A 72089-nucleotide genomic window follows, 5' to 3' on the forward strand; every position below is an offset into this window, starting at 1 on the left:
CAAAATCTAACAAAACAATGAAAGGATAATATAAGAAGATTCATGAAAAATCTGTTGTCAGACTATAAACAATTAAAGTTCAATTAATTCTCAATGTCATATTAAAAATTTATGAAAATGTAAAGGGAGCTTACATCAATAGATATAAACAATTCAACAAAGTTTCATGAGAATTGCTGACAGCATTTTTGAGTTATTGTCCGAAAACTGGAAAATCCCCCTTTTTTTAATGAATAAAACCCCATAACTCAGAAATGTAAAATGTAAAATTTATAAAATTCTAAACGGAGCTTACATCAATAGATATAAACAATTCACCAAAGTTTCATAAGAACTGCTGAAAGCATTTTTGATTTTTTGTCAGAAAACTGGAAAATCCCCCTTTTTTTATGAATAAAACCCTGTACCTTGGAAACGTAAAATCTAAATATATAAAAATCGAAACGGAGCTCATGTCAATAGATATAAACAATTCACCACAATTTCTTGCAAGTTGGTGAAAGCATTCTTGAGTTATTGTCCGAAAACTGGAAAATCCCTCTTTTTTTAATGAATAAAACCCCATAACTCTGAAACATAAAATCTAAAATTTATAGAAAACAAAAGGGAGCTCACGTCAATAGATATAAATAATCCACCAAAGTTTTATGCAAATTGGTTAAAGCGTTTTTGAGTTAATGTACGAAAACTGGAAAATCCCCCTTTTTGTAATGAGTAAAACCCCATAACTCTGAAACGTAAAATCTAAAATTTATAGAAAACAAAAGGGAGCTCACGTGAATAAATATAAACAATTCACCAAAGTTTTATGCAAATTGGTTAAAGCGTTTTTGAGTTAATGTCCGACATGTTGACGACGGACGGACAGACGGACGGACGGACGGACAGACGGACAACGGTATACCATAATACGTCCCGTAAACGGGCGTATGAAAACACCATGAGATGGCAACTGATTACTTTTGGGCAACATGACCTAATCAACAAAATCTAACAAAACAATAACAGGATAACATAAAAAGATTCATGGCAACAGATTACTTTTGGGCAACATGATATAGTTAAAAAAATCTTACAAAACAATGACAGGATTACATAATAAGATGAATGACAAACACCATAAGATGGTAACAGATGACTTTGGGCAACATGACATAATTAACAAAACAATGAAGGGAAAACATAAGACCATAAGACAATTGATGGCAAACACCATGAGATGGTAACTGATTGCTTTTGGGCAACATGAACTAATTAGCAAAATCTAACATAACAATAAATGGATACTGTAACACAAGAAGATTGATGGCAAACACCATGAGATGGTAACTGATAACTTAAAGGCAACATGGTCTAATAAACGAAATCGAACAAAACAATGAAATGATAACAAAAGAAGATTAATAACAAATACCATGAGATAGTAAGATTACTTTTGGATAACAAGGCCTAATTAACAAAATCTAACACAACAACGAAAGGATAACATAAGAAGATTAATGACAAACACCATGGGATGGTAAGAATACTTTTAGGCAACATGACGTAATCAACAAAATCTTAACAAAATAATGAAAAGAAAACATAAGAAGATTGATGGCAAACACCATGAGTTGGTAACAGATTACTATTTGGCAACATGACCTAGTTAACTAGACATCATTGAAATGGAAGCCATCTCTGTGGGCCCTGCTGTAAATAACAAGTTACTATTTGACTATTTAAGATGTTAGTGGTTGAATCTCTTGTGCTATTAAACAGTACGCCAGATGCACTTTACCCTTAATTTTAGAAATATAATTATAAAAGAAAAAAAAATTCTTGAAATAGACACAGGTTATTTCGCATTACTTGTCAAGCCAGAATTATGCCATTTTAATTGTTGGAACTGTGTACTGTATCTGTATTCACTAGATTAAATAGTTCTTGTGTTTACCTATAAAACAGTCCTTTTTTAAAGTACAGTAAATATTTTTATCATGTGGAAATCTATACGTCAGTATTCCTAGGCTCGACAAAAATACACCAGATTGAATTATTTGATTGGTTTAAATTTGTTGTGTTGCCAATCTCCCTATTTTTGTTTATTTTATCTTTCAGAGTGATAACCACATGTCCTGGTGGAGTAATATCTCCACATATAATTACTCACAAGAGAACAGAACTAAGCCATTTGTATGGATTGATGGAAAAAGACATAAAGATAAATTCTGCAGCAAATGTTAAGGACTACAATGACAATGATCAGCATCAGTTTTCATGTGGTAAAAAATAGTATGGATAAGCTGATATGAAGCACTTTTTTAAGTTATTACATAGTCTCGTTATGCGCTGAGAGTGATTTTATTCTATGTTTTTAGTTAAGAGTGTTATAGTTGGCCTAGGAAGTTGTACATACATTATGACACACCCTCTAGTGTTGGTTAATATACATGTCAAGTATAAACTTTGAAATCGTAACGGTTCACAAGATATAGAGCGGACACGATCTTTACCATAGGACATGGGGTTGTCAACTGAAACCAAAGTTTTTGACCTTGAATTTTGACCTAGTAAGTTGTACTAACATTATGACACACCCTCTGGTGTTGGTTAATATACATGTCAAGTATAAAGTATGAAATTATAAAGGGTCTCTAGATATAGAGCGGACACAATTTGTTACGGACAGACTGATCACCCTAACCCGCCACTTAACAAAATCTAACAAAACAATGAAAGAATAACATAAGAAGATTCATGGTAACAGATTACTTTTGGGCAACATGACCTAATTAACAAAATATAACAAAACAATGAAAGGATAACATAAGAAGATTAATGGCAAACATCATGCGATGGTAACCGATTACTTTGGGCAACATGACATAATTAACAAAATCTAACAAACAATGAAAGGATAACAAAAATATTGATGGCAAACACAATGAGATGGTAACTGATTGCTTTTGGGCAACATGACCTAATTAGCAAAATCTAACAAAATAATGAAAGGATAACATAAGAAGATTCATGGCAACAGATTACTTTTGGGCAACATGATATAGTTAAAAAAATCTTACAAAACAATGACAGGATTACATAATAAGATTAATGACAAACACCATAAGATGGTAACAGATTACTTTGGGCAACATGACATAATTAACAAAACAATGAAGGGAAAACATAAGACCATAAGACAATTGATGGCAAACACCATGAGATGGTAACTGATTGCTTTTGGGCAACATGACCTAATTAGCAAAATTTAACAAACTAAAAGGATAACATAAGAAGATTGATGGCAAACACCATACGATGGTAACTGATTTTTTTTAGGCAACATTATCTAATTAACAAAACTTAACAAAACAATGAAAGGATAACATAATAAAATACTCCGCAGGGCGCAGCTTGATACGACCGCAGAGGTCGAACCCTGAACAGTTGGGGCAAGTATGGACACAACATTCAAGCTTGATACAGCTCTGAATTTGGATTGTGATTAAATATTTGACACAGCATAGGTTTCTGACAGAATGAATGTGGTCTAAGAACTTAAAAATTTTAAATTGGACATTCACCTATTATGGTCCAATATCCAAAATCTAAATACATGGTTAGATTCAGCATATCAAAGAACCCCAAGAATTCAATTTTTGATGAAATCAAACAAAGTTTAATTTTGGACCCTTTTGACCTCAATGTGGACAAAGTTGATAATGGGGCCCAAAAATCAAAAATCTAAATACATGGTTAGATTCAGCATATCAAAGAACCCCATATATTCAATTTTTGTTGAAATCAAACAAAGTTTAATTTTGGACCCCGATTTGGACCAACTTGAAAACTGGGCCCATAATCAAAAATCTAAATACATGTTTAGATTCAGCATATCAAAGAACCCTAAGAATTTTTGTTAAAATCAAACTAAGTTTAATTTTGGACTCTTTGGACCTTAATGTAGACCAATTTGAAAACGGAACCAAAAATTAAGAATCTAAATACACAGTTAGATTCGGCATATCAAAGAACCCCAATAGTTCAATTTTTGATGAAATCAAACAAAATTTAATTTTGGACCCTTTGGACCTTAATGTGGACCAATTTAAAAACGGGGCCCAAAATCCAAAAACTAAATACACGGTTAGAATCAGCATATTTAAGAACCCCAAGAATTCAAGAATAAAACCCCATTGAAATTGGTCAAGAAATAAGCAACTTATACGAAGTATCTTCTTTTGCACAATACTGTGCAATTGAATATTTCTTGCTATTGCGCAATACTGTACAATTGACAATTTCTTGCTATTGCGCAATATTGTGCTATTGGATATTTCTTGCTATTGCACAATACTGTGCAATTGAAGATTTCTTGCTATTGCGCAATACTGTGCAATTGAAGATTTCTTGCTATTGTGCAATACTGTGCAATTGAGAATTTCTTGCTATTGCACAATACTTATTATATAATAATTTACACATTTTGGTGTGTATCTCCTACCATATCATTATTATTTGCTTTTAAATATAAAACAGAGAAATAACCAACTTAAAATGGAAAATTTTAAAAGAAAAAAAAAAGGAAAAAAGAAAAAAAGGAAAAAAAAAAAAAAATCCCCCCCCCAAAATTTTTTGAACACCCTTATGATTCATCACCCCCAAACTCAATCCCAGCCTTCCCTTTGTGGTATGGTACCTTGCAGTACAATTTCAGAGAGATCCATACACTTGAACACAAGTTATTGTCTGGAAACTAGAAAAATGCTTATTTTTGGCCCCTTTTTGGCCCCTTATTCCTAAACATTTTGGGCAATTACCCCCAAACTCAATCCCAGCTTTCCCTTTGTGATATGGAGCCTTGTAGTACAATTTCAGAAAGATCCATACACTTACACACAAGTTATTGTCATGAAACTAGAAAAATGCTTGTTTTTTGCCCCTTTTTTGGCCCCTAATTCCTAATATTTTGAGGCAATTACCCCCAAAATCAATCCCAGCATTCCCTGTGTGATATGGAACCTTGTGGAACAATGTCAGAGAGATCCATACACTAACACACAAGTTATGTCTGGAAGTTACAAAAATGCTTATTTTTGGCCCCTTTTTGGTCCCTAATTCCTTAACTGTTGGTACCATAACCCCCAAAATCAATCCCAACCTTCCTTTTGTGGTATTGAACCTTATGGTAAAATTTCATAGAGATCCATTCACTTAAACTAAAGTTAGAGTGCGAAAACCAATGTGTCTTCGGACGACGCCGGACGACGCCAACGTCATACCAATATAAATTTTTTGCGGTCGTATAAAAAGATTGACGGCAAACACCATGAGATTGTAACTGGATACTTCTGGGTAACATGACCTAATTGACAAAATCTTACAAATCAAAGATATGATAACATAAGAAGATTGAAGATAAACACCATGAGATGGCAATATATTATTTTGAGGCAACATGACCCTAATTAACAAAATCTAACAAGAAAAACAAAATATTTTATTAGCGGCCACTTAAAATTCTCAATAATTATGATAATGTTGTTAGAACTGTTGCTCCAAAATATTTTTTAAATCTCTGAAAAAATCACTTATGAAGTGAATTTTAGAAATGCAATTTTACTTGGTATAAATCTACAATGCAAATATGAATGCTTCTTCTACCCTTAGTACTCTCTATTACTTATAATTCTTTTTGTCAATAAATCAAGTATAAAAAGTGCTCAGCTTCTCATTTATATTTATACTGTTTTATAGTGCCATATAATTCAAAATCATATTGAAATCAAACCCTGTTTTCCTCATACAAGTAACTCATTTTTAAATACTGTGGATTCATTTATTTTCGAGGGTACCAATTTTCGTGGATTGAGGAAAACTTGCATTTTAGTGGATATTTGATTTCGTGGTTTTCCAAAATTCTCCATTTAATCATACAGCAAATTTGCAATTCGTTGAACATTTAAATTCGTGGTTTCCATGTACCCACGAATTCCACGAAAATTGGTATCCAACGAAAAATAATGAATCCACAGTATTATGATATGTCTATAACATACAATGTAAATTCATCTACTAAAAACACAATTTTGTAATAATCACCAAAAAGAACAAAATTTTGTAAAAAATCACATAACTATCTATTCTACCATGTGTCACAAGAGTTGCTGATTTATCTGCTAACAAGGTAATATTCCATATTTTTTCAAAATTTCACTCATGTCTACTATAAGGTCAAAATAAACTTTAAAACAAAAGAGATCTGGTTAATTTTTAAAATCAACATGTCTAAAATCATTATGTCTTTAAAGTCTAGTGTAAACGTATCCCCAAAAAAAATTATTCAGTATAGTCACATGTTAATAAATGAATAGTCATTCAGGTCTGTGTGATGAATCCTGACAAATTTTAAACTCCACGATGAAAGAAATTGCTCACCAAAACCAGATATTAAATTAAATCCGAAAAAGAAGATGATATTAACATCAGTCACAGGAAGTTTTTTTCAAAAGTTATTGAAAAATTAGAGTAATCTCCCTTTTTTTTAATTTGGCCTGATGCATGTGTGGAAGTTCTAAATAAACAGTGAAGAACATAACCCACATTTTTGTAAATTTTGTTATCTGCCATTACATTTAATAGACACCAGGTCCTTAAGAATCTACACCAAGTTCGTTCAGGACAGTTTCCTGTATGATGATTTAAATGAATTTCAAGACGTAAACATTTTCCCCCTAACACAACAAACTGAAAAATGAATGTAACAATGGAGCATAATTTAATTGATTCTACAAACTGTGGATTCATTATTTTTCGTGGGATACCTATTTTTGTGGATTTCGTGGGTATAGGTGAACCACTAATATGAAATTTCAACAAATCACAAATTTTCTATAGGCTTCAACGTATGCAGACTTCGGAAAAACCATGAAATCAAATACCCACGAAAATGCAAGTTTTCCCAAATACACAATATTGGTACCCACAAAAATAAATGAATCCATAGTAACTTATAATATCAACAACATCTTCTGATAAGTGTGTATTTATGATTTTATGTTTGAAAAACAACAACAATCAACAATAACAATGCTAAGTTAACAACCTTTTGACAAAATGTTTGATATAAATATATATATATGTACATTAAAGATTTATAATCATTATATTTAATTTGAATTTACGGAAAACATTTTTTTTAAATTTAGAAGGAGGTAATTAATTAGCCTTTCTTATTAACTAAGCATCAGGTAATGAAAACTCTTTCCTTCAAAATGTTCTGATTGTGTCAAAAGTACTGTGTTTTCTGATATTCAGGGATGGATCCAGGATTTTTTAAAGGAGGGGTGTAATTCCAGATTACTGTATATAAACTGTCAAGCATAGCTAGGTGAAAAAAATTTGGGCCAATTTTATGATAAATTATAAATTTTCCAACCAAAAGGAGGAGGGGGAGGGGGGTTTAGGCTCTCTATGCCCCTGAATTTGCCACTAATATTGGACACAGGATCCCTAACATTATAAGCTTAGTAGGATGCAGTAAGACATAAGTTTATTCAACAATAATTTGGATCAAAAATTAATTCAGAAAAAAAGTAAGAACTAAAGGTTATGTATTTAATCCTAAAAATTATATATCAAAATTTGATCTCAACATAAAATTAAACATGTTAAAAAATTTTAATTTGCGTAAACTAAAATTATGAAAAATGACTGATCTGCTGATGAGACTAATGATAATTTGGAACATTATACTATGACTAAACCTTAACAAGATGGACTTTGACCTTTTTAAATGTTTGGTTGTATCAGTTATATTTCAAGTACTATTACATTATCATTTGTGGGATACCAAACTTCGTGGATTCTGTGGGTAAAGGTGAACCAGAAATTAAAAAAATTTTGTGATAAAAAAATTACATATTTTCTATCATGTCTATAGGTTGTATGCAGATTTTGGCAAACCACAAAAATACAATTTATCCTCAATCCACACAAATTACTATCCACAAAAAATAAATGAATCCACAGTATGAACATGTGGAATATATTTAACTAAAGAACATTTCTTGTTACAATGAAATTCATATAATTACAGATATCTAAAACAATATCTTATAAAACTAAGACCTTAGATTCTTATATATCTCATAAAAATGGTATTTTTACCCTGATTTCAATAACTATGGAAATTTCCATAAATGTCAACAAATTTACACTTTCACATGTGAATTTGTTCATTTAAATGCCTTGGCATACCGGTAGTCCTAACTAGTGTTTCAAAAGGCCCTTGTTGTCTGGTATGTATGTACAAAAAAAAGAAAGATCCAAGTTTTCTATCAGGTTTACTTGACTTTTACTGTTTCAGAAGCCATTAGCCTTTCAAGAATTGTTAAGGTACTTTTTGATTTGAAAATAGATTAAGAGAGCACATACTATAATACATGTATCTTTCCTACTAAATTGATTGATTGGATATATGCCAATAGTCTTTGAGATATAAGTCCAACATTAAAAAAACTTAACATCAACCAATAAACCATAAAAATGAGGTAATTTAAAAGATCATGGCATCACAGCAAAATTTCTGCCCATTATCATCCTTAATGATATATTTTATTTACATAATTTTTATAGGATTTAGAAGAATTTTACAATATTTGAAAATTTAAGTGGCCAAAAAATGGGGTTATTCATACCTCCATCTTTATATGAATAACATATGATTTTGTTTCATTTATACATTTGTAATCTAATATGACACGAAAACATTTTCCTTTTTGTTAAAACAACTAGAATATTATAAATTTTCATTCAATCATTTTTGGAAAGCTAAAAGTTGTTTTGTAATAATTTTGCTTTGAATCATGTTTCTAATATTTATAAACTACTATTTTTTATGAAAACAATCGAACTAGCAGACTTTTTTAACACAAGTTGCTTCCCTTTGCCAATTGTTGACAAGTTTTGAAATGGGCAGAATGCACTGCTTGGCAGAATGCACTGCTTTCCAGAAGCATGCAAAGCTTGAAATATATTTTTGCTTTCAACCTATTTTTAATTAAATAAATGAAACTATCATTATTAAATGTTTTTAACTTTACAAAAGAATAAATGTAATTAAAATATCCCAAAAACTTGAAGGTCACACACATTACATGATTTACAGCTAGATCTTTTAAGTAACTGAAAACTGATGTCATCTATCTTTAGGTAAAGAACTTGTACAAATGGATCTCTAATAACAGGGTCACTTACAGAATAGCATGCTAAAGGAGAGCAGCCTATATTGTCTATTTTAGAACCAGTGACTACAATTGACAAAGGGAAACAACTTGTGTTACAACCATGACAACAGAATCCAGTCGGTAATTGGGTTATTGGTGGGAATTGGCAAATAGACTATTGTATACTGTAAATTCATAAATTATTGCTTGCATTTATTTTTGAGATTTTTGAAGAATGGACAAAAATTTAAGTTAAATGATTGCAATTTCAATAAAAATCTGCATAGATATATGTCTATGTATTGTTATGAGAATGTGAGTTCTTATTATTGCGATACTCACCCAGTCGCATTATTCACAGTTAATAAAAATATCTCAATAATTTCTGAATTTACAATATATCCTATGTTAAAGGTAGCTAATGTATATAATTTCTATGGTTTGAGTAAAATCACGGTCATTGTTGATGTACTTCAGCCATATGCTCCATGACGAGAATTGAGGTTGCAAATGATTCGTCACAGAAAGCACACACATAAAGATTTTGTTTATGAGTTGCTATATGTCTAGAGAGATGCCATTTAGATACAAACTTTCGATCACACACTGGACACGGTTCACTTTTCAGATCCTTACGCTCATTGTGATTTTGCATGTGAAGTTCCAATTCAGGTGAGGTCTGACATAAAAATAAACAATACGGACATTCAAACCATTCACCACTAGCAATATCAAGACACTTCTTAAAATTTGGAACCCTAGCACTTATAAATACATTCTTTTTTCCTTCAAAAACAGAAGATGCTCTTTTTACTGTTTTCACTTTTTTTGTTTTATTTGCTTGTTTTTCCATTTGCTTACATTCGTCTGTATCATAGTCTGGCAGTGATTCAACACTTGAGGAAACACATGATTCAGTTTCTGACGAATCATGATCATTATCAGTCTGTGTTGATACTAGATGTGAACATGAAGCATTTGCCTGTGGTAAAATTGAGGTGGTGTACATATGATCCTGAGCAATGGAATTCACAGTGTTACAGATGGTACCAGTTGTCATTTGGAAACCAGCAGTATCGTTTGAATATTTCTTGACATCTGGCATGTTAATTATTATAGGAAGAGGCTTTTCAATTGGTGTTGTCATGGATGTAGTGCCAGAGATATCTATAGATTTTAATGTTTCCATCTTGTGTGTTGCTTTTGGTACAGTAACAGATTGCCTCTGAACCATAATGTTGCCACTAGTTAATTTTGGTCTTTCAGCTTTTTCTTTCTTGTTCTTATCCTTTTTGTCTACTTCTATTTTAAATACATATGGTCCTTGCATATGGAGTGTTATATGATGAAGAAGATACTGTGAGTTTGGGAAACGAGCCTGACACATTCCACACTGAAAAGGTATGTCATCTAAACTAACAGGTCTCTGAGAGGTAACTGAGGATTCATTATTTTTTCCATTCGATGAAACCATATCACTGTATATATGTTCACTGTTTGTTTCAGTTCTGTTTAAAAAAGAAGAGTTTTCGTTATTTTTAACATTCAAACATGTATTTGCAATGGAACTGCTGACTAAGCCAGCTTTTATAACAGCATCTAAATTCAAAGAATTTGTGTTATTGTTGCCATGTTTCAATATATGGTTTTTGAGACGTAGACCATTTAAATATGGCTTTCCACAAATACTGCACTCTGGAATGGCTGGTAACTGATAAAGTTGTTTGACTTGATAACCAGTGTGTTGCTGTAAATGTAACAACATAGGTGTAGATCTCTTTAGACATTTACATATTTTACATTTATAATGGTCTGCTCTCCTAACAACATCTCCTAAATGTTTAAGTAAGTGCAAGTTCATGACTTTTCCTTCTTCGAATGAGGACGGACAATATTTACAGAAGTACTTTGGAAGGAAGTTATCTTCACATGGTTTCACTCTCTCTCTAATATGTCGAAGATTTCCTGATTTGCTGATTATTGTTACGCCCTTGCTTTTCTTCCTCAACATTTTCTCTCGTAACTTTTTAGTAATTTCAGACCTAATTCTTAATTCGACATCATTTATTTCAGTCTGATTTACTAATCTGCCTTTCTCATGTTTCTGCTCACTCTCTTGATTATCAACATCTATTTTTATTTTCTGTTCCATTTCCTCGAAAACAGGTTCTTGTTTAATTCCAGTGCAGGTCTTTTCATGATTTACCACTTGTTTCTCACGATAAAACCATTTAGTACATTTTGAGCAATGATAAATTTGATTACTTTTTAATTCTCTTTTCAAAGAACAGTCAGCATTAGCTAAAGATTCTTCTATTTGACTAGAATCTGATTCAAAGGACATATTTCTGTATGGTAGAACTGGCTTATTATCATCTTGTCTTCTGGTAGTTTCTTTATCAGCCTCATTCTGATTTTTCTCTTCATCCTTTTCATTCTCATTCCCTTTGTCTGGATTAGAATTTTCAGTCTCAGGACGAACTTTTCGCTTCACCGATTTTCCATGACTGTTCTTTGCCTTTTTACTTTTGGCATCTTTGTTTTGTGAAGTTAAATAAATATGAGCATTTCTGACATGGGATGCCATTGCTTGCTGCACACTAAATTTTTTTGAGCAATAAGCACACTTATATATTTGGTTGCCGTCTTCATCTGTGTAAACTTTGGCCTTTTTTCTCTTTGTTACTGTATTTCCTGTAGGTGTATGTTTATTGTTCTTGTCATTGGTTTTATATACAGATTGTTTTATACGATATTTCATGTTTTCGTTGGTCTTTTCTATAGAATGTGAAATACGACAATGAATAGCCAGTTCCTGTGATCGGTAAAATTTATCCCCACAATATTTGCATTTGTACATTGTACTATGTCTCATATTAAAATGTTTTTCAAAGTCTTCAAAGGATGGAAGCCTTACGCTACAGTATACACACTGAAACAACCCTGTGTCTGTTAATGTGTAATCATTAACAGGGCAGCTTGTTCCAAAGGCATCAACTTGCCCGTTGCTCTCCCCTTCACAACTCTCATTGACCGGGCCATCCATATCATTATAAAAATTGGTCATAAATTCTTCAGGTTTTGCATAATCATCATAATCCATAGGTTCTTCCTTTATAGCAAGCATAACAAAGTCATTATATTCATCAGTCTTTTTTCCCTGATGATTGTCATTTCTTTCATTGGGAGTTATCTCCCCTTGCTTCTTACTGTTAGTAGAATTAATGTCTGTCTCATTAGAAACATCTGATAAACTTAGCTTTTTATTTTCATGACCTTTTTTCTTTGCCAGAACATTGTTATTTTTGCTCAAATTGTTTTTGTCGCCGAGCGATGCATCCAATTCATCAGGTATTTCATCATGTTCATTATTTGATGAAGTAACTGATCCTGTTACATTTGAAATTGCAAGTTCAATACCACTATTGTCTTTATTGTTGTGTTCTTTATTGATCTCTCCAGCTCGTAAATTATTTTCATCAGTTTCATCTAATGTACTTTTTTTCACCTGAGACTGAAATTCTTTTTCTGGCGGTATATCTCCTGTTCTAACATCACTAATTTGTAGAGGAGAATCTATGCAGTTTTCAAAGTTGCTAGTCAAACTTTTTTCATAATCACTTCCGTTACATGTTTTTCCCTGTATTTCATTGTGAATAGTGACCTTGAGTTCCCCATTCTTGACCTCTCCATTCACATGACTTGGTTCAGTTGTCATGTGATCTATATTTTTGGTCTTGTCATGCACCATTTCTTTTTCATTTATTTGACTTTTTGACACATTGGGATGACTTTCCTCAAATGTCTCACTTGAGTTAAGTTCATCTATCAACTTTAGAGTTTCTGCACTATCTTGGACAACAGATGACTGAGTTATTTCGCCTACCTGTTTACCTTCCAGAATTACATCCCTTGGCTTGAGACTTTGTATGGAATTGTCTGTAGTTTGAAAGTCTTCCAGATTTGCACTATCCAGTAAAATAGGTGACTCGTTTTTTCTATCAAACAAGGAGAGATCATTGTCTATGATGTCAGACTGATCAAGGTCATCAAGTTCATTTGGGTCAGGCAACATTTTCTCCCATTCCATCAACATGCCATCCATAATGTTAGTACTGATAAGTTTGACGTGTTTCAACTAACGTGCATTGCAGTTCTCTTAAAACTAAAAAAGAAATTGCACTTTTTAGGATACAAACAGAATCTGATTTGCTGTAAAAATAATTCTTCAAATAATGTAAATTTGTATCCATTTGTCAATCAACAGCCATTTATTGAGCAGCAAAGAACGAATAATTGAGACTTGTCATTTTTTTTTTCAAATGTTTCAAAAATCATCTTAAAATTTGTATCCACTTGTTTTCTCTCTGTTGTTTTTCAATGAAAATCTGTATAAAGTGCAATGAATTTACAACTTGTGGCTTAAAATACAAGACAGCAACACATGATTTTTGTCTTGCCTGTAACATAAGATTCACAAAGGAAATTTAAATGTGTTAATTCCGGCATTGATATTGTCAGCTGTGTCAACAACTGTTTGAGTTTGTGATTAACAGTGAAGGCAAAAAATAATAAAAATAAATGTGGATAGTGTCCACATGTGGACACAGATGATGCCTCCGCTTGCATATCATATAGTTATAAAGGGACATAACTGAAGAACGGTAAAAGTGACGCTACCCAAATTTGAACTTGATCTGAGTTTTGTGGTAATAAGCATTGTGTGTAAGTCTCACAACATTTGGTTGAGACTAACTTAAGAAGAGAACAGAAGCTAAAAATTCAGCAATTTTTCTATTTGTAAACACACATAACTCTAGAACGGTTGTGTATAAGTTTTATAACATTTGGTTGAGACAAACTAAAGTTAGAGAACGGAAACAAAAAATTCAGCAATTTTTATGTTTATAAAGGGACATAACTCAAGAATGGTAAAAGTGTCGCCACCAAATTTCGTACTTAATCTGTATTATGTAGTAATAAGCATTGTGTATAAGTTTCATAACATTTGTTTGAGGCAAACTAAAGTTAGAAAACGGAAACAAAAAATTTGTACTTGATCTTACTTTTGTGGTAATGAATATTGTGTATAGGTTTCATAATGTTTGGTTGAGGCAAACTTAAGTTACAGAATGGAAACTAAAAATTTTGCAATCTTTCAATTTATAAAGGGGCATAACTCAATAATGGTTAAAGCAGGGCTTCCAAAATTATTTTTAACCAGCCGGACATTTTATATATTATCCTGATTTTAATCCCTTAAGACTAAATAAACAAAAGGCAATTATGGTAATCAGTTGCTGAGTTGGCCATCCCAATGATTGACATTAAAAAACAAAAACGATATTAAACTTTGTTTGATTCAAATTCGAAGTTCTGATGTAAACTGTTAAATTGGCAGTGCATCATTCGAAGTGTGCAACATCAGCTTACTTATATCTGCCTAAGACTCTTTATTTGTGCAAAATAAAGGCAAAACATTGGGTCAAAAAGATCGCGAATTATGTTAATATGACTGTCTCTTAAAGCCTTGAAAACTAAAAAGTAGATGACCGTTCCATGCTTTGCCCAGCTCTAGAACGGTTAAAGTGATGCCACCAAAATTCAAACATGATCTGTGTTTTGTGGTAATCAGCATTGTGTATAAGTTTCATAACATTTGGTTGAGGTAAACATAAGTTAGAGAACAGAAACTACAAATTTGGCAATTTTTATACAACCGCAAAAAATTTTGCGATCGTATATTGGTATGATGTTGGCGTCGTCGTAGTTGTCGTCACACGGCGTCGTCGTCCGGAGACACATTGGTTTTCGCACTATAACTTTAGTTTAAGTGAATGGATCTCTATGAAATTTTCCATAAGGTCAAATACCACAAAAGGAAGGTTGGGATTGATTTTTTGGGGTTAATTTCATAGAGATCCATTCACTTAAACTAAAGTTATAGTGCTCAAAACTAATGTGTTTTCGGACGACGACGACGACGCCAATGTCATACCAATATACGACCACAAAATATTTTTGCGGTTGTATAAAAACAGCAAAAATTCCTTAAAATTACCAATTCAGGGGCAGCAACCCAACAACAGGTTGTCCCATTTATCTGAAAATTTCAGGGCAGATAGATCTTGACCTGATAAAACAATTTTACCCCCTGTCAGATTTGCTCTAAATGCTTTGGGCCAGGTGAGCTAAAAATGTAGACTACTTAGACCACTTAGATTTTTAATTTTGGGTCCAGTTTTCAAATTGGTGTACATTAAGGTCCAAAGGGTCCAAAATTAAACTTAGTTTGATTTTAACAAAAATTGAATATATAGGGTTCTTTGATATGCCAAATCTAACCGTGTATTTAGATTTTTAATTTTGGGTCCCGTTTTTTAAATTGGACTACATTAAGGTCCAAAGGGTCCAAAATTAAACTTAGTTTGATTTTAACAAAAATTGAATTCTTACGGTTCTTTGATATGCCAAATCTAAACATGTGTTCAGATTTTTTATTATGGGCCCAGTTTTCAAGTTGGTCCAAGTTGGGGTCCAAAATTAAACTTTGTTTAATTTCAACAAAAATTGAATATATGCCCGGGTTCTTTGATATGCTGAATCTAACCATGTATTTTGATTTTTGGGCCACGTTATCAAATTGGTCCACATTGAGGTCAAAAGGGTCCAAAATTAAACTTTGTTTGATTTCATCAAAAATTGAATTCTTTAGATTCTTTGATATGCTGAATCCAACCATGTATTTAGATTTTGGATATCGGACCATAATAGGTAAATTAAAAAAATTTAAGTTCTTAGACCACATTCATTCTGTGTCAGAAACCTATGCTGTGTCAAATATTTAATCACAATCCAAATTCAGAGCTGTATCAAGCTTGAATGGTGTGTCCATACTTGCCCCAACTGTTCAGGGTTCGACCTTTGCGGTCGTATCAAGCTGCGCCCAGCGGAGCATTTTATTCCATTTATAAAGGGCATAACTCTAGAACGGTTAAAGTGACGCCACCAAAATTCAAACTTGATCTATGTTTTGTGGTAATGAGCATTGTGTATAAGTTTCATAACATTTGGTTGAGGCAAACTCAAGTTAGAGAACGGAAACCAATTTTGGGACGCACGTACGTACGTACATACAGAAGGAAAAGGGTAAAACTTAATGCCCCCACCACTACGGCGGGGGCATAATTAGATTATATAGAACATGTAGAAGGGCATGATGATCTAACTTTAAATAAAATCAGGCTGTTTTTGATGGTGGATCATTTATTATGCAGGCTTAAGTGCCATTACCAAAAAAGTTTGGAGAGAATTTATATTCAATTTTTTGCTTTTGTGCTACACTATGCTGATGCGAGTTGACCCCCCCCCCAAAAAAAAAAAAATATTTGAAGAAATTTTCTTTTTAATTTCTGAAATCTAAAATGAGAAAAATAGTCCCCCCCTCACAATTTCTTTTTTGCTCCCCCCCCCCCCCCCCCCCTCCTTTTTTCCAAAAAAAAAATTCTTTCCCTCAAGATAATATGTTCATTTTCTCAATTCAAATTTCCAATGGAGTTTGCAACCATAATAATTACCCATTTAAATACATCATAAAAGTCTTAAAATAGAAAATGACATACATATTCATGACTAAAATTAATATTCCTTAATCAGCATTTCTAAATAGTAACTTCTAAAAATAAATTGACAGCTAATCACCTCAAGGCAATACAACATTTCTTTATACATAATTTAAAAGCAGTGTAAGAGAGGTAATCCAAACATAACATTGTACTTTTTTTTAATTGTCCATTAACCAGGAAACCCTTGTTTTCCCCCTTTTTTACCCCTAATTCCTAAACGGTTTGAGCGATAACCCCCAAAGCCAATCCTAACCATCCCTTTGTGGTATGGAAACTTGTTGTTCAATTTCAGAGAGACCCATACACTGTTCCACAAGTTATTGTCTGGAAACTAGAAAAATGATTATTTGGGCCCTTTTTGGACCCTAATTCATAAACTGTTAGGACTATAACCCCCAAAATCAATCCCAACCTTCCTTTTGTGGTTTGTTATAAACCTTGTGTTTAAATTTCATAGATTTCTATTTACATAACCAAATGTCTTCGGACAACGATGACGTGATACCAATATACGGCCGCAAATTTTTTTGCGGTTGTATAAAAATTGCTTTGATTTTGCAATGTGAACTTTAAATTAGCTAAACCATATATCAGTCAGGGGTACTACTTGTACAAGTAATTTTTATTTACTTGAATAAGTAAATATTAATATACTTATATAAGTAAATTTGTAGGATACTTATACAAGTGTATTTTATTTACTTGTATAGGTAAATTATTTTTTGGCCTAATTATGTCCTTTAGACATTCAGATTTTTTTACTTATACAAGTAAAAAAGTCATCCTATCTTCTTTTCTTGAATTCTTAGAGCTTCTTTGCTCTAACAGAATTTTGAATTGTCTGTCCTTTGCAGATGTCTTTACTAATCATTTCAGTGTAATTTCATGGACAATGAAAATCTCATTTGTCTGTTATCTTCAGAACACTGCTCATTTACAAGCCCCCAAGGAGCAATTTTTGAAGGCCTTGCGCAATCTGTTTCTTTGTTGAATTAATGAGATGAAACATTGAACTCTTATAAAAAATTATGAGCTAACCTGAGAAAAATTGTTAAAGGCATGATTTTACATATCAAAACTTGAGAATTTTTGTGGGATTTTGTGTGTAAAAAAAATTTACTTATACAAGTAAATTTTTGAGAAAATTAAGGGGAGATTATTCAAACATTATAATTAACTTATATAAGTATATTTTATTTACTTCTGCAAGTAAATAAAGATTACTTGTACAAGTAGTACCCCTGACTATATATCTAGAAATTTGAGTTATCTCCCGGTTCACAATTTCATGTACAACTTTTGTGATTTTTTATTAAACAGTTTTCTTCACAAATATGGTTATTCAGATACACATCATTTTTTAAATATTATATCTGAGTATAACCTATTATTAATAAATTGCATGCATTACCTTGATAGAATCTAAAGAATGTTCACTGCATTGCACTATGTTGTTTTAATTATCAGTGGCATTGATAAACCCTTGAAGATACCTCAAGCCAGATACATACATGTAAGGGTTTTGATTGCATGAATGCAATCTTAATCCCAAATAGCAATGTACAAATGAATATAGACACAAAGAAAGAATAAAAGAAAGAGAAAGAAGAGACAATTGTTTGATTTCAAAAGGATGAAATGATTGAAGGGATGGGCAGAGTTTAACACTATTTGCTCCTGCCACTTTATAGAAGAGTAAAACTATATGCTCCAGCTATTTAATGTTAGGGGTTTTAAAAAAAAAGAAAAAACAACACAAAATGAAAGATTTAAAAAGTAAAGGATTCTTCCTAGCTCTCCATGAATCATTCAATGATTGTGAAGAGTACTCATCTTGATGGAATTTCAAAACAAATTGCTATACTGCATGAAAAACAGTTATAGTTCATATATTAAAAATTTCAAAGCTTAAACTGACAAAAAAATGTCCCGAATTTCTGATTATTTTGCTCATTACGATTTCTACTAATCTATTACAGTTTTCAAGATAATAGTCAAAAATCGCCATTTACTCATTTAAACAGGCATTTTTGTGGATCTTGTATTGCTGATTATTTTTGCTGTTAACATTGATCCATAATTGTTTTCAAGTATAAAATGAAACTTGAAAAAACTCGAAAACTTTTCCAAAGTTGCCATTCAATTAACCCTTTAACATTCTTATTAATTAAAATTAATACTTTGAATATCAGCAATATGATTCAATGTGCTTGAAACTAATCTAACGTTGAATGTATTATGTCAATTTTCCCCTTATTGACAAGAATATTTTCTGAGGAAACTTGCAAAATTATCGTGACAAACAACTGAAATTATATAGAATTTTCTAGATTTTTTAAAACAATACAATGCATACATTTTCCAACAGTACTAATTTTCTTAAAAAAAATTTTTAAGAATTATAAAGAACCTTTGTGAGTAGCTCACATATTCCAAGGCCCAACATTGTCACTGGGCAAACAAAATCTCAACGGATTCCTAAGTTCAAAGACTCACAAATAACTCATAACTCCTATAAAAGTCAACTCATAAAAATTTATTGTGATATGCACATATACATATTATGCCCTTATTATCTATAAAGTTTCATAAAATTCTGTTGTGTGGAATCAGAGGAGTTGACATACTGTTGCAGTAGTATATTAAGGCCAAGATTCAAGTTCAAAGGGCATACATATTGTAGCTTGTAGAAAAAAAATTAAATCATAATTTCCTGCAATATGCACTCCTACATACAATGTAGTATGTCCCAACTATTCACAAAGTTTCATGAAATCCTGTTGTGTGGATTCAGAGGAGTTGCGATGACAAACTGTTGCAGTAGTATATTTAGGCCAAAATTCTAAGTTCAAAGGGGCATCTCCTTATTTTTATATTGATTGCAGGGTTTGTTGCTCCTGCTATGTGGATGCTATAGAATGTGTCCCCATGGTTGTAGTGTATGCGCTTATATTCCACAGTTATGGGTTTTTTGCTTTTGAGAGAGCTGTCTACTACTAGTTTTATTTAAACATTGGTGGATAGTTGTCTCATTGGCAATCATTTCACATCTCCTTATTTTTATATAGCTCCTCGAAAAAAAATTGAATAATAATTTCCTGTCACTATGCACATCTACATAGTTTGTCCTAACTATCAACGACTTTTCATGAAATTCTGTTGTGTGATTTCAGAGGAGTTGCGATGACAAGAACAGGACTGACGAAAGACTGACGGACAGACTGACAGACTTGGTTATATGATTTGAATTTATATTCAATTTTTTGCTTTTGTGCAATACACTATGCTGTTGTGAATTGACCCCCCCCCCCCCTTTTTTTGCCAAAAAAAAATATAAAAATATTCGAAGAAATTTTCTTTTCAATTTCTGTAATCTGAAATGAGAAAAAATTGCCCCCCCCCCTACAATTTTTTTCACCCCCCCCCCCCCCCCTTTCCCCTTTTAAAAAAAAAATCTTTCCCTCAAGATATGGTCATAATCTCAATTCAAATTTCTAATGGAGTTTGCAACCATAATTACCCATTTAAATACATCATAAAAGTCTTAAAATAGAAAATGACATACATAATCATGGCTAAAATTAATATTTCTTAATCAGCATTTTTAATAGTAACTTCTAAAAATAAATTGACAGCTAATCACCTCAAGACAATACAATGTTTCTTTATACATAATTTAAAAGCAGTGTAAGGGAGGTAATCCAAACATAACATTGTACTTTTAAGTAATTGTCCATTAACTAGGAAACCCTTGTTTTCTCCCTTTTTTGCCCCTTATTCCTTAACAGTTTGAGCGATAACCCCCAAAGCCAATCCTAACCATCCCTTTGTGGTATGGAAACTTGTGGTCTAATTTCAGAGAGATCCATACACCTTTCCACAAGTTATTGTCTGGAAACTAGAAAAATCATTATTTGGGCCCCTTTTTGGCCCCTAATTCCTAAACTGTTAGGACCATAACCCCCAAAAATCAATCCCAACCTTCCTTTTGTGGTTATAAACCTTGTGTTTAAATTTCATAGATTTCTATTTACATTTACTAAAGGTATAAAACCACTAATTCATAGCCCCATTGCTTTCTATGTTAAATTCTGCAATTTCAAGCATTAATGGCTACTTTGTCTTAAGTTCAAATAAAGTGGCAGTTATTTCATGTCAAAACTGTACCTTATCCTGACTTGTGCTGAAAAAATCAACATACCTTTAATTGCATATTAGAGCGTACTGGTTCCCGGAAGTTTGATAGTACAAAAACAGGAACTTCTGATCTGAACAACAGGCCAAATGAGCCCTCCTATTAAAATTTCATATACTTCTTTATTATTCAAATTAAACTTTCAACAAGGGTTCCACAGTGATCCCAAGTCCCCAAGCTTTCATTTCATACTAAAACAACCCAAATATTCCCACTATTGACAAAGATACAGCTATGCGTAGGAACTATTTTGTTTAAAATATGTACTACTTTTTTGTATGTTCTTTCCGACCGGGCCTGAATTAGTGGTTCTATACCTAAACATGCTAAAGTTATTGTCCGGAAACCAAATGTCTTCAGATGACACAGACAACTTGATACCAATATACGATCGCAAAATTTTTTGCGGTCGTATATAAAGAACCATGGTGAGCAAAACTGTGTTTCAATTTGATTGGAATATTTTCACCCTGAAAACTTTAATAGTCACATGATAGAGAAAATCAACAAGGCAAAAAAGACCAGAATGTCATAGCAGATGTACTTCTTCTTATTTCCACCAATCAGATGACTCCTTATAGGAGTTATTGCCCTTAATGATAATTTTGAATTATTTTTTTTAGATTTTGCCTATTATATGGTAAAGTATAATAGATTGAAAACCTTTATAATTTCAATACTTCATAATTTGTTGTAAAAAAATAATACTAAAATATATAGAAATATTTTTAAATCCATAAAACGACAATAAAAGCTTGAGTGTGCTAATTTTTAGAAACTATGACTATTATTATTAGACTGAGTGAGTTTAAAATTAATTCTTCTCACTAAATATGAATATGCATACATGTATCAGACAAGGTTGTAATCTGATGTAAAAAAAAAATAATTGATCATCTGAAAACCAAGTGACTGTCTGACAGTTAGAAGGATCAATAACTGTGTTGATAATACCATCACTACTACTTAGTGTGATAAGAGGGTCTGGATTGGGGGTCCTTCATTTCCGTATTCTTTATTTTTTTATGCAGTTTTTCTGTTTTTTATATTTTTTGCCAATTATTCTCTTTTTCTTGTATTCTAGCACCCTATTATTCTCTATTTTCTTGTCTTTTTTCTCAATTCTTTATTAAGTAGGCACTCTTTGCCAAGTATTCTACATTTAATACTCTGTAAACCAATCAAAACCCTCATATATTGATTGATTGATTGATGTTTTAATGCCACTTTCAACACTATTGTGTTATTTCCTGGCAGTCAGTTTATATTGTTGGAAGAAGCCAGAGTGCCTGGAGAGAACCACTGACCTTCAGTAGGAAAACTGACAATCCTAGTCAATTAAGATTAGAGTCTAGTGCACCTGCCAGTGCCGGATTTGAACTCACAACCTCAGTGATACAGTAGGTACAAAAACTAGAGGCTCTAAAGAGCCTGTGTCGCTTATCTTGGTCTATGTGCATATTAAACAAAGGACACAGATGGATTCATGACAAAATTGTGTTTTGGTGATGGTGATGTGTTTGTAGATCTTACTTTACTGAACATTCTTGCTCCTTACTATTATCTCTATCTATAATGAACTTGGCCCAGTAGTTACAGTGGAAAATATTTTGTAAAAATTTTCAAAAATTACAAAATTTATGAAAATTGTAAATAAAATGCTTCGCTGGGGCGCAGCTTGATACGACCGCAGAGGTCGAACCCTGAACAGTTGGGGCAAGTATGGACACAACATTCAAGCTTGATACAGCTCTGAATTTGGATTGTTATTAAATATTTGACACAGCATAGGTTTCTGACACAGAAAGAATGTGGTCTAAGAACTTGAATTTTTTTAATTTACCTATTATGGTCCAATGTCCAAAATCAAAATACATGGTTAGATTCAGCATATCAAAGAACCCCATATATTCAATTTTTGTTAAAATCAAACAAAGTTTAATTTTGGACCCCAACTTGGACAAACTTGAAAACTGGGCCCATAATCAAAAATCTAAACATATGTTTAGATTCAGCATATCAAAGAACCCCAAGAAATCAATTTTTGCTAAAATCAAACTAAGTTTAATTTTGGACCCTTTGGACCTTAATGTAGACCAATTTAAAAAACAGGACTTAAAATTAAAAATCTAAATACACGGTTAGATTTGGAATATCAAAGAACCCCAATAATTCAATTTTTGATGAAATCAAACAAAGTTTAATTTTGGACCCTTTTGACCTCAATATGAACCAATTTGATAGCGGGGCCTACAAATAAAAAATCTAAATACATGGTTAGATTCAGCATATCAAAGAACCTCATATATTCAATTTTTGTTGAAATCAAACAAAGTTTAATTTTGGACCCCAATTTGGACCAACTTGAAAACTGGGCCCATAATCAAAAATCTAAATACATGTTTAGATTCAGCATATCAAAGAACCCCATATATTCAATTTTTGTTGAAATCAAACAAAGTTTAAATACTGGACCCTATCTTGGACCAACTTGAAAACTGGGCCCATAATCAATAAAATGCTTCGCTGGGCGCAGCTTGATACGACCGCAGAGGTCGAACCCTGAACAGTTGGGTCAAGTATGGACACAACATTCAAGCTTGATACAGCTCTGAATTTGGATTGTGATTAAATATTTGACACAGCATAGGTTTCTGACACAGAAAGAATGTGGTCTAAGAACTTCAATTTTTTTAATTTACCTATTATGGTCCAATGTCCAAAATCAAAATACATGGTTAGATTCAGCATATCAAAGAACCCCATATATTCAATTTTTGTTGAAATCAAACAAAGTTTAATTTTGGACCCCAACTTGGACAAACTTGAAAACTGGTCCCATAATCAAAAATCTAAACACATGTTTAGATTCAGCATATCAAAGTACCCCAAGAATTCAATTTTTGTTAAAATCAAACTAAGTTTAATTTTGGACCCTTTGGACCTTAATGTAGACCAATTTAAAAAACGGGACCCAAAATTAAAAATCTAAAAACACGGTTAGATTTGGCATATCAAAGAACCCCAATAATTCAATTTTTGATGAAATCAAACAAAGTTTAATTTTGGACCCTTTTGACCTCAATATGAACCAATTTGATAGCAGGCCCACAAAATAAAAAATCTAAATACATGGTAAGATTCAGCATATCAAAGAACCCCATATATTCAATTTTTGTTGAAATCAAACAAAGTTTAATTTTGGACCCCAATTTGGACCAACTTGAAAACTGGGCCAAAAATCTAAAATCTAAATACATGTTTAGATTCAGCATATCAAAGAACCCCATATATTCAATTTTTGTTGAAATCAAACAAAGTTTAATTTTGGACCCCAACTTGGACCAACTTGAAAACTGGTCCCACAATCAAAAATCTAAACACATGTTTAGATTCAGCATATCAAAGAACCCAAAAATTCAATTTTTATTAAAATCAAACTAAGTTTAATTTTGGACCCTTTGGACCTTAATGTAGACCAATTTAAAAAACGGGACCCAAAATTAAAAATCTAAAAACACGGTTAGATTTGGCATATCAAAGAACCCCAATAATTCAATTTTTGATGAAATCAAACAAAGTTTAATTTTGGACCCTTTTGACCTCAATATGAACCAATTTGATAGCGGGTCCACAAATAAAAAATCTAAATACATGGTTAGATTCAGCATATCAAAGAACCCCAAGAATTCAATTTTTGATGAAATCAAACAAAGTTTAATTTTGGACCCTTTTGACCTCAATGTGGACAAAGTTGATAACGGGGCCCAAAAATCAAAAATCTAAATACATGGTTAGATTCAGCATATCAAAGAACCCCATATATTCAATTTTTGTTGAAATCAAACAAAGTTTAATTTTGGACCCCGATTTGGACCAACTTGAAAACTGGGCCCATAATCAAAAATCTAAATACATGTTTAGATTCAGCATATCAAAGTACCCTAAAAATTCAATTTTTGTTAAAATCAAACTAAGTTTAATTTTGGACCCTTTTGACCTTAATGTAGACCAATTTGAAAACGGAACCAAAAATTAAGAATCTAAATACACGGTTAGATTCGGCATATCAAAGAACCCCAATAATTCAATTTTTGATGAAATCAAACAAAGTTTAATTTTGGACCCTTTGGACCTCAATGTGGACCAATTTAAAAACGGGGCCCAAAATCCAAAACCTTAATACACGGTTAGATTCAGCATATTAAAGAACCCCAAGAATTCAAGAATAAAACCCCATTGAAATTGATCAAGAAATAAGCAATTTATACGAAGTATCTTCTTTTGCACAATACTGTGCAATTGAATATTTCTTGCTATTGTGCAATACTGTACAATTGACAATTTCTTGCTATTGCGCAATATTGTGCTATTGGATATTTCTTGCTATTGCGCAATACTGTGCAATTGAAGATTTCTTGCTATTGCGCAATACTGTGCAATTGAAGATTTCTTGCAATTGTGCAATACTGTGCAATTGAAAATTTCTTGCTATTGCACAATACTTATTATATAATAATTTACACATCCTGTTTGGTGTGTATCTCCTACCATATCATTATTATTTGCTTTTAAATATTAATCAGAAATAACCAACTTAAAATGGAAAATTTTAAAAGGAAAAAAAAAGGAAAAAAAGAAAAAAAAATAAAAAAAAAAATCCCCCCCCCAAATTTTTTGAACCCCCTTATGATTCATCACCCCCAAACTCAATCCCAGCCTTCCCTTTGTGGTATGGTACCTTGCAGTACAATTTCAGAGAGATCCATACACTTGAACACAAGTTATTGTCTGGAAACTAGAAAAATGCTTATTTTTGGCCCCTTTTTGGCCCCCAATTCCTAAACGTTTCGGACAATTACCCCCAAACTCAATTCCAGCTTTCCCTTTGTGATATGGAACCTTGTAGTACAATTTCAGAAATATCCAAACACTTACACACAAGTTATTGTCATGAAACTAGAAAAATGCTTGTTTTTTGCCCCTTTTTTGGCCCCTAATTCCTAAAATTTTGAGGCAATTACCCCCAAAATCAATTACAGCCTTCCCTTTGTGATATGGAACCTTGTGGTACAATGTCAGAGAGATCCATACACTTACACACAAGTTATTGTCTGGAAGTTACAAAAATGCTTATATTTGGCCCCTTTTTGGCCCCTAATTCCTTAGCTGTTGGTACCACAACCCCCAAAATCAATCCCCACCTTCCTTTCGTGGTATTGAACCTTATGGTAAAATTTCATGGAGATCCATTCACTTAAACTAAAGTTAGAGTGCGAAAACCAATGTGTCTTCGGACGACGCCAGACGACGCCGGACGACGACGACGACGACGACGACGACAACGACGACGACGACGACGACGACGACGCCAACGTCATACCAATATACGACCAAAAAATTTTCAATTTTTGCGGTCGTATAAAAATCTAAACACATGTTTAGATTCAGCATATCAAAGAACCCCAAGAATTCAATTTTTGTTAAAATCAAACTAACTTTAATTTTGGACCCTTTGGACCTTAATGTAGACCAATTTAAAAAACAGGACCCAAAATTAAAAATCTAAATACACGGTTAGATTTTGAATATCAAAGAGCCCCAATAATTCAATTTTAGATGAAATCAAACAAAGTTTAATTTTGGACCCTTTTGACCTCAATATGAACCAATTTGATAACGGGGTCCACGAATAAAAAATCTAAATACATGGTTAGATTCAGCATATCAAAGAACCCCATATATTCAATTTTTGTTGAAATCAAACAAAGTTTAATTTTGGACCCCAATTTGGACCAACTTGAAAACTGGGCCAAAAATCAAAAATCTAAATACATGTTTAGATTCAGCATATCAAAGAACCTCATATATTCAATTTTTGCTAAAATCAAACAAAGTTTAATTTTGGACCCTTTGGACCTTAATGTACACTATTTTGAAAACTGGACCCAAAATTAAAAATCTAAATACACTGTTAGATTCGGCATAACAAATGAATAAATGTGATCAAAGATTTTACAAATCTAATGTGCCATACTGTGCAATTAAAGATTACTTCTTGAAATTTTTCAATATTTGAAATTTGAAAAAAAAATAATATTTGAAGAATAATTCTTTTTAATTTCTGAAATCTGAAATGAGAAAAAATTGACCCCCCACAATTTCTTTTTATCCCCCCCCATTTTTTCCCCAAAAAATTCTTTCCCTCAAGATATGGTCATAATCTCAATTCAAATTTCCAATGGAGTTGGCAACCATAATTACCCATTTAATTTTACCATAGTGCTAACTTAATCTATTTTATAAAAGAATTAAAAATATAGTGTCAAATCTTTCATATAGATTTTTTTGTAAAATAAAATGATGCAACATTTGCAGATATTTTTACTGGTCTTCCTTTATAAATATGCATTTCTTTAAACATAATTTAAAAGCAGTGTAAGGGAAGTAACCAACACGTTGTATTTGGATTACCTCCCTTACACTGTTTTAAATTATCTTTATTGTTCATTAACCATTACTTTATACATAATTTAAAAGCAGTGTAAGGGAGATAATTTCAATGATGTATTTGATTTATCTCCCTTACACTGCTTTAAATTATGTTTTGTACTAAAGTATTTGTCCATTAACCAGGACAACCTTGTTTTCCCCCTTTTTTGCCCCTAATTCCTAAACGGTTTGAGCCATAACCCCCCAAAGCAAATCCTAACCATCCCTTTGTGGTATGGAAACTTGTAGTATAATTTCAGAGAGATCCATACACTGTTCCAAAGTTATTGTCTGGAAACTAGAAAATGCTTATTTTTGGGCCCTTTTTGGCCCCTAATTCCTTAACTGTTGGTACCATAACCCCCAAAATCAATCCCAACCTTCCTTTTGTGGTATTTAACCTTATGGTAAAATTTCAAAAAGATCCATTCACTTAAACTAAAGTTAGAGTGCGAAAACCAATGTGTATTCGGACGACGACGCAGGACGACGACGACGACGCCGGAAGACGACGATGACGCCAACGTCATACCAATATACGACCACAAAAATTTTTTTGCGGTCGTATAAAAAATGACTATAAAGGGCAATAACTCCTAAAGGGGTCAATTGACAATTTTTGTCATGTAGACTTATTTGTAGATCTTACTTTGCTGTACATTATTGCTGTTTACAGTTTATCTCTATCTATAATAAATTCAAGATAATAACCAAAAGCTGCAAAATTTTCATAAAATTACCAATTCAGGGGCAGCAACCCAACAACATGTTGCCTGATTGGTCTGAAAATTTCAGGGCAGATAGATCTTGACCTAATGAACAATTTTATCCCGTCAGATTTGCTCTTAATGCTTTGGTTTCAGAGATATGAGCCAAAAACCGTATTTTACCCTATGTACTATTTTTTTAGCCATGTCGGCCATCTTGGTTCGCGAGCGGGGTCATCAGACACATTTTTTAAACTAAATACCCTAATGATGATTGTGGACAAGTTTGGTTAAATTTGTCTTAGTAGTTTCAGAGGAGAAGATTTTTGTAAAAGATTACAAAAATTTACGAAAAAATGGTTAAAAATTGACTATAAAGGGCAATAACTCCTTAAGGGGTCACCTGACCATTTTGGTCAAGTTGACTTATTTGTAGATCTTACTTTGCTAAACAATATTGCTGTTTACAGTTTATCTCTATCTATAATAAAATTCAAGATAATAACCAATAAAATGCTCCGCTGGGGCGCAGCTTGATACGACCGCAGAGGTCGAAACCCTGAACAGTTGGGGCAAGTATGGACACAACATTCAAGCTTGATATACAGCACTGAATTTGGATTGTAATTAAATATTTGACACAGCATAGGTTTCTGACACAGAATGAATGTGGTTTAAGAACTTAAAAAATTTTAATTTACCTATTCAAACCATATCATTATTATTTGCTTTTATATATAAATCAGAAATAACCAATTTAAAATGGAAAAAAATCCCCCCCCCCCCCAAATTTTTTGAATCCCCTTGTGATTAATCACCCCCAAACTCAACCCCAGCCTTCCCTTTGTGGTATGGTACCTTGCAGTACAATTTCAGAGAGATCCATACACTTGAACACAAGTTATTGTCTGGAAACTAGAAAAATGCTTGTTTTTTGGCCCCTTTTTGGCCATAAATTCCTAAACGTTTAGGGCAATTACCCCCAAACTCAAACCCAGCTTTCCCTTTGTGATATGGAACCTTGCAGTACAATTTCATAAAGATCCATACACTAACACACAAGTTATTGTCCTGAAACTAGAAAAATACGTTTTTTTTTTTTCCTTTATGGCCCCTTATTCCTCAAATTTTGAGGGAATTACCCCCAAAATCAATCCCAGCCTTTCCTTTGTGGTATGGTACCTTGCAGTACAATTTCAGAGAGATCCATACACTTGAACACAAGTTATTGTCTGGAAACTAGAAAAATGCTTATTTTTGGCCCCTTTTTGGCCCCTTATTCCTAAATGTTTTAGGCAATTACCCCCAAACTTAATTCCAGCTTTCCCTTTGTGATATGGAACCTTGTAGTACAATTTCATAAAGATCCATACACTTACACATAAGTTATTGTCATGAAACTAGAAAAATGCTTGTTTTTTGCCCCTTTTTGGCCCCTAATTCCTAAAATTTGTAGGCAATTACCCCCAAAGTCAATCCCAGCATTCCCTTTGTGATATGGAACCTTGTGGTACAATGTCAGAGAGATCCATACACTAACACACAAGTTATGTCTGGAAGTTACAAAAATGCATATTTTTGGCCCCTTTTTGGCCCCTAATTCCATAACTGTTGGTACCATAACCCCCAAAATCAATCCCCACCTTTCTTTTGTGGTATTGAACCTTATGGTAAAATTTCATAGAGATCCATTTACTTAAACTCAAGTTAGAGTGCGAAAACTAATGTGTCTTCGGACGACGACGACACCAATGTCATACCAATTTACGACCAAAAAATTTTTTTTGCGGTCGTATAAAAACGGCAAAATTTCCTTAAAATTACCAATTTAGGGGCAGCAACCCAACCCAACAGGTTGTCCCATTTATCTGAAAATTTCAGGACAGATAGATCTTGACCTGATAACAATTTTACTCCCAGTCAGATTTGCTCTAAATGCTTTGGGCCAGGTGAGCTAAAAATGTAGACTACTTAGACCACTCAGCCACCTAGGACCTCAAAAACCCTCATATAACAATAAAAACAAAGTATATAGACAGATAGAGAATTCTTATCTTATTTTTCACTGACATATATAAAGTCTCCATAATCTTATTTTTTTATTTTTGAATGAGAAAATGTGTAAGCACTGTCATATTTTGTTGCAAACATAGCTTGAGTTATCCTCCTTGTTAAAATATTTGTGTAACTATCTGTTACATGGATGGTTTTATTACTAGGATTGGGACTGCTTCATTTCTTTGTTTTTCAAGATAATATTTCTGTTTTGTGGATTAAGCTATAGGTAATCTCAAAGTTTGTCAGGGAAAAAAATATATTTCCAGTTTATATCCTAGGGGACAGAGGACAGAGTTCTAGGCACATTTTCCTCCTCCCTTTGTCATTTTCCGCTTCCCTTTTAATAACATGCACTCCACCTCCTTTCCCAATTCTTTCTTTATACTACACATTAATTTTTAAAGGAAAATTATTCTTATCTTAATTCTATATAATTTTTATACTTTCCAGTATGCACATGTTTTTCTTGATGTATTCAAAATGTGAAAATAACATTATCTACATTTGGCTACTGTTGAGTGCTTTTTATCTTTAAGGTGTCCACAATTTCACAACTTTAGCTGGTTAAATTACTCTGAAATTGTTGATGCTTGATAAACATAAGTACATTGTATATTGAATTAAATTTAGTTTTGACAAGGTTGACCACTTTTAAATTTATATTTCCTTAAACTTGAAATAAACAGAATTTTAACTGAAACCAAAAAGAAAACTTTAATTATACACACTAGATATTACAGACTTTTGAACCCCAGGCTGTCATTTTAAAGTGAAGCTTATTACTAAGGAATGAAGAATTTCAAATAGGTAGATGTTGTACATCTCTTTGTGACAAATTTACCAAAAATAGACTTCCAATTGCAATTTACCCCAAAAAAGGGTTATCAATCTTGCAAATCAAATTTACTAATCTTAATACTATTCAGGGGCTGATCCAGCCATTTTAAAAAGGGGGGTTCCAACTATATGTCCCCATTCAAATGCATTGATCGTCCAAAAAAAAAGGGGGGGGGGGGTTCCAACCCCAAGAACCCACTCTCTGGATCCGCCACTGCTATTCCAGTATAAATCCATCAATCAAATATATCTTTTGAAACTAAGGTCCAAAAATTAGACTAACATCAATAACAAACCTATAAGCAAAACACAAACAATGGGATATGAAGGTTGATCCAAATGTGAAAAACTTTAATAAGACTTAATCAATACATGTAGTTCATTTTCCAATCACAGACTTTGCTACAATTAGAGAATTTTATGCAAAGGGAACAGTCAACATTTATCTGCACTGCCTAACAGAAGTTCCCCTGGAAACTTTGTTACAAACAATGCCATGATATCTGTTCCTGTGGAAATAATATTACAGAATAATTCTTCAAATTGGAACTTATATTTTATAGGAACTTGTGACAGAACAACACGAGTGAAGTTTAAACTGTATCCCTGCTGACACAAAACATAAGTTATGAAAATATTTTAAAATTGGAAACTGAGTTGCTCTAATTGGCAATTCAACTATTGACAGTGATTGATACAAAAACTTTCAATTGGTAATTTAATTGGATTTTTGTTTATATAAAATAAAATCTTTACTTTTTAGATAATAAACAGTGATAAACAATGTTAGAAGCAAGAACTATTTAGTGGTAAATGTAAAATATGTATGTAAATCAAATTTCATTTATATTTTCATGTTTTAAAACTGAGTCAAAAACTTTGGCCAAGGTGTTCTGTTAAACAAATTATTGATCTTTTTATTCATTCCAATAAGTAAACTTTTGCTCAGTGACAACTATATAACATGTATAATAAGAACAAAAACATAAACTTTATTCTTTAATGTACAATGAATTTGATTTCAAATTGAAGCATCGATCTGAGACTACAATAAAACAGAGAAAAATTTAAACCTTTTAAAAAAAGTGGGGATGTGCAACATAGGGGTAAAAAAGGGGGGTCTGGGAATAAGGACAAAAATGGGAAATTGGTAAAAATTACAAAAAAGTGGAATTTCGGAAATGACCATCCCATTGTCACCCCATCTGGCACTAAAAGGTAGTATTTGAAGAACCATTTGTACATAGTTCTTAACCTGACATTTTTTTAAGTAACTTTTATTGAATAACTTTATTTCCTTTAATAAGTCATTATTATCAATATGAATATCAGTGTGTCAAATCTGGACCCTCATGTATTAAGACTTATTTTCAATGCATTTGATTGGCCAAGAAATATGTGCTTTAACAGAGGAAAGTATACATTATAACGTCCCTTAATGATCCTCTTCAATAGTACGCGCAAGCGTGGATCGAATTTACCTTCACGTAGCAAAAATAGATTATTGACGGAAATGAAACGAGCCTTCAAATTTCTCGTAAACATTAGCATTTCTTAAAATTGTAATCGTTAAATCTGACGAAATTTGCATATAATATGAAATCGGCATGATTAGTTTGTTGCTATCAATACGCGGAAAATTAAATAAATCGAGAAACGAGTGTCAACATTAACCTGTTCGGGATTCGGTGAGGTGAAGCGGTATCGGTTGCACATAATACAAGGAGTTATGTTAATATTTGACGAATATTGTCGGTGAATTAACGATTAAAACATCAATATTATTTGTTTCAAGAACTTACGTCTTCAATATGGTAACTGTTATCTTAAAAATCCGTGTTATCATCGGCTTTACGGTCCTTGTCGGCAGAACATGGCGATCTGTAAACGTTAACGGGAAGTAAAAATAACCTATGAGGCGCTTACAGGGTAAACATTAATGTCGAATGTACGGCCGTCACAGATATTATAGTGATTTGAACGATTAGTGCTTGTCTGAAAGTCTTTAATTCCTGGTGAATAACTAAAGATCGTGGACCCGATGGAGAAAAGGGGGAGGTAACCACTAAACAGCACAACGACCACTGTGATATAGCTTCATTATAATAATAATATTAATAAATAAGCTTTATTTAGAGTCGGCATAGTATACAAACAAGGACATAACATAAGATCACATAAGCTCTAATGAGATTTTAACCGACATACAAAACATAAAAGTCCAACACATAATACACGTGACATAATACACATGGAATAAATTACACACCACAAAATGAAGCGTGGTGGTAATAAGCAGAATATAAGCATGACAAGCTAGGTATTAAAGCTAAAAGCATACGACTACAGGTATTAAAGCTACAAGCATATAAAATGTAAACTAAGCACGATTAGAACATGTAGAAAGCTGGTAAAATGCATAGCATAAAATATTAAAAATGGATAGGATATGATCTAAATGGTAAAATTTTAACATTATATAATATTTTTTAAAATAATCTGCACAAACTGTGCACTTACAGTCATTTCCATTCCATGACTTTAAATTAATTTTAAACTGACTGAAATTAGCAATTTTCCTAAACATTCCATAAAACAGCAGCTGTATATTTAAAAGAGTTCTTACCATAGGTTGATGTTCGAACCCTAGGTATATCTACAATATTAGAATATCTAAAATGATATTTACAATCTTTCAATACAACTAAATCGTGTAAACATGGTGGTGACAAATTTATGTAAAATTTTAAAACATTCAATATTGAAAAATACTGAAAATTACGCATACGTCTAATTTTCAGTAATGGAACCTTTGCTCGTATAAGTAATTCATCATATGAACTAGCATAGTCTTCATATATAAATCGTAAAGCCCTTTCCTGAATTTTTTCTAATTTAGTGGTATTATTTTTGTTGCAAAAATGCCAAGCCAAAGGACAAAAATCAAAATGAGATAAAATGAATGTGTCAATTTATTAAATTTAGTAAGATAGCAGCCAATGCGCTTTAAAACATTCAGTTGTTGAGATGCTTTACGACAAATATTTTTAATGTGGTGATTAAAAGTAAGTGTATCATTAGTCAATATCAATACCTAAAAGTTTGACAATCTCAACACATGATATTTTTGCTGACTGTATATTAAAAACAGGCTTCTTTGCAAATGTTTTATTTCCAACTGCAATAGCTTGGAATTTATAAGGATTTGCCTGCATACAATTAAATCTAAATCAATCAATTAAAACAGCGCTTTCTCTTTCAAGTGTACATAATAAATTTTCAAAATTGTGTCAGTATATGACAGAGTATTATCGTCAGCAAAATTATACAGGGTACCTGTTCAACAAAATAGAATATATCATTTATAAAAATATTAAATAATAGAGGTCCAAGGATTGAGACTTGGGGTACCCCTTTCTGGATGTCAGCCCAACTGCAGAGTACTCCCTGAAGTTTGATTTGTTGTCTACGATCTGTAAGATAATTTTGAAGTAATTTCACTGATTTTGAAGAAAGACCGTAGGCAGATAATTTACTTAAAATAATATCATGTGGTAGACAGTCAAAAGTTTTCGAAAGATCCATAAGTATTGCTGCCACATACATTGTATTAAAATGACTACTATAGTAGACTAGTATAACAACTTAATTGGTTCCTTTGTGTAAATATATAGTTATTAAATTAAAAAAAAAAACAGAGGCGAAGTGAAGGGTCACGTGTGAAGGAAGGGGGAGTCCGAAAGTGAAAAGGCAAACAAAAACAAAAAAAGACAAAAAAAAAAAATTTTCATTTACTAGTATTATTTGCAATGTTTTCTCTCTCTCAACATGCCGCTTACGAATACATTGGAGGTAGGGGAAATTTCCGGGGCAAGCCCATACGCCAACTCAAGCCGAATTAAACACTACAGTATACAAAATACAATTGCAACTAATTGATACATTTGTGTAAGTATTGGTGAAAACAAAATTTCGGTTATAAAAATTATCTTTCTTTTGAAAATAATTTTGATTTTTTTCTAAAATGATCCATTTGTAAATTTCGTATGGATCTGCTAATAATTATTAGCTTAATATGTACATGTCGAGGTTGATCGTTTTCTCAACCTATACCAAGAAATAAAAAAAATTGTAAAAATATGATCATCTTAGAGTAGCTGTGAAGAAGATGAGGAATTATTCCGACTTCATTTAAAATTTGAATCTTGGGGAATTGTACTCTTTTTTGAGTGTCTTGATTGGGGTCCTGCATTTCTTGGTCTTTATATTTTTATGCAAACTTTTTTTATTCATTATTTATTATGGCCATGATATTCTCTATTCTTTATATTTTTAAAAGCACCACATTATTCTCTAATCTTAATTAATCCTTTTTTGCCTATTTTTTTCGATTCAATTCATTTCCCCCCTTTATTCTATACAATTTGCTCATTATTCTATGTTCTGTAAACCCCAATCTAATTAAAATATAGATCTCGGATTTCGTTATACTACGTTATACCTCGTATGTAGTATAACGTAGTATAACGAAATCCGAGATCTATATTTTAATTAGATTGTGTAAACCCCGTCCAGACCCTCTTTTATTTTGTATGCAAAAAAAAAATATTTGTTTTCTTCAAATAATGAGCAAAACAGTTACATTTTGTACATATTTATTCGGCAAAGAAGACATTTGGGCCAGTCTAAAATGCATTGAGTCACTGAGGAAAATCCACTTGAGATAATGGATTAATTGTTTTTCTTATACTGACGGTTTGCCTGAAAAACTGTTATACAGCCTTCATTGGCGGATGGAGAGACTTTAAAAAAAAGGGGTGGATTTCTCAGAACGTGGTCCGCAAACGAGTGTTTATGTCTGTGTAGTAGTTATTGTAACTATATAGATACAAGAAGATGTGGTATGAGTGCCAATATTAATGAGACAACTCTCCATCCAAGTCACAATTTATAAAAGTAAACCATTATAGGTCAAAGTACGGTCATCAACACGGAGCCTTGGCTCACACCGCACAGCAAGCTATGTATTTATGTTACATGTATCTATTATACTAATCGATATTCTTTCCCCCTATATGCATCATAATCTTAATCATGCTCCTTATGGGTACTTGGTAGATCATTTTCAAATAGATGCAATATATAGTTGTTTTATTTGTTGTAGATGCAATTATATATCTGTATTTGGATCACGAGCCTCTATCGTGCTCTTTCACATGGAATATTGAATTGAATTGAATAAATATGAAAATTAAAAATGGGGTGCATGCCGAATATCCAGTGAACTTTTTTTTTTAATTTTGACAGAAAACACATCGCTCGTTGCCGTTAAATCTTAATTTATTGTATGAGGTCCATGATTGCTCCATGGTAATTTTCGGAGACAATTTGTCCTTTTATGTATTAGGCTTTTCTGGCAAGCACGTGAAAACCGTTAGTTTTTTTTTCTCGTTTGAATTATTCTATATTTGTCATTTTGGGGCCCTTTATAGCTTGCTGTGCAGTATGAGTTTGGTCAATGATGAAGGCCGTACAGTGACTTAGTTGCTTACTTCTAGAGTTGTCTCTTTGGCAGTCATACCTCATCTTCTTAATTTCATGCAGGTTATTCCAGTCGACTAGACTGAGGCCGCTTTTATTTATCTATATTGTTAGTAAAACAGGTGGAGGGGGGTAAATATATAATTCAGTACCATGACTTTTGAAAGCGATGATAACAGAGGAAAGTGATTACATTGTGGAGTACGGGGTGGTCACTGTGAAGACTTTCACTCCGTCTTTCTTAATTCGATTCATGATGTTTTATTGACCATTGGAATTTTCTTATTCTTTTCTTATCAGAAATTCATCCAAACATTGATTTAGCGATATTTATCTCCGAAGAAGATCAAATGACAAATTGAGTAATGACTTGTCCGTTGAATGGATAGCCACTGTTTTCATAGGTTACATCATTGCTTTAGATTTTTTTTCATTAGTTTTTTTTTATATTGAGCCTTCCTATGCATATCTTTTCGTCACTGTCTTTTCATCTTTTATATCACTTATTGATTTTGAGGATATATCAATATCCAATCTTGGAAAAGGCGCCGATCTTCGGGAAATAACGCCTGTATGCACAGTCGCTTTGTGCATGGTGCCACCTTTGCAAAGACTATCATATATAAGCTTCACAGGCATTTGTCTCGGAAAACAAGTTCCTATATACTTTAATATAATTATGTTATATTAAAGAATATAATGTTAAGTTGTGTTTTTTTTTCAGAGAAAAGTGTCTGAGATAAGCTTCTGTATTAAAAATCCATAACTTGTGAATAAGAGGATAGAAGATATACACACATATGTATAGACTACTTCCATTGTAAGAATAGATGTGTTTGTATTAGCAAGAACACGTTTAGAAAAGAAATGTGATAATGATAAAGTTTTATATAAAATATCTATAATACAGAAAACAATATAAAGGGGAATTGAGGATAACTTATCGATTTCATTGTCCTCGCAGTAAAGCACTTAGTCCGTGCTTGATTGATATAAGGTAAATTACTGGGGAACACGTGTATTTATAATAAAATTTGTTTACGTTAAGCACGTGTGTTTAAATCAAAACATGTTTATGTTTAATTTGATTGAACAAACAGTAAATTTATTACCAGTTTAGGTAATATTAATCATGATAATTTCATGCTAGAATTTAAGAGCTAGATTATACTTATTGTATCATTGTCTAGAATTGTCATTCGAGGTTCGCCTTTCCGACAGTACAGTAACGTTTCTCACCCACCCACCCCTTACTTCAGAGGAAAGTACATATATATGTTATATAGTAAATAGTAAAGATTTTGTTCTTCAGCTTATAGAATACTTTTGTATTGTAAGTTGTGTTTATATGTGATGGCAGCGGTCGATGACAGCAAACTGGACATTTATGTTATATTTGTATTAAAATAAGCTTTCTGTGCTGTCGGGGCGAAGCTGATATCCAAATAACGGTGTTGATTTTTTTCTTTATAAATGAGTTATGTTCGTTTGAAGTATTGAATAAGAACATAATACTATTTGATTAGTTTTAAGTGTTTATGTGGAATTTATCAACACTTACGGTAGACATGGTAGAAAGGATGACCAATTATAGCTTTTGATACTGATTGTATTCTAATTTATTATATAGATTTAACTTCGATGTTCGAAAAGAACTTAACTGCGATCTCATTCGTCACTATTAGTTAAAACCAACCAGATCTTGAGACAAATTAAAATAATTACTGTAACCACAAAAATCATTCAGATGAAGAATTAAACGGAAGGTGCTAAGTTTAACGTACATTATTATGTGATTAATATTCTCTAAAAGTTTCAAATAATTCCATCAAGCTGTTCAGGAAAAGTTACGAATACAAACTTGAGGTGGACAAAAAGACGAACGGACGGACGGACGGACGCATTGAATTTCTATGTTCCGTTGCGCAGGGGACAATAAAAGCGTTACTTATACTCCGAATTTTAGAGCAAGAAACAAACTTCAGGCTTGTGTTAGTACCTGTCGACAAAATAGCCCGGCTACAATGTGATGGTGGTGGTATGACATAAATACCACATGGAAATTCTTAAGAATGACATTATAAATTCTTCTACTTTTCAGGTCCGTGTTTCAAATAGTAAACAATCAAAGCATTACCACATTTCAGCTTAAGACCTCTTCTCCTCATTTGAATGTTTCTACTACGTGTTGGCTGTCTAAACTACACAAAAAAATCCGACAAGTATCGTCCATCTCGGTTCTAGTATGTTCTTCGTGTAAAACAACTGTTTCATTTTTTTAACCAGTTCCCGCACTGCTATTTGCAATGAATTAATATCAATTTTGTAATCAAGCAAATAAAAATAATCGAATTTAACCCGAATAATTCAGTCGTTATATTCCGCTGATCTACGAAGGCTACATTAACGCCTGAACGTCTTCCTCGATAAAGACCGTCAACCGGAAAATTCACACTGCTATGCAATATGGGAATTTTGACTTAAGTTGGCAGCTAAAGAAGGAGGAGTTCCGGATGTTAATTGATGTTAAATGATGTAAACTGATGTTAATTGATGTTAATTAATTATTATCGGATTTGTGTTAATTGAACCAGAGACATATAATACAATTATATGTCTCTGATTGAACACACGTGTTTGGTAAGACAATTACAAGACAGTTGCGCAGACTCATTATCCTGATGGCCACCGATTGGCTCTCTCTCACAGAGAGCAGGCGACGCGGCCAATGATCATAAGGAGTTCAAGCCCTCGTGTGGGAGAAAATCGGACACGGAAAGGGCTTGAATTATTCGAGTTAAATCGAATTAAGTATTTTTGGAGTGTAGAATATGTGCTTGTGATGGCCCTTTCAATTGGGGTTGACAGTTATGACTGTTCGACTCTCTACACTACACTACACTACCACAAAATCTTACAAAATGAAACACATTTTATGGACATCCTTGGTGAAGAACATTTAAGTTAAGATATTTTGGTTAAGCATGTTTTAGTCCATTTCCCTATATAGTCTGTGTAAAATATTTTTCAGATATACAATTGTATTTGCCTACCTACTACTTGTATATTGTATCTGTAAGTTTACAGGAAACTTTTTTCTTTCTTGAAATAACATAAACCTCATCTTCATTCACAGACAAGATCAATGACTTGCTTTTTAATGCTTCAAATTTTTGTCATTGAGAATCAATTTTGAATAGCATGTCATAACCTATGTCAATTTTTTTTAAATTCTAGGACACATTTGTTTTCTTAAAGTTGTAATTTAGCAAAAACTAAGTTTTTTACCGCAATTTTTGTCCAAATTTTACAAAAACTCAAAATGAACTTACCGGTATCTTTTCTATGTAACTATTAAGACTGCAGTGCATAAAAATTTTGAAATCTGTTACAAGTGGAATCTTGACTTATTGTAAGACATAGAAGTGCTTACAGACAGTCAAAGGCACAGCATTAATATATGGTTTTTAATAAGAATAACTCTTCTTTCACATATTTAACTAGAAAACTTTAAACTTTTGAACAAGGTAAAAATTCTAAAGTCATTGAAGCATGTATAATAAGGTCACAGGTACCTCATATTGACCCCACAGTTAACATGTATGCAAACGGTATGCCAAATATTACTATGAATAGTCAAGTATAAATATTTCATGAAAATATGATCAGAAAAAATGCACTTGCACAACATAAAAATTTCAAAGTCACTGAATCAAGACAAAGGAAATTGAACCTGGTATGCTCTCTGAAAATGAAGCATACTTTCAGGGTTCAAGCACCTCACAACAATATAACAGTCTCTGCAGGATGATAACAGGAGCCTCTTTTCCCCTAAAACTGATGCACATGGCTAGAATTTGAAACAGTATGCCAACAGCTTCATATTAATAGTAAATCAGGACTTTATTATTTGCCTTCAAATTACTTTTCTATACCTTGTTAAATAACATTTTGAAGTCCATTTTCCATGAAAAAAAAATCATTTTTGTTAAGTTATTTAGCTGATTTCAGTTTTTCACATTTTCAAATGTTGCTGGATTTTGTAATAATAAAATGATACTTTTGACCAGGTTCAATTTCCTTTGTCTTGATTCAGTGACTTTGAAATTTTTATGTTGTGCAAGTGCATTTTTTCTGATCATATTTTCATGAAATATTCAATACTGCCCATGAAACAAATTCTAGTGAACTTCCTCTTAACAGATGTAAAATATACAGAGACAGACTTAGGGGGACCAAGCCTCACTTATAAGAGTTACAGATATGATAAATGCATTTTTGCGCCTGTCCCAAGTCAGGAGCCTCTGGCCTTTGTTAGTCTTGTATGTTTTTTAATTTTAGTTCATTTATATGTTTTGGAGTTTAGTATGACATCCATTTTCACTGAACTAGTACACATTTTTATTTAGGGGCCAGCTGAGGACCACCTCCGGGTGCGAGATTTTCTCGCTGCGTTGAAGACCCATTTGTGGCCTTCGGCTGTTGTCTGCTCTTTGGCAGGGTTGTTGTCTCTTTGACATATTCCCCATTTCCATTCTCAATTTTATAGACTTTTTACAAGTACCAGTTTAAACAGTAACTAGCCACCCCCCCCTTTTTTTTCAAAATCCTGGATCTGTAACTGATAGACAAGAATGATTTTGCTTTGAAATAAAAACTAAAATTCCAAATCATATAAATTGTATCTGAAAACAGCTCCACCGGTTTCAAAAGTATCATTTTATTATTACAAAATCCAGCAACATTTGAAAATGTGAAAAACTGAAATCAGCTAAATAACTTAACAAAAATGAATATTTATGTTTCATCAGTTATACAGAACTCATAAATTTTAGAAAATGTTTAGTATCTCAAGATTAATCTTTAGAAATGTTACTTCAAATCCAATCTGGATTTTAATTCTCTCTTTACATGTGACCCGAACAGTGGCAGATCCAAGGGTTCAAATTGCAGTCAATTTTTTTTGACTGAAAAATAAACCTTTCATGCACCATCTTGATATAAAATAAGTAGATATGGTTTAATTGCCAATTAGACAACTTTATCCACAAGAGACCAAATGACAAAGATATTATCAACTACAGATCACTGTATGACCGTCAACAATGAGCAGAATCCATACAATATAAGTTATATAAGCCTTACATAACAAAACATGATACAATTTAAACAAGGAAACCAATGGCCTGATTTATGTACAAAATAACGAATGAAAAACAAATATGGACATCAACAAACGACAATCACTGAATAACAGGGTCCTGATTTGAGTCCATATCTATAGTCTGGCATTCAACAAGTTAACCTCAAAATCTACAGGGATCACCATATTCTGAAATATCACTGACAGGATCACTATACCCTAAAATTTTATACTCCAAGTTAACCAGTCTTTCTTCTTACTACTAAATGATGTTTACTCAGCAGATAAGCAGCAAATACCAGTGTTTAAGTCTTTGGTGGTCTGACCCAGCCAGGTATTTAAACTCAAAACTCTTACACTCAACTCAAGATAACTGAAACAAACTTATAATCTTTCAATCAGTTTAATTGAGGTCTGGAGCTGGCATGTCAGTAACTGCTAGTAGTCTGTTGTTATTTATGCATTATTGTCATTTTGTTTATTTTCTTTTGTTTCCTATTCTGACATCGGACTCGGACTTCTCTAAAACTGAGTTTTACTGTGCGTACTGTTGTACGTTTGTTTTTTCTACATTGGCTAGAGGTATAGGGGGAGGGTTGAGATCTCAAAAAACATGTTTAGCCCTGCCGCATTTTTGCGCCTGTCCCAAGTCAGGAGCCTCTGGCCTTTGTTAAGTCTTGTATCATTGTTAATTTTAGTTTCTTGTGTATAATTTGGAATTTAGTATGACGTCCATTATCACTGAACTAGTATACATATTTGTTTAGGGGCAAGCTGAAGGACGCCTCCGGGTGCGGGAGTTTCTCGCTGCATTGAAGACCCATTGGTGGCCTTCGGCTGTTGTCTACTCTATGGTTGGGTTGTTGTCTGTTTGACACATTCCCCATTTCCATTCTCAATTTTATTATATCTTCGAACAGGGACTAAAGATGTTTTATTCATGTTTCTACTGTAACAAAACAAAAACAGTTTATAGCAATTGTTATTTATTAAAACGAGACGAGATTAATGTAGCAATTAACTTATACTACTACTTAAGACATAAGAATATGACAAAATTGAAAAACATGCACCCTGTCTTAAAAAACCCTAATGCATTGTAGGGAAAAAGCATGGGTGTTAACTTCTTACAGAAATTTCAACTTGACAATTGTCATAAACTAACCAACAGGGAAATTAGTTTAATGTAATTCTACTTGAAAACAGTAAAACACATAATATTTTACATTTTTTGTGACTATTAAATTTAAATGAATCAGAAACATAAAATAAAGGTGACATGACCCATTATTCTGTAGTCATTATATTTGGGAGGACACAAAATTGGGAAGGGGCTTATAATTATAATATCAGATGCATTTTTGTAGATGATGACTTGTAAATAAAATTTAAAATCCCCAGATCAGACCAAACCACTTAATGCATTATCTAGGCCTGACTGTTTACAAGCTTATTTTTTTACAGAGCTCTAAATAATACTTTTCATCTTACATTATATACATCTGATATAACATATCTAACAAAAAATATATAATAAAAGAACTAATATATTCTAAATTATTGGCCTTCCATGCAGTGACAGAACTAACCAGTATAAAGAGAAAAGCAGGGGTAGTCCCTCCCCTTACCCCTAATTTTCAGCCTGCTAGTTTCTCTATTCATTACAATGGACGCTCATTTAGTCACAAAGGCACTAAAGCAATTCTGTAATAAAAAAAATAACAAAACATTTTATACACAAAAAAATATCAGATGCATCTAAAAAAAAAAATGCCAGTGAAAATATACCTAAAAATAGTAACCCACATATTATACCACCCAACTATTATCTAGAACTCTGTTTACAATTATTAGTCTTTTTTTTTTTTTTTCTTCTTTTCTTTTTTTTTTTTTTTTTTACAGAGCTCTAAATAACAACTCTCTTAACAAAATGTATACATCTGATATGTACAATATTTGTACAAAACCTTTACCAAGCGAACTAACCATTATGAAAAGATAAGCAGGGGTATTCCCTCCCCTTACCCCTTAATCTCTGCCTGCCAGTCTTCCCATTCATCACAACTGGTGTTCCTGTTAAAAAGTTTACAAAAACACTTATAAAAAAAGTGTTGTACATCTAGATTGAACATATTTGTGATGATAACTATAATGATTATTCTACACTTGCAGTCCTGCCATTTTGAATTTTGTACTATACTGAATACTTAAGTTAACCTTCTACAATACAAGACAATATAAATGAATACAATCTTAAGCTCATAAAATTAGCTACTTTTCCCTTCTTCCCTGTTTGTCCTTTCATAGAAAATGAAAGGTTTTATTATTTAAATATTAAAAAAAAATTACTTGTATATTGCCTAACGAAAATATACAAAGTTTTACTTACTTTTTATACATATATATAGTCACATTTAAATTTTTTGCATATTAATAACAAATGAACTGAAATGTATTCAGTAGTGCCACATGAAATTGTACAAAATTCAAATAAATAAGATATTACATTTTTTCTTCATTCCACTCTCTCTCTCTCTCTCTATTTGATTTAAACATAATTGTTATACTACAAATATTTTTTGTAAATAATTGTTTCCAAGTTCCTCCATCAACAAAATTCATTCTTCTGCATCAGTTGATTAGTAAATTTTGAAGCACAATTTATCTACAAATAGAAAACAAAATGTTACTTAAAACATGAAAATTTAAATTCACAAAATAATAATATGTTTGATGTGTCCAACACTATAACTTATCCATGCATGGCGTTACCAAATAAAACACAGAGGCCTTACAAATGTTTCAAAAGAAGTTATTTTGTTTTGGTTTTAGTAAATTGACTTTTATAAAACTAATCTTTTGTTAAAATATTTGAAATAGCTCTCTCTGCAATAAAAGCCTTTTTTGTGTTGATGTGGTGTAAAGTAATCACCAATCAATCAATCAATCAACCATAAGCAGTCAATGAATTTATTAAATCTAAAAGCATCTCATGTACTCATTATTTATGCATCAAATTTATTAGTGTTAATATGAATACTATACTAACCTGAAGGTCTCCATCATCATCATATTGTATAAGCTGAAAAAGGCAGTCAAAATTAAAGAAAAGGCTTCAAAATAAATATTAGATAAAATAACTTTTATGAAATGAACTATACAACCTCTATAGCGTCTTTGAGGTTTTTGTCATTGGGTTGCTGTCATATTGATGTATACTAATCATCTCTCTATTACTAACACAATAAATTGTCATTGTTTTCACTCAAAAAATATGTAGATGTGGTATAATTGCACAAGTAAGACAATTATCCATTATATTCAAATGACAAAGATGTGAACAATTGTATATACGTTCAAATTAAGAATCCTTATGTCATGTGTTTCTATTTTTACTTCCTTAAAATTATCTAACAAACTTAAAATAGTATCAATGTTTGCTGTCAAAACCTGCTTAAGTAACTATCAATGTTTGCTGTCAAAACCTGCTTAAGTATCAATGTTTGCTGTCAAAACATGCTAGTATCAATGAATGCTGTCAAAATTTGCTAATATCAATATTTGTTGTCAAAATATGCTAATATCAATATTTGTTGTCAAAACTTGCTAGTATCAATTATTTGTTGTCAAAATTTGCTAGTATCAATATTTGTTGTCAAAACTTGCTAGTATCAATGTTAATCAAAATTTCAAACTTTAAACAAACTTGGTCAAGACAGAAACCAAAACAGTATGAAGGATAGACAGCCAATACCAACACTTAAGATATCAATTGTAACAAGAGCAATAAACTAGATCAATTTTTTATCATTAATATGATTACATGTATTAACTAAATTACCTTAAAGTTGATAATATATTACTTCCAAGTCCTACTTTCCTTAGATCTTATGTCAATAGATCATTTACATGTCTTGAAATTTCTTTGATATCTGAAAAAAAAGATGATTCTATTCTGCAGTTTCAGTAAAAAATTCTCATATATGAAATAAGTCATTCATCATTTTATCCTAGCAGTAAATACATATCTTATCAGGTTTATAATTTCTTCTTAATTTACCAGGCTGATGTTCGAGTACAGTACTAGTATAGATTTTCTACTATTTACTTTATGCATGTAACAGTTTATATTTGTTTTTTATTTATTGTTTTGTACATAAACCAGCCGTTAGTTTTCTCATTTGATTGTCTTACATTTGTCATTTAGGAGTCTTTTATAGCTTGCTATAGAGATGGGTGTTGCTCATTGTTGAAGGCTGTGTGGTGACCATTAGTTAATAACCTTCTACATCATTTGAAGTCTCTGGTGGAGTTGTCTCATTGGCAATCATACCACATTTATTGAGTAATTTTGTCACATTGGAATAGGAACTGCTAACACCAGGTGACAAGACCTTCCTTTTCTTTTCCCAGCACTTAAGGTAACCCTCCATTTAGTCGGGTTCATGTTACTCAAACATGTTTTCTGGATATATTTTTGGGATTGCTCCTTTAGAAAATGTCTCCATATTTTCTATACTAAAAACGAAATCAATGTATACTTTCGGTGCCCTGTGTATAATTTAATGTTGTGGAATTAAGAATAGTGCTAGACATCTAAATGAACACACAAAAAATCCATTAGGCTTATATGAAACTAGGACATTAATAATAGTCCGAGTATGAAATGACTAAACATCTACAACATGTAGTTTGTGTAAAATTACCTTGTCTTTTGCATGTAACTGAGCTTCAGACCTGGTTGTGATGTGAATCTGGGGGATTTATCAGTATAATATCCCACTAGCACTGTCCATCCACATGAATACTGGTCACATCATTATAAAAGTTCATCATTCACTTTACTGGTTTACAGTTGATTTAGTCTATTCCTGTTAGTTCTATTATTTGAATATTTTATTGCACTGTCTCCACACTATGTCCTCGTACAATTTGTCCATTTAAGTCAATACATTTAAATCTAGTCAATTACTAGAAAAGTCCATTTACACTGTAGTAATTATCTAATTAAATCCAGAGCTATTAAATTTTTCTCAATTCTATATCTCAAATCTTTTATGTGCAGTTTATTTCACAATTTTCCAAATTATCTCCAAACTGGTTTAAAAAGGAGGGATTTTATTTTTCGTATTTGAGATTTAAACTGCAAGCTTTTTTCAACATATTTATTAAGAAAATAATAATTTAAAATTGAAATTTAGTAAAAGAAAAGGTTATTTTATTCATAAATTGCTGAATATGTTTATGATCAGCCATTTGGGAGCTTGCAAAGCTTTAACATAAAAAAGATTTACGTAAAATATTACTCTTTCAGCATGGTAGCTAACTTTGGTCTCTGGTGTATAGTTGTCTCATTGGTAATCATTCTACATCTCATTTTTATATTAATGGGGGATCTTATATTAAGCATTTAAATGTATAAATCAATGATCACTTATATTATGAATTTGGAGGAAATACTTTTTTGCAGATATTTAGTTTTTAAATATTCTATAAATTCATAACATTGAAAATTCATTGTAAAATAATTTGATAATCATTGCATTCCAAATACAAGATATATATTAAAGATTCATAAGAATAGATTTGATAATTTGTTTGAATAAAGTTTCTGTTTTCATTTTCATATTTCAATATATGATTATCTCCTCCTGAATTGGAACAATCTTGATAAAATATTTATTTTAATTCTTTAAGTCTTCAATTCTGGGATTATCTCCCCTTGAATTGGAACAATTTTGATAAAATGTGTTTTTTAATAAATTAGAAGTCTTCAAATTCTGTAATTATCTCCCCCTGAATTGATATAATAGTGTTTCTTAATTCATTAAGTTTTCAATTTTGTGATTATCTCCCCCCGAATTGGAACACCTTTTAATAAAATGTGTGTTTTTAATTCATTAAGAAATCTTCAATTCTGGTGTACTATCTTCAATACCAAGAGACAACGTCAATATTATTTATTATCCTTTGCTTAATCTTAAATGAAAATTATATGGGTATTTTTCAATTTGACAGCAACTAAACAACACAAATAAACGACTTCAAGAAGCCAACATACAATACAGTCTTCAAAGATACGTACATGTATCAATACCATATTTAAGTTTTAAAACTAAAAAAAGTTGCATTTTTTACCATTTGTTTTTAACATAACTTTTATCTATTTAGTAAGGACATGATACTTAATTTAACCATAATTAATAAATTATATATGGTTTGAAACCAAAAACTCTTGTCAATACATTTAAAACTGGTCAATACTAGAAAAATCCACATCCACTGTAGTTTTTGTCTTAATTAAATCAAGAGCTATTAATCTTTCCTCGATTCTACATCCGCATTCCTAAACATGCAGTTTTATTTCAGAATTTGCCAAATTAATTCTAAAGTAGTTTTAAAGGTGTGTTTTTTTTTAAATTTGAATTTGAGATTTATTGCAAGTTTTTTTTCAACATATTTAAAAAAAAAAAATTATTTAAAATAGAAATTTAGTAAAAGAGAGGGTTATTTTATTAATAATTTGCTGAATATGTTTACTATCAGCTGTTTGGGAGCTTGTTATAAAGCTTTTACATAAAAGATTTACCTAAAAAATTTCTCTTTTAGCATGGTAGCTATTACTTTGGTCTGCAGTGGATATCTGTCTCATTGGCAATCATTCTACAACTCATTTTTATACTAATGGGAAATCTTAAACTCAGCGTCTAAATGGGTGTTTCATTGATCACTTATATAATGAATTTGGGGGGAAATGCCTTTTGCAGAATTTTAGTTTTTTAAATATTCTATAAATTCATAACATTAAAAATTCATTGTAAAATAACTTGATAATGATTGCATCTAAATACATGATATAAATATTGCAATTTTAAAGATTCACAATAATGAATTGATAATTTGTGTGAATAAAGTTTCTGTTTTCATTTTCATATTTCAATGATTATCTCCCCCTGAATTGGAAAAATCTGGATGAAATGTTTTTTAATTCATTAGAAGACTTCAGTTCTGTGATTATCTCCCCCTGAATTGGAAAAATTTTGATGAAATGTTTTTTAATTCATTAGAAGTCTTCAGTTCTGTGATTATCTCCCCCTGAATTGGAACAATTTTGATAAAATGTCTTTTTAAATGAATTTACAAGTCCTCAATTCTGGTGTTCTATCTTCAATACTGAGAGATCATGCTTGCTTAAGAAAATAATATTTCTCAAAAATTTGCAAATCTAAAAATACTATAATGAAACTAATAATGATCGACTGCTTTCATTGTACATGTGCAGATAAAATGTCAAAATGTACCTAAATGATTAGTTTAAAAAGGTTTCAGGACTAATTATGCCTAAAAGCAAGATCTTTTTTTGTAAATTTAATTTGATTTCTAAAATGTACAAACAAATTTTGTGTGAAAAAAAAATTCTGACTAAATATGCTTAAATGTTAACAAAAAAATATTTGTTAAACTTTGCATTTGATTTCTAAAGTGTATCAAAATGTTGTGTGTCAACATATTTCTGATGAAAAAAGTCTAAATGTAAAAATTAAAAAAATTATTGTATTCTCATTTCTTTTAAAGTTAAAAAAAAAATGAACATGCTTATTTAAGGCGAAAATTTGAAAAAAGAGAAAAAAAAAATCATAAAAATTATTCACATATATATCATGCAAACTATAGTTTTCTATGGAGAGTTAGAAATGTGGAAAAGTAAGGAAACTAGGAAAGGTCACACCAGGAAAAAGGAACAGACAACAAATGAGAACCAATTTTCGAAACATGGAATCCCAACAGAAATAGAACTTAACATAGAAATAGAGAAATATTTTAAATTAAGTACAGGAACCAGTTACAGGTTGTGCCATATCAGTTAGATCCTTTTATTTTGGAATTTTTGTTTACAAAATAATTTTGAAAGAATTTTTCATGGAGGGGTATAATTTCATTGATTTATTTATGCATTAATACTATTTTACCAATGAAAACAAAAATTGGTCTGATTTAAAGTTTATTTACAATATTGAGTTTGGAGAAGTCAATTAATCAGTTTTTTAAATTATGGATAAAAACTGATAAATAGTGATCTTAATCAGATTTAGTTAATGCTATTCATGTAATATTAAAAAGTTATAGACAGGGAAAAAGAATGAATGCTGATCATTTTTCCCCAACACTCTTCTATTTTTATTTCAAGCATTAAATTATTAGGAAGCGTTTATAAGATGTTAAAAGGTTCCTTTTGATTGATGTTAACTAATTTTGAAAAAATGCAAAGGACATGAAAGTTAAGATTTGATATTTATGGTAAGAATAAAAAGGGATATGGAGTACATTTCAACAAGACAGCAACACAACAAAAAAAATAATTATCAAAATGGCAAAATAGTCCAATTAATTTCTTGATACCTTAATTGACCAGTCTTATTTACCCTGGTATTTTCACCAGTTAGGAACATTTGCTCCCTATTATTTAATTTAGTCTCAATGTTTAGAAATTCCTGTATAATGTTACCTTAAATCACTATTTAACTCTGCCAAATTTCAGGTAAGGAGATAATTGTATTTTATTTTAAGGGATTTTTTATTTGTGGGAGTAATTTTATTCCATAGCATCCCAACAAAGAAATATTATATGTGACTAATTTATATAGGCATGTCTTTTTTCTATTAAGATTTATTTAGTTATTTTATGGGAGGCTATCTTAAATAAACTAAATTATAAAACTTACGATTGGGCTTTTTTAATTAGTCTATCTTTTTAACTTGAATGTGATTTTGACAATTTTTTTAAATCTTTGAAGTGTGTATGGACTTCTTTTTGTTTAATGTTATATTTTGATCTAAAATTCATATTTAGATTTTATACAAAAGGTCGGTATGGTTGGGGAAATCCTGTATTAAGTTTTAGAAAAGGAATAATTTAATTTAACAGTCAATATATCAATGTTATCAGTTAATCTTTTACTGTTCTTTACTTCATTTTTAATGAAAATGATGTGGGTTTGACTTCAATTAGACAGCAACTCAACAACAACAAAAAACTTGGACTTCAAGAGGCCAACATACAGTCTTCGAAGAAGGACAAGCATAAACATGTATTACCATTTGTCAAAAGTTTAAAAAATTATAAAATTTTTATCGTTTTTTTTCCATCTCAACTTGAAATGTTTCGTAAGGACATAATACTTAATTTAACCATAATCATTAAGTTGATTACTATTTTAATCAAAATTGTTGTCTTACAATGGAATTTTTTGGCACAGAGGGGGCTATATTTAGAAATTTTTTTTTTTTTCAGTTGAAAATAAAAACAAAATTTTGGGATAGAACACTTTAAAGATTCTGGTAAATCTGAACGTTATAACTTTGTGATTTTTTATCCAATTCTGAAATTTAAAAAGGGAATGATTTGTCATTTTTTTCCTAACAAAAGCATAGGGATATTTGTGGGATACAAACTCTGAAGCACCAATAAATTATCAGAACAGTGTGAACTTGCTTCCCCTCATAACCCAGTTATGTCTGTGTCAAGTATGGTAGTTAGTTATACTGACTTGCCAATGTTAAATCTTTGTAGTGTTTTAACGTTTAGAAACAGCAAGTAATGAATCAATGTTGTACACGGACACCGTAACAATGCAGTATTGTTAACTTCCAAGTTATTGAAAGCCCAAATTTTATTGCTAAAAACTGAAAAGTTTTGTCAAAATTATGAAATAAAAATAAATAAAAAAACATTTTTACTGAAAAGAAAAATTTCAAACAATTAAGAGTCATTATTAGGTTAGATTTAACAAATTTTGCTGTATTTTATAAGTTTTGCACAATTTTTTCTTACTTTTTAACTGACAAATTGGGATGGAGTCTTTCACATTTTAAAACTTTAGAATTTTTGTCTTTAATTAACAAGGTACTTTAACTCTTTTATAAATATTTACATGGAATTATTTTACTATTCTTTTTCATGTTTCATATGAATTTAGAGAAAGTTAAGAAATTATTTAAATGAATCTTTATTTTAAGTAGATATTTTACTGTTTAAAGTTAAGTTTACCAAAGTTTTAGCAATAAAGGCAGTGATTACTGTTTTTATGTTGTTCGAACTAAGAATTAGAAATTTAATTGTATTTATCTTTAAAATTGACAGAAGTGTTATCAAATTTTTAAACTGATCCGGGAGACAATATTTTAAAATTTAAATCTAAATCAATTTTAAGTAAAAACACAATCTTTAAGTTTAAATTGGAACCAAGATATATAGATTTTTAACCACTTTAATGTTAACAATTGTTAAGCAGAGTTGGGCTATATTATACCATTTCTATTTTTTTGACATCCTGCTCTTTTTATTTTTTTTTTTTTTTCGTTACTTTGTCTTGTTTTGTCATTTAGGAAACAGTATTAATGGCAGATAAATTCTGTTACAATTTCTCTTTTAAATTTATTTTTAAATTTAATAGACTAATGGTAAATGAAATGCTTAACACCTGTCTATTGTCCAAGACTGGTTTGACCTCGAGATGCCTTTTTTATCTGCTGTTGTGTAGTCCTCATTGATGAATGGTTGATCATTTTATTCTTTATATACTTTAATTTCACAAGAATCCTGTTAAAGATACGAAAAATTTTGCTTGTTTTGTTTTAAATTTAATATAGAGAAGTGTTTTAAAATTGAACAAACAAGGAAAGTTTTAAATTGAACAAGTGAGGAAAGTTTTAAATTGAACACATGAGGAAATTTTTAAGATATTTTATAGGAAATATATCAGTGATATTTTATAGTTCATATCCAATTCAAACAATAAAAGGAGTTCTTTCTTTTTTAATCAATACTTCTGATCTTTTTTGGATGTTTTACTATCGGTAATCTTTTATCTCAAGTTAAAAACTGTGCCATATTTGGTTTATTTAAAGTTATAAAAGCGAATAGTAATTTTTAAATTTTTAAATATGGGTTTTACTTCTATCTTCAGATTTGAGGTAGGAGGTTTATTAAAGTTTTATCTAAATATTTCTCAAATTGTTATGATATTTAGAAACAGGCACATGGTTTATATTTATTGAAATTTCAAGCAGTATTTGTATTAAAATAAGCTGATTTTGGACTTAATTTAGTTGAAACATCTTCTGGTCGACCTTGAAAATTATTATAAATAGTATGGTCCAAAATTGACCTTTCTTTCATCATATATGATAGATGTCCAGCCTGAATGTTGTTATAAGGCAGACTCACTCTTTTCACTGACGAGTCAATCTAATCACACTTTTTTTTTTTTAAATTAAATGAAAAGCAACATTAATTTTTGGAGATTGATTGATTGATGGTGTTCAGCACTTATAGCTATATGGTGATGGCCAAATTTTACAGGAGGAAGAAATCTTGTTAACCCAAAGGACACAAAGAAATTTTTAAAATCAATATTTTTGAATGAATGTAAATCAAAACAAAAATCATTTTCAAGATTTAAATTTTTGAAGCTATTTTTTTTAGGGGCAATATTTTTGCTTGGGTAAAATGTACTTAACCAAAAAATTTTTGGGCTGTTGGGTTGCTGTTCATATACATGTATCAAACAAATCCTTGACAAAAATCTGTAAAGTAAAAATGTATATACTCAATGTTTTTTACCATTTTTGTCCAATTTCTAAAGAAGGGAGAATTTGAGTTTTTATCTATTTTTAACACGGGGAAAAACTATTTTTAATAATCATAAATTATTTAACGAATTGTAACTGGTAAATGATTCAACAACAAATACACTATATTTCAAAAATGAACATTTTACAAACTATTTGGATGAAATGACTGGTAATAACTGAATGGATAGAGAGAAGTTATAACTGAATGGATAGAGAGAAGGTAATAACTGAATGGATAGAGAGAAGGTAATAACTGAATGGATAGAGAGAAGGTAATAACTGAATGGATAGAGAGAAGGTAATAACTGAATGGATAGAGAGAAGGTAACAACTGAATGGATAGAGAAGGTAATAACTGAATGGATAGAGAGAAGGTAATAACTGAATGGATAGAGAGAAGGTAATAACTGAATGGATAGAGAGAAGGTAATAACTGAATGGATAGAGAGTAGGTAATAACTGAATGGATAGAGAGAAAGATGAACAAAATATAAACCAAAAAAAATACTTGGACTGTAAAAATAAACGATGTAATTAAATCCCAAATTTTAGTGAAAATAATGTATCCATTCACGATGTAATTAAATCCCAAATTTTAGTGAAAATAATGTATCCATTCACGATGTAATTAAATCCCAAAATTTAGTGAAAATAATATATCTATTCACGATGTAATTAAATCCCAAAATTTAGTGAAAATAATGTATCCATTCACGATGTAATTAAATCTCAAATTTTAGTGAAAATAATGTATCCATTCGTGATGTAATTAAATCCCAAATTTTAGTGAAAATAATGTATCCATTCACGATGTAATTAAATCCCAAAATTTATGTATCCATTCACAATGTAATTAAATCCCAAAATTTAGTGAAAATAATGTATCCATTCACAATGTAATTAAATCCCAAATTTTAGTGAAAATTATGTGTCCATTCACAATGTAATTAAATCCCAAAATTTAGTGAAAATAATGTATCCATTCACAATGTAATTAAATCCCAAATTTTAGTGAAAATAATGTATCCATTCACAATGTAATTAAATCCCAAAATTTAGTGAAAATAATGTATCCATTCACAATGTAATTAAATCCCAAATTTTAGTGAAAATTATGTGTCCATTCACAATGTAATTAAATCCCAAAATTTAGTGAAAATAATTTATCCATTCACAATGTAATTAAATCCCAAATTTTAGTGAAAATAATGTATCCATTCACGATGTAATTAAATCCCCAAATTTAGTGAAAATAATGTATCCATTCAAGCAACATGATGTAATTAAATCTTGAATTTAAGTGAAAGTAATGTATCCATTCACGATGTAATAAAATCCCAAATTTTAGTGAAAATAATGTATCCATTCACGCAACATGTAATTAAATCTTGAATTTAAGTGAAAGTAATGTATCCATTCACACAACACGATGTAATTTAATCCCAAACTTTTGTGAAAATGTATTCATTCATGATGTAATTAAATCCCAAATTTTAGTGAAAATAATGTATCCATTCATGAAGTAATTAAATCCCAAATTTTAGTGAAATAATGTGTCATGATTCACACAACATGTAATTAAATCTCAAATTTTAGTGAAAATAATTTATTCCTTTACACAACATGATGTAATTAAATCCCAAATTGACGCAAAATTGTACAAATTAAACTCCTTAATCCTGAATTACCGAAAAAGTTTCTTTCGCTGATTATTTAATTTAGTGTCTAGCCAAAAAATGCTGTTTTTCTCTTTTGAACTATCCTGATCTACCAAAAACATTCTGAAAATAAACTAATAAGATAAGTATAAAGTACCTGAAATATAAACAAGTCATTAGTACAAATGAATATCCCTTGCTTGAAATTCCCCAAAAAGCTAGCATTTGATCATTCATGCTCAATAATATAGGCATGAGAGTGCATTGTTGATATAAACCTATGATATAAATTTTATAACAATCCTACAAGATATGAAGGTGTGAGAGTGCTTACAATACAATTTTCTATATAATTTACATTTCTATTGGACATTAAACTCCTGTGAAAAAATCGTCCAAGAGGCTTCTGATATAAACCTTCAATATAAATACAAACAATCTTACAAGAAATGTCGGCTTTAAATAATTAATATTTCCAAGGGGCACAACTCTATAAAAATAATTGGTCAACACTGATTGTCAAATTGTGCGATATATTGCTGATATAAACTTTTGATATAAATTTCATTAATATATGGCAAGAATTGTACACTTTAAAGCACTTACAATATGATTGTCTTCAACATTTATGTTTCCAAAAGCACATGTGCAACTCCTTTGAAAAAAGTTGTATGGCACTGATTTTCTTAAACTTGGTGGAGAAAAAATGTCTACGTTTAACGTAATAAAAATTCAAAGTATCTGCAAACAGGAAGTAGGTATCTTACAGATCCAAAAATTGTTCATATGTGACAACTCATCACTATACCAAATATAAAGTCGTTCTGTTAAGTAGTTCTGAGAAGATTGTGACAAGCCTAATGGATAGATAGACAAACTGACTGCAATATAGACCCCCATATCTGAAAAGCAAATTGATTATTAATGTTTTTTTTTTTTTCTATTTTTTTTTTTTTTTTTTTTTTTTTTTTCTAATTTTATATAAAAATAGAATGTTTTTCACCACCTTAATATCAGAGACCATCTTTCCCTCACATTACTTCAAATTATAAATACTTCCTCCTTTATATAGACATATAAACATAAAATATGTGGAAAGGGAAAATGTAATTTTCTCACATTAAGTCTGCAATGTTTTGTTTTGGATCAGGATATACCATATATTTTGATTACACTTCACATTTATATCAAATCATTTAACTTTCAGGAAATAAAAACTTGAACAATAAAAATATAAAAAAAACTTTGTATAAAAAATTATTTTTGAAACTTCACATTTATATTAAATCATTTAACTTTCTGGAAATAAAACTATCCAATGACCAAAATATAAAAAAATATTTGCAAAATAAATAAAACCAGTAATGCGGGGAAACCAATTGTATACAGCAAAAGCTCAGTTGTAGCGACATTTATTCTCAGTATTACTGGGGTCAGATAAATACTGATACTTGTACTAACAGAGATTTAAACGCCTCTACCACTATAACCTTCACTGGACAATTGTAAATTCCTATTTACAACAAGTATGGACGTCAAAAATTTAGAAGAATCAGTGGTATCGATACTGCACCAACTGTCAGGAAAGATCATGCTTTTACAATAATGTCTATGTTTTACTATACGGTATGTACTATCAACATCAAAAATGTTTTTAGTTGGTGTCAGTCAAATTTAGATTCCTTTGTATATTTGTTTCAATTTTTAAGTCAGTTGTGTTGTATGTTTTTGATTTGAATTTTTAAGTCATGCATGTTGTATGTTTGTGATTTGAATTTTTAGGTCATGCGTGTTGTATGTTTGTGATTTGAATTTTTAAGTCAGTTGTGTTGTTTGTTTGTGATTTGAATTTTTAGGTCATGCCTGTTAATTGTGTGTTTGTGATTTGAATTTTTAGGTCATGCGTGTTGTATGTTTGTGATTTGAATTTTTAGGTCAGTTGTGTAATATGTTTGTGATTTGAATTTTAAAGTCAGTTGTGCTGTATGTTTGTGATGTATTTTTACTCAGTTTTGGTTTCTGGATCCCAATTAATGTCACTTTAACCAATTTTGTCTGTTTGGATTGCTCATCCAATTTGTAATTTAACAGAAAAAAATTATTAAGTTTTATGGACTTCCCCTTTTTTTAATTTACTTTGGAGTTCTGTATTTTTTTTAATTACATTTTAAGTTACAATTAATGGGCAGCAGTTTTTACATTTTTCATTATCCATGGTAAAAATAATTGGATGGCAACAGATGCGAATCCAGGATTTTAAAAAAGGGGGCAAGGGCCCCAAAACTTGGCAATGTTAGGAGTGGAACAAGTAAAAAGTCTATGCATTAACCATTAAGAGAGGCCTCGGCCACCTTACCCCCCCCCCCCTCTTTCAATCCACATTGGGGCAATCATGATATTTAAGTGATATGTATACTAAAATCATGAAATGTCTTATGCACTTATTATGTAATGCAATAGAAATGGTCTCTTGAAAGCAGCACAGCTGATGTGTGCTCAGCACTATGTAATGCTTTAGAAATGGTGTCTTTAAAGCAGCACAACTGATGTGTGCTCAGCACTATGTAATGCTTTAGAAATCGTGTATTTAAAGCAGAACAGCCCATGTGGGCTCAGTACTATGTAATGCTTTAGAAAGTTTCTTTCAAGCAGTACAGCACAAGTGTGCTCAGCACTATAATGCTTTAGAAACTGGTCTCCCGATGCAACATAGCTCATGTGTGCTAGCTGAGCATTTACCAGGTAACCACCATTTATCAATCAATAAGGATTTGCAGCCATCTTTGATTCTACCTTGAAACCAAAAATCCCAATTTTACTTAATACAACCATCTGATCATTTAGTTCCAATTTACATGAACTCCAAAGGGCAGATAATCCAGATGGCACAAAGACCAAGTCAACAGATTAGACTGTCAGAGATTATTGTAAAAGTTAAAGTAAGCAGATAAGGCACTATGGGATGATTTTCAAGGTCATATTCAAAGATGAGACCCTTTATGATGGTTTTCATTAGGCCAGGGCCTTATCCTTCAGAATGATGCTAATGATATAGTATCTATCATTAAAGTTTCAACAAAATTTTTGCCTTTTCATTATTTTAAATTCTGATATTTAATTGAATGTTGAAAGAAAATTTATAATCAAATTAGTAAGTGCTTTTTTTTGGCAATTATAAAAGTTTAAGGCAAAACGAAAACCGAAAATTTTTTTTTTCATAAAATAAAAAACCAAATTTATTATAAATGTCTCAAAAATGTACAATTTCATGCATTACATTTATTTTATTAAAAACAATTTTTCTTTACGGAAATAAATTCTTCACTCGGGAAAACCACACTTAAGTTTTCTGAAAATTACTTGAAAAAAGATTTTTTCTTCCCTCCACAGAACAGTACCCAATACCCTTAATGTTTCACTCTTCTTCTGTTTCTTCTCTCTGTTACACTATCACACACCTACTACACAACCTATTTAGGAAGTATCATGTTAGTTCCCTCACCCAGATTAGTTCCTGATACTTCATGATGAATATGATGGTTTTATATTGAGTACCAGACATGGAGGAATTATTTTATTTACAAGAAGTTAAATTAACCATGTTTACAGATGTATGGTATTTACAGAACAATTTAAGAAAATTGGTGTAAAAAATCTGAACTATTAAAATAAGAAATAATTTTTAAAAAGAGAAAGATATTATACAATGGCAACCATTACCTGGAGAACATAAGCATCTGACCTTTAAACTCTTACATATGCAAATTTTGTGTATAATTAATGACCTTGGGAATTTTGAAATCTTCTTGATCTCAAAGTGATCTGCATATTAAGTCATCTGGATGTGATTTTTGTCCAAAAGTGACCTGTGACCATGACTTTTGAATATAGGAATTTAAAAAAAAGTTGGGATGTGGGATAGAGGTGGATGGGTTTAAAAAAGGGGGAGATTCGGGATATATGGGGTAAAAGTAGAGATGTGGGATAAGGGGGATAACAATATGGGATCTGGAAAAAAGGAAGTGGGAAAAAATTTGAAAAAAATAGGATTTGGGAATTTTTTAAATTAATAAATTAAGATCATTCTACTCATACCAAATATAAAATGTGTTTAGTCCAAATCCCTCACTCAGGTTAATGATCCATGAGTGAGACGACACTCAAGATATGGGAGGTAAAACAAAGTTGAGATATTGGATATGAGATATAGGAGGTAAAAAAATTTGGGATGTGGGATGTAGGAGATAAATATAATTTTTTAAAAAGTAGTAAGGGATGTGGGATAAAAGGGGTGTTAAAAAATGTAGGGATGTGGGATTAGGGGGGGGAGGTAAAAAAGGTGGGGAAATAGTGGGTAAAAAAGTGGGGTGTGGGGTGTGAGATCTGGGAAAAGATTACAATAAAAAGAAAAAGTGGGAGTGGGAGAAAATTACAAAAGAAGGATTTTGGGCACCCCCATGTCCACCCCAACCCAACCCACCCACCCCCTTCCCCCCATATAATACCAAATCCAAAGGTGTGTGGTTACAAAGTCAGGTTCATACCAAATATAAAAAAATGTCTCATACAAATCAGGTTGTTGATCCAAAATGAATGTGTTAAAAATGTGAGCCAAGACTCTGTGTTGAAGCCGTACTTGACTTATAATGGTTTACTTTTTAGAAATTGTGACTTGGATGGAGAGTTGTCTCATTGGCACTCATGCCACATCTTCTTATATCTTTATACTCAGTATCAAACTAAATATAAAAAAATGTTCAATGATGGTGTCATGTGATACTGTACAAATGAAGGTCTCTGATATCTTAGTGGCAATAACATACTACAACATCATTATATATCTACCTCTGGTAACATACAATGTCTGACTTAATTTAAAACTGTATAATACATTTCATGCTTTTATTTACATACGTACATGCTTTTATTTTATATACAGACATGCTTTTATTTATATGTCTGTGTTGGGTAGGACTCAACGGGAAGGGAGAAATTCAGGTTTACTACTATCTATCTATAATTTACATTTCTGCCAGAGACTTCCTAACCTGTTATGACCTGTTATGACCAAACCATCAATGAAGTGTTCAATAGACAATCACCACTATTACATCAATCGATCAATCTTCAATCAATAACACCAATCATTCATTACTTGTCAGGTAATTTGGGGACAACTGGGCAATGGGGACAAAACCTACAAAATAAAAATTTCAACCTGCTCTCGGACACTACTCAATGATACACAATACTAAGCTGAAACATCCGACACCTGAAACTGTATCCTCTAAAAGTCCTCCAAAAACCGTTCAGACTAAAACCCTTCATGAAATGCCTCCTCAACCAAATCCTCCTCATTGCTGATCGTGCCTCCTCATCCCAAATCAGAACTCTGTCTTGCTCATTGGTAAAGACCTCATCATCAAGAGACAGATCCTCCTCATCACTGACCACTTCTTCCTCTAAATCCAAGGGACCACAGCAAGGTAAAACACTAGAGATAACATACTGCATCCGCAGATTTCGACCCTCACTGTCCAAGTTGGCATCGAACATCTGCAGAGTATGTTCATTACTCTCCAACCTCTGTCTTACCTCACCATAATCCCTGGATATGGCCTCCATCTCCTCAGAAACCTCATCAACCCTCCTCTCCAAATCCTCCCACCACTCGTCAGCCTGCTGCTGATCCTGATCCCAAGCTGAGAAAAGGTCATCCTCATCTTCATTGAAGACCAAGTCATGTTCCTCTACCTCCTCAAACACCGCTGTATCATTTTCAGCAGTGTCATCCAAAGTAGAAATGACTTCTACCTCAAATGGCATTGCTGAAAACAATGCAGGACGGGGTGCTTCCACCAAAGACTGCTCAGGGTCAGCAGTCCTTGGCAGCTCAGGAGACTCTACCACGGGGGAAGGAACAGTCTCTAAAGAACACAAACCTTCAACCTGGCATGAACTGTTCTCTGGCTCGACACATGGCCTAACCGTTGGACCATACGGACAAATACGGACTAAGTCTACAAATTCTCTAACTAAGCATAAGATACCAATCATTTTTCTATGTTTGTCTTTTGTAAATTCGTTTCGTCTGAAAATAAAAAAGTAAAATGATTTTAGTTGTGCTTGTTAATTGAGTCAACAATATTTAAGTTACAGAATTAGTTTACCATGTCTCACCTAGAACTTTATTGTTTTTTTTAAAATGGCAACGAACTATAAACTTGCATTTATCTGTTAGATGTACATTTCACCCTGTTTTAATCTAACTACACACTAGACACTTAATCAACAATCCTAAGTGGCAATTGGAATTGAATTTCAAAATATTTAAGACACTAAAACATAAATCAATAACTGGTTACTGATTCTATTCTGTAATTGACTGTTTTTTTTTTTAAACTTATAATTTACTTTTCAATAACTATCAATAACATTTGAAAAAAAAACAAAACAAATAACTAACTAAAGAAAGTTACCCAATTATGCTGCTCAACATATTTTTAGAGGAAATTTAGAATACATCGGCATTTTCTGCCAAATTTATGTCCACTATATTGATTCTAACTCACAAATTTGATTTGATATATATAGTAATATACTAAAAAGTAATTCAGACCTACAAAACAATACATGGCCTCATTAAGTAGCAAAAATAGTGTGTATTCAGTTGACAAGTATTTTTTTTAGATAGAATCTACACCTCACATAAAAACATATTATTTTATATAAAGGGCAACAACTCCTTTTTTTCAGATCATTTTTCATTTTACATATTCTGATTATCATAAGTGTTTACAATGAAGTTCTAATAGGCAAAAATGTTGAAATTTTAGTCAGAAATTGTCTTTTAAAGGTAGTAAATCCTATAAGGATCAATAAATTGGCATTTATGTTGATTTTAAAGGTGTAATGATTATATGTAACCATCAAAATATTTTGGTATCATGCTAGTATATAATGGAGACATTTTATCAACTTCATTTTGTTTCCATCGCATTAATCTTTCAAAATGAGACAAAAAGTAATAAAACTGAGGTTAAACTTATATATACATTTCATTCATTTTAACTCATTTTACAGGTCTTGAAAACTAGAGGCTCAAAAGGTGCCTGTATTGTTCACCTGGCACTGTTGTAAAAAATGAATTCATTATGAAACAAGAAAATGTATTTTAAATTGAAACTATGGGCTCCAATCTAGTCTTCCTGATCATTTTTACTGGACCGAGTTTTTGTCAATTAAAATTAGTCATATATGAATTACTCTCGACACAAGAGTCCAATGTTTCATTAGTTATAGAAATGTGTTTTTCATTACATTTTTCTGTTTTAGAGGAATCTTGTCATAATTATAGTTGAAAAGTACAAGGAAACAAATCACACATGACTCATTTAACCTACATTGTACATCAGGGCTCGACAATAACGCTTGTCCGATTGTCCAGTACCAGAGGAAAAAAAGGTCGGACAAGTAAAAGCTAGATCAAGGTTGTCCGACGGGACAAGTAAAATCATTTTGTAGAAAATAAATTAAATCCAACTTTGATGAACAAAGTATTGAGTAATAAACAAAAAAACAAGAAAAGATAAAAACAAATATTAATTTGACATGTTTACCATGTTTACTTGCAATCGATAATTTAAAACTGGTTCTTTGACAGATACTTTATAACAGATAAAACGCGTAATATTCTCGGAAACCAGTCTTAGATGAAATCAAGAATGCCTTGGTAGATCAGGTAACAAGACAGTTCAGCACCGGCACGGAAACCAATCCTTCCATGTTGTGTATGGCACCGTAGGAGACATTTCGGTACCAAGCCAACCAGTACCTCATTTCCCTACCTTTTTCTGTTGCTTATAATAAATATGATAAATTTTATTTAACAAAAATATTTTTTAGAATAAAAAATGAAGAAATTATTGACCATAAAATTCACAGAATCATATTTGATCATATGTAGACAAAACAATACTTGATTGCGTTTGAATAAACATTTTAACATATTAAAAACAAAGCTGTTTGTTGTAAGGCATTAATCATAATAATCAATATTTTAACAACATGAAAGACCAGGATACAAACCAAATGAGTGTAGACTGACAGGCCTACCAGACTGTGCAGAGTCTGATGAGACTTTGGCATTGATGAAAACTAGAACCTAAATCCTGTGACATGACTTGATTCAGTTGTTCTCGACTCATATTTTTGAAAAGGATATCAAGAGAAATAAATCAAATTCTATTCTTATGTTCATTGAATCAACTTAAAATGCAAAAAAGGTTAATATTAAGTTTTTTTTTGGACAAGTTACAATTTCATTCGGACAAGTAAGTTTTGATGTGTACTTGTCCTATTGGGCAAGTTGAAAAAAAAGTTATTGTAGAGGCCTGTACATTATTTCTGCTTTTGTACAAATGAATTTAATTGTCAAAAACATCCAACTGACTTTTACTTTTAATCAATCTAAATCAAAACTATGACAAAAAAGTTAGATTAGCAATTGCAACAGTTTGATAATTTATTAACTTAGCCCCATCTGCCCATATATCTACATATAGATGATAAAAGTAACTTTTGACAACCTATAGCTATCAAACAGCAGTTTATTTAAATTGAATGCCATGCTCAGTTTTTCTGTTGCCAACAAATATGTACATCTTAAATAGTAAATAATTGTTTTCATGACTAGCACTTAAGCTGTTAGCCTTCCTCCCACTTGACATACAATTCATTTCTCATTGCCAGAGGATGGAAAATATGCATATACAAGTGTCCCATAGTTGGTTTTGTTGTTTTTTAGGGTTTGGTCATGATTTCCAATATTTGGCTTCAATTGTGCACAAGGACTAGGTATTCAAATCAAACAGAACATTGACCGATATTTTCATTTCAAATCATGCAATCAGCAATGTAAGTTAAATATTTTGCTGACTAAGTTGACGTGTATCAAATATTTAGTATTTTTGTCCAGCCTTCGACTTTTGTCGAAAAAGCGAGACATAGCGATCCTACATTCCGTCGGCGTCGTCGTCCACAAATATTCGCTCTGTGGTTAAAGTTTTTGAAATTTTAATAACTTTCTTAAACTATCCTGGATTTCTACCAAACTTGGAAAGAAGCTTGTTTATGATCATAAGATAGTATCCAGAAGTTAATTTTGCAAAAAAAAAATCCTGTTTTTCCGTATTTCACTTATAAATGGACTGAGTTTTTCTGCCAGGAAACATTACATTCACTCTGTGGTTAAAGTTTTTAAAATTTTAATAACTTTCTCAAACTATCCTGGATTTGTACGAAACTTGGCCTGATGCTTGTTTATGATCATAAGATAGTATCCAGAAGCAAATTTAAAAAAAAAAAATCCTGTTTTTCCGTATTTTACTTATAAATGGACTTAGTTTTTCTGCCAGGAAACATTACATTCACACTGTGGTTAAAGTTTTTAAAATATTTATTAGATTCATAAACTATCCTGGATTTTTACCAAACTTGGACAGAAGCTGCTTACAATAAAAAAATTGTATCGAGAGGAATATTTTTATTAAATTTTTTCCTCATCTCATTTTTGTTGAGCCTGTGAATAACAGCAAAAGTAGGCGAGACACTGGGTTCCGCGCAACCCTTACGAATTTTTTTCATACTTATTCTCCTGCCTGAAAAACTAACCTTGAAATATTCTAAATGAGTGACTTGTAGATTAAAAATTTGTAAGGTTTCCGTGGAACCCAGTGTCTCGCCTACTTTTTCTGTTAATGGCAGGCTCAACAAAAATGAGGAAGTAAATCAATAAAAATATTCCTCTTGATACTATCTTTTGATTGCAAGAAGCTTCTGTCCAAGTTTGGTAAAAATCCAGGATAGTTTATGAATCTAATAAATAACTGCAGACTGAATGTAATGTTAACTGGAAGAAAACAAAATTTCCTTCTAGATACTAGCATTTGATCATAAACAAGCTTCTGTCCAAGTTTGGTACAAATCCAAAATAGTATAAGAAAGTTACTAAAATTTTAAAAACTTTAACCACAGAGTGAATGTGTTATTTCCTGGCAGAAAAACTAAGTCCATTTATAAGTAAAATACGGAAAAAATGGAATTTTATTTTTTTACAAAATTTACTTCTGGATACTATCTTATGATCATAAACAAGCTTCTGTCCAAGTTTGGTAGAAACCCAGGATAGTTTAAGAAAGTTATTAAAATTTTAAAAACTTTAACCACAGAGTGAATGTAATATTTCCCGGCAGAAAAACTAAGTCCATTTATAAGTAAAATACGGAAAAAATGGAATTTTATTTTTACAAAATTTACTTCTGGATACTCTCTTATGATCATAAACAAGCTTCAATCCAAGTTTGGTAGAAATCCAGGATAGTTTAAGAAAGTTATTAAAATTTCAAAAACTTTAACCACAGAGTGAATATTTGTGGACGCCGCCGCCGCCGACGATGATGGAATGTAGGATCGGTATGTCTCGCTTTTTCGACTAAAGTCGAAGGCTCAATATAAAAAGATAATTATAAATGGACGTAGCAGAAAAAGGACTAACAACCACAGGCTTTTTGTCTGAGAGCTTGAGGCACATAAAGATTATGATTTTTGAGTGCCTTTTATTCTCTCTCCTCTCTCTTGCTTCTGTGAGATTTGAACTTTAACTATAAATCTTAATGACGATTTGAAAACTGTTGTAAGTGATTCACCTTAAACTGACCTAATCACAAACTTTATTAAACTTGTAACCTTTGCAAAAGTTTCAAGGCCAATAGACCATAACTGAGGGGACTGGGCCAATAATGTCCACGGTAAGGAGATTTAAAAGCTTATACAACTGCATACCAAATATCATTGATTTACCAGTAGTTGTTCCGCTTCAATTGACCAAGTCACAAACTTTAATAAATTGTTGACACTATATATAATTAATTCAAATTGATTTTTAGTTCTCATATATTCTAGAAAATGTTTCTTTTAGCCTTCCATGCTTTGTGAACATTTTTCCTGATTATAAAAAATAAGATGTGGTATGATTGCCAATGAGACAACTCTTCACAAGTTACCAAATGACAAAGATTTAGGTTATATATATTCAAACATAATGTGCATGGCAAGAGCTTTAATTTTAATTAGCTGTTTTTATTCTTAATTATATCCATAAATTCTTATGCTTGTGATTTTAATTCATGAAGTTTGTATTCATTGGTTTAAAAATTCGTAAGGGTTCAGCGGAACCCAGTGTCTCGCCTACTTTTGCTGTTAGTTGTAGGCTCAACAAAAATGGGGAAATAATAATTAAAAATTTTCCTCTAGATACTATCTTTTGAATGTAAGAAGCTTCTGTTCAAGTTTGGTAAGAATCCAGGATGGTTTATGAATCTAATAAATGTTTTAAAAACTTTAACTGCAGACTGTATGTAATGTTGACGAAGAAAAACTAAGTCTATTTATAAGTAATATACGGAAAAAACAAACTTTACAAATATTTCCTTCTAGATACTTAAGCTTTAGATCATAAACAAGCTTCTGTCCAAGTTTGGTACAAATCCAGGATAGTTTAAGAAAGTTATTAAAATTTTGAAAACTTTAACCACAGAGTGAATGTAATGTAAACTGGCAGAAAAACTAAGATCATTTATAAGTAAAATACGGATAAACAGGATTTTTGTTTAACAAAATTTACTTTTGAATACTATCTTATGATCATAAACAAGCTTTTGTCCAAGTATGGTACAAATCCAGGATAGTTTAAACTAGAGGCTCTAAAGAGCCTGTGTCGCTCACCTTGGTCTATGTGAATATTAAACAAAGGACGCAGATGGATTCATGACAAAATTGTGTTTTGGTGATGGTGATGTGTTTGTACATCTTAATTTACTGAACATTTTTCCTGCTTACAATTATCTCTATCTATAATTAACTTGGCCCAGTAGTTTCAGAGGAGAAGATTTTTGTAAAAGATTACTAAGATTTACGAAAAAATGGTTAAAATTGACTATAAAGGGCAATAACTCCTAAAGGGGTCAACTGACAATTTCGGTCATGTTGACTTATTTGTTGATCTTACTTTGCCGACATTTATCGTTTTTTACAGTTTATCTCTATCTATAATAATATTCAAGATAATAACCAAAAACAGCAAAATTACCTTAAAATTACCAATTCAGGGGCAGCAACCCAAAAACGGGTTGTCCGATTCATCTGAAAATTTCAGGGCAGATAGATCTTGACCTGATAAACAATTTTACTTCATGTCAGATTTGCTTTAAATGCTTTGGTTTTTGAGTTAAAAGCCAAAAACTGAATTTTACCCCTATGTTCTATTTTTAGCCGTGGCCGCCATCTTGGTTGGTTGACCAGGTCACGCCACACATTTTTAAAACTAGATAACCAAATGATGATTGTTGCCAAGTTTGGTTTAATTTGGCCACGTAGTTTCAGAGGAGAAGATTTTTGTAAAAGATTACTAAGATTTACGAAAAATTGTTAAAAATTGACTATAAAGGGCAATAACTCCTAAAGGGGTCAACTGACCATTTCAGTCATGTTGACTTATTTGTTAATCTTACTTTGCTGAACATTATTGCTGTTTACAGTTTATCTCTATCTATAATAATATTCAAGATAATAACCAAAAACAGCAAAATTTCCTTAAAATTACCAATTCAGGGGCAGCAACCCAACAACAGGTTGTTCGATTCATCTGAAAATTTTAGGGCAGATAGATCTTGACCTGATAAACAATTTTACTTCATGTCAGATTTGCTCTAAATGCTTTGGTTTTTGAGTTATAAGCCAAAAACTGCATTTTACCCCTATGTTTTATTTTTAGCTGTGGCGGCCATCTTGGTTGGTTGGCCGGGTCACGCCACACATTTTTTAAACTAGATACCCCAATGATGATTGTGGCCAAGTTTGGTTTAATTTGGCCCAGTTGTTTCAGAGGAGAAGATTTTTGTAAAAGATAAAAAGATTTACGAAAAATGGTTAAAAATTGACTATAAAGGGCAATTTCTCCTAAAGGGGTCAACTGACCATTTCGGTTATATTGACTTATTTGTAAATCTTACTTTGCTGAACATTATTGCTGTTTACAGTTTATCTCTATCTATAATAATATTCAAGATAATAACCAAAAACAGCAAAATTTCCTTAAAATTACCAATTCAGGGGCAGCAACCCAATAACGGGTTGTCCGATTCATCTGAAAATTTCAGGGCAGATAGATCTTGACCTGATGAACAATTTAACCCCATGTCAGATTTGCTCTTAATGCTTTGGTTTTTGAGTTATAAGCTAAAAACTGCATTTTACCCCTATGTTCTATTTTTAGCCGTGGCGGCCATCTTGGTTGGTTGACAGGGTCACGCCACACATTTTTAAAACTAGATACCCCAATGATGATTGTGGCCAAGTTTGGTTAAATTTGGCCCAGTAGTTTCAGAGGAGAAGATTTTTGTAAAAGTTTACGGACGACGGACGACGGACGCAGGACGACGGACGCAAAGTGATGAGAAAAGCTCACTTGACCTTTCAGGTCAGGTGAGCTAAAAAGTTATTAACATTTGAAAACTTTAACCACAGAGTGAATATTTGTGGACGCCAACGAGGACGGAATGTAGGATCGCTATGTCTCACTTTTGCGACAAAAGTCGCAGGCTCGACAAAAAAAAGAACACTGCAGAAGTTCTCAAATGTGACATAACATGAACAATATAAAAAATTTGAGATGAGAAAGAATACTGTACAAGTAAAAAACTATATACACACAATTTTCACAAAAAGAAAGTCCTCATTCTTTGATTGACTCTTGAATTAAAATAAAACAAAAAGTCACTTTAATAAACTGAAGCAATAGATTTTTGAATTCAATCAATACAAATCAAATTTAGTGTGAACAGGTATCATCACCAAAAGCCAGGTGAGCTAAAAAGGGTGCAAACAGACCAAGGGTGCAAAACGCAATATGGGGCGAATGTAATTAACAAAATTTTGATTCAGCAGACCTGGATTCTTATACAACGGAGAAATTTTTATTTTAGTTTGAATTAGATAGAGTATTCTCCCATTGTATAAACTATTTCTGTAGATATAAAAGTTTATCAGAGTCTTGTTTAGCTTAATTTATTCTTTATCCTTAGTCAATGTGCAGTAAATGAAATGATATCTTATAATAATCCAACTTATATTTCCAAATTCAAAGCTCAATTTGAACTGCCTGCAAAGTAAAAAATATTACTTTGATAGAAAATACTTAAAATTCAATTTGACTACAGGAGCAAAAACTTTCAATATCAAGACCACTTTTAGTTGATTTTTTCTTCAGTTTGTCCTACTGCTTTAAAGAATTTCAATAACTTTTACCATGAGCTTAGTAAAAACAATTTATTTTGGTAATTAACAACGTATGTTTTACTGTTTAATATCACAGAAACAACTTACTGTACATTGGTAACAATTTCAGATATTTTTATTCCCCAGCGACAAAATGTTGAGGGGCATATTAATTTACCCCTATCCGTCTGTCTGTCCGATCGTCCGTCCGGATTAGGATAAATTGTTTGTCCGGCTATCTCCTCCTTCAGTTTTGGAGGTACAGCTTTAATATTTTGTAGGATGTTCATACACATAACGGAGGTGTGCAAGGCTACAGGATTTTGATTTCTTTTAAATATTCTGAAAATGACAGGTAGTTGGACTTAGTAATTTTTTTGGTATAAGCTGCATAAAGAGATCATGTTTTGTCCGGCTATCTCCTCCTACAGTTTTAATATTTTGTAGGATGTTCAAACACATAATGGAGGTGTGCATCATCAGGCCACAGGATTTTGATTTTTTTATTCTGAAAATGACAGGAGTATATTTAAGAAAAACTTGTAGCTGACAGTATTCTTGAAAGTTGAAAACCTTTTAGCTAGACATTCAGTCCTGCAAGTGTAGCCTTATAAAGAATAAAACATAGATCATCATTCATAGTGTTAAATTTAATTCATAATTTCCTATGGTCAGGTGGGGGCATCATTTGTGTCTTACAGACAGCGTAATAATTTCAAGTTGTATGGCAACATCACTGTTTGTCAAATCTAATATATGTGGAACTATACTCATGCATATGGCAGAGCAGAAAGGGGGGAGTCTGGGCACTGTCCATATCTAGATTTATATGCATATACATATTGTAAGGGTGGAAAAAGCTAAAAATAGCACGAATTCAGGTTTAAGGTACTAATCTAACAATATGTGATTTTATGCAAAATGGATGGGTGACCTGCATTCAAAAGATCAGCTTAGAAACAAAAATTCCTAGATTTTAGTTTTTTGTTTGTTTCAACCCTTTTAACTTTAAAGGTGTCAGACCGCCAATTCAACACCTATATACATAAACAACCAAATTTTTCAATGTTCACAGCTTCTCTAAACTCTGGTTATGTTGATACATTTGCAGATCTTGTCTTGCTGATGATTTTAATGTTTACATTATTCTTTTTCCACCAATGTTTTCAAAAAAATGCAAAAAATACGTAAAAATCATCATTAAAGAACAACAAGAGGCTCTCAAGAGCCTGAATCGCTCACCAGTTAAAATTTTGGTTAAATCTTTCATCAATGATTATTTTTGCTTTTCAATATATATTAATGAGTGGCTTAAAATGCCACTTAAATGTTCATTGTATCTGTCATATTATCTTCAAAAGCAAATAAATGCATTTTACTCATATGTTCCATTTTAGCCATAGTTTCTATGTTTCTTGACGTACAAGGAAATAATATACAAAATTTATACTAAGATTCATTTCTTTTTTTAAAGTTAAAAAACATAAACAACTTGTGGTAAAATTGTCCATAAAGGGCAATAACTTCTTAAGGGGTCAATTGACAATTTTGGTCATATAAAACTTTTTTGTAGATCTTACTTTGTTGGACATTTTTGCTGTTTACAGTTTATCTTTATCTTCAATAATATTCAAGATAACAACCAAAAACTGCAAAATTTCCTTAAAATAATCAATTTAGTGGCAGCAACCCAACAATGGGTTGTTCGGTTTGTCTGAAAATTTCAGGGCTGATAGATCTTGACCTTTTAAACATTTTACCCCACGTCAGATTTGCTCTAAATGCTTTAGTTTCTGAGATATAAGCCAAAAACTGCATTTGACCCCTATGTTCTATTTTTAGCCATGGCGGCCATGTTTGTTGATTGATCAAAAATTTGGATATAATTCATAAACTAAATTCCTAAAGGAACATTCATTTAAAGTTAAGAAATATAAGCACAATAGTTTCAAAGGAGAAGATTTTTAAATGTTAGAAAACTTGATGAACAAATTGTGTAAAATTGTCTTTAAAGCTTTAAGGGCAATAACTCCTTAAGCAGTCAATTGACAATTTTGGTCATTTAACTTTCTTGTAGATCTTACTTTGCTGAACATTATTGCTGTTTACAGTTTATATCTATCTATAATAATATTCAAGATAATAACAAAAAACTGCAAAATTTCCTTAAAACTACCAATTTAGTGGCAGCAACCCAACAATGGGTTGTTTGATTCGTCTGAAAATTTCAGGGCTGATAGATCTTAACCAATTGAACAATTTAATATGGCGATGCCTGCATATATCTTGTTCCGCAGCTCATTTCTGCTTGCTGAAGTTTCTAATTATCATTAATAGTTTTCAAGATATTCAGCAAAAATGCCAATAATTGGTAACAAGAGTGCACACACTAAAATGTCTCGCCTTCTTTACTAATCATTGATATTATGTTGATAGTCCTAAATATAAAGCTTTATTACAACTGTCACATAAACTTAACATTAACCAAGTAAACTAAACATTGACCAATGAACCATGAAAATGAGGTCAAGGTCAGATGAACCATGCTAGGCAGGCATGTACAGCTAACAATTCTTCCATACAACAAATATAGTTGACCTATTGCTTATAGTTTAAGAAAAACAGACCAAAACACAAAAACTTAACACTGAGCAAT

At 31.5% G+C, this 72089-nt stretch overlaps 1 protein-coding gene and 1 long non-coding RNA gene across 2 annotated transcripts; both read right to left on the reverse strand.

The window, feature by feature from the left end:
* Positions 1-5465: 5465 nt before the first annotated feature.
* Positions 5466-33013, reverse strand: LOC127719974 (zinc finger protein Xfin-like). The gene is made up of 2 exons (XM_052226352.1): positions 32926-33013; positions 5466-13374 (listed from the first exon to the last, which is right to left on the reverse strand). Exon 2 carries the CDS (start codon positions 13312-13314, stop codon positions 9667-9669), a length of 3648 nt encoding a protein of 1215 aa, XP_052082312.1. The 5' UTR covers positions 13315-13374; positions 32926-33013; the 3' UTR covers positions 5466-9666.
* Positions 33014-43034: 10021 nt separating this feature from the next.
* On the reverse strand, positions 43035-47316 carry LOC127719997 (uncharacterized). Its single transcript, XR_007990575.1, has 4 exons — positions 46514-47316; positions 45649-45739; positions 44857-44889; positions 43035-44472 (listed from the first exon to the last, which is right to left on the reverse strand). It is a non-coding gene; the product is annotated as an uncharacterized LOC127719997 (long non-coding RNA).
* Positions 47317-72089: the final 24773 nt, after the last annotated feature.

This window comes from Mytilus californianus, unplaced genomic scaffold (assembly GCF_021869535.1).
Source record: "Mytilus californianus isolate M0D057914Y unplaced genomic scaffold, xbMytCali1.0.p SCAF_11, whole genome shotgun sequence".
Classification (NCBI taxonomy): Eukaryota; Metazoa; Mollusca; class Bivalvia; order Mytilida; family Mytilidae; genus Mytilus; species Mytilus californianus.

Bases quoted from the DNA above. Each gene is read 5' to 3' on its own strand.
- LOC127719974 (XM_052226352.1), bottom strand. From the start codon at position 13,314: ATGGATGGCATGTTGATGGAATGGGAGAAAATGTTGCCTGACCCAAAT.